The sequence below is a fragment of the Taudactylus pleione genome, unplaced genomic scaffold (genome assembly GCF_031769625.1).
Source record: "Taudactylus pleione unplaced genomic scaffold, aTauple2 ptg000120l, whole genome shotgun sequence".
In the NCBI taxonomy this organism is placed as follows: domain Eukaryota; kingdom Metazoa; phylum Chordata; class Amphibia; order Anura; family Myobatrachidae; genus Taudactylus; species Taudactylus pleione.
In genome coordinates, this window is record NW_028284522.1 from 6,443,517 (window position 1) to 6,515,605 (window position 72,089).

General features: G+C 43.3%; 1 protein-coding gene across 1 annotated transcript; it reads left to right on the top strand.

The window, feature by feature from the left end:
• The first annotated feature begins 16,173 nt into the window (after positions 1–16,173).
• Positions 16,174–49,497, top strand: LOC148524198 (carboxypeptidase B-like). The gene is made up of 11 exons (XM_088472085.1): positions 16,174–16,238; positions 16,320–16,395; positions 32,437–32,561; positions 35,128–35,224; positions 35,308–35,409; positions 39,603–39,704; positions 44,079–44,189; positions 44,296–44,386; positions 45,397–45,599; positions 48,795–48,879; positions 49,313–49,497. The coding sequence occupies exons 1-11, from the start codon at positions 16,174–16,176 to the stop codon at positions 49,495–49,497; spliced, it is 1,242 nt and encodes a 413-aa protein (XP_088328211.1).
• The last annotated feature ends 22,592 nt before the right edge of the window (positions 49,498–72,089 follow it).

The following is a 72,089-nucleotide window of genomic DNA, read 5'->3' on the forward strand; positions in this document are numbered from 1 at the left end:
CAGCAAGTGATAGGTCTCACTGACTATTCTCTCTTATATTGCAGCAAGTGATAGGTCTCAGCGACTTGTCTCCCTTATATTCTAGCAAGTGATAGGTCTCACTTACTGGTCTCTCTTATACTGCAGCAAGTGATAGGTCTCAGCGACTTGTCTCCCTTATATTGCAGCAAGTGATAGGTCTCACTGACTTGTCTCTCTTATATTGCAGCAAGTGATAGGTCTCAGTGACTTGTCTCTCTTATATTGCAGCAAGTGATAGGTCTCAGTGACTTGTCTTTCTTATATTGCAGCAAGTGATAGGTCTCACTGACTATTCTCTCTTATATTGCAGCAAGTGATAGGTCTCAGCGACTTGTCTCCCTTATATTACAGCAAGTGATAGGTCTCATTTACTGGTCGCTCTTATATTGCAGCAAGTGATAGGTCTCAGCAACTTGTCTCCCTTATATAGCAGCAAGTGATAGGTCTCACTGACTTGTCTCTCTTATATTGCAGCAAGTGATAGGTCTCAGTGACTTGTCTCTATTATATTGCAGCAAGTGATAGGTCTCAGTGACTTGTCTCTCTTATATTGCAGCAAGTGATAGGTCTCAGCGACTTCTCTTTCTTATATTGCAGCAAGTGATAGGTCTCAGCGACTTGTGTCTCTTATATTGCAGCAAGTGATAGGTCTCAGCGACTTGTCTCTCTTATATTGCAGCAAGTGTTAGGTCTTACTGACTGGTCGCTCTTATATTGCAGCAAGTGATAGGTCTCAGCGACTTGTGTCTCTTATATTGCAGCAAGTGATAGGTCTCAGCGACTTGTCTCTCTTATATTGCAGCAAGTGTTAGGTCTTACTGACTGGTCTCTCTTATATTGCAGCAACTGATACGTCTCAGTGACTTGTCTCACTTATATTGCAGCAAGTGATAGGTCTCAGTGAGTTGTCTCTCTTATATTGCAGCAAGTGATAGGTCTCACTGACTTGTCTCTCTTATATTGCAGCAAATGATAGGTCTGACTGACTTGTCTCTCTTATATTGCAGCAACTGATAGGTCTCAGTGTCTTGTCTCTCTTATATTGCAGCAAGTGATAGGTCTCACTGACTTGTCTCTCTTATACTGCAGCAATTGATAGGTCTCTGTGACTTGTCTCTTATATTGCAGCAAGTGATAGGTCTCAGTGACTTGTCTCTCTTATATTGCAGCAAATGATAGGTCTCACTGACTTGTCTCTCTTATATTGCAGCAAGTGATAGGTCTCAGTGACTTGTCTCTCTTATATTGCAGCAAATGAAAGGTCTCAGTGAGTTGTCTCTCTTATATTGCAGCAAGTGATAGGTGTCACTGACTTGTCTCTCTTATATTGCATCAAATGATAGGTCTCACTGACTTGTCTCTCTTATATTGCAGCAACTGATAGGTCTCAGTGTCTTGTCTCTCTTATATTGCAGCAAGTGATAGGTCTCACTGACTTGTCTCTCTGATATTGCAGCAACTGATAGGTCTCAGTGTCTTGTCTCTCTTATATTGCAGCAAATGATAGGTCTCACTGTCTTTTCTCTCTAATATTGCAGCAAGTTATAGGTCTCACTTGTCTCTATTATATTGCAGCAAGTGATAGGTCTCACTGACTGGTCTCTCTTATATTGCAGCAAGTGATAGGTCTCAGTGACTTGTCTTTCTTATATTGCAGCAAGTGATAGGTCTCACTGACTATTCTCTCTTATATTGCAGCAAGTGATAGGTCTCAGCGACTTGTCTCCCTTATATTGCAGCAAGTGATAGGTCTCACTTACTGGTCTCTCTTATATTGCAGCAAGTGATAGGTCTCAGCGACTTGTCTCCCTTATATTGCAGCAAGTGATAGGTCTCACTGACTATTCTCTCTTATATTGCAGCAAGTGATAGGTCTCAGCGACTTGTCTCCCTTATATTCTAGCAAGTGATAGGTCTCACTTACTGGTCTCTCTTATATTGCAGCAAGTGATAGGTCTCAGCGACTTGTCTACCTTATATTGCAGCAAGTGATAGGTCTCACTGACTTGTCTCTCTTAGATTGCAGCAAGTGATAGGTCTCAGTGACTTGTCTCTATTATATTGCAGCAAGTGATAGGTCTCAGAGAGTTGTCTCTCTTATATTGCAGCAAGTGATACGTCTCACTGACTTGTCTCTCTTATATTGCAGCAAGTGATAGGTCTCAGTGACTTGTCTTTCTTATATTGCAGCAAGTGATAGGTCTCAGTGACTTGTCTCTCTTATTTTGCAGCAAGTGATAGGTCTCACAGACTTGTCTCTCTTTTATTGCAGCAAGTGATACGTCTCAGTGACTTGTCTCTCTTATATTGCAGCAAGTGATAGGTCTCACTGACTGGTCTCTCTTATATTGCAGCAAGTGATAGGTCTCACTGACTTGTCTCTCTTATATTGCAGCAAGTGATAGGTCTCACTGACTTGTCTCTCTTATATTGCAGCAAGTGATAGGTCTCACTGACTTGTCTCTCTTATATTGCAGCAAGTGATAGGTCTCACTGACTTGTCTCTCTTATATTGCAGCAAGTGATAGGTTTCATTGACTTGTCTCTTATATTGCAGCAAGTGATAGGTCTCAGTGACTGGTCTCTCTTATATTGCAGCAAGTGATAGGTCTCACTGACTTGTCTCTTATATTGCAGCAAGTGATAGGTCTCAGTGACTGGTCTCTCTTATATTGCAGCAAGTGATAGGTCTCAGTGACTTGTCTCTTATATTGCAGCAAGTGATAGGTCTCAGTGACTGGTCTCTCTTATATTGCAGCAAGTGATAGGTCTCAGTGACTTGTCTCTTATATTGCAGCAAGTGATAGGTCTCACTGACTGGTCTCTCTTATATTGCAGCAAGTGATAGGTCTCACTGACTTGTCTCTCTTATATTGGAGCAAGTGGTAGTTCTCATTGACTTGTCTCTCTTATATTGCAGCAAGTGATAGGTCTCAGCGACTTGTCTCTCTTATATTGCAGCAAGTGATAGGTCTCAGCGACTTGTCTCTCTTATATTGCAGCAAGTGATAGGTCTCACTGACTTTTCTCTCTTATATTGCAGCAAGTGATAGGTCTCACTGACTTTTCTCTCTTATATTGCAGCAAGTGATAGGTCTCAGCGACTTGTCTCTCTTATATTGCAGCAAGTGATAGGTCTCACTGACTTGTCTCTCTTATATTGCAGCAAATGAAAGGTCTCACTGACTTATCTCTCTTATATTGATGCAACTGATAGGTCTCAGTGTCTTGTCTCTCTTATATTGCAGCAAGTGATAGGTCTCACTGACTATTCTCTCTTATATTGCAGCAAGTGATAGGTCTCAGCGACTTGTCTCCCTTATATTCTAGCAAGTGATAGGTCTCACTTACTGGTCTCTCTTATACTGCAGCAAGTGATAGGTCTCAGCGACTTGTCTCCCTTATATTGCAGCAAGTGATAGGTCTCACTGACTTGTCTCTCTTATATTGCAGCAAGTGATAGGTCTCAGTGACTTGTCTCTCTTATATTGCAGCAAGTGATAGGTCTCAGTGACTTGTCTTTCTTATATTGCAGCAAGTGATAGGTCTCACTGACTATTCTCTCTTATATTGCAGCAAGTGATAGGTCTCAGCGACTTGTCTCCCTTATATTGCAGCAAGTGATAGGTCTCACTTACTGGTCGCTCTTATATTGCAGCAAGTGATAGGTCTCAGCGACTTGTCTCCCTTATATAGCAGCAAGTGATAAGTCTCACTGACTTGTCTCTCTTATATTGCAGCAAGTGATAGGTCTCAGTGACTTGTCTCTATTATATTGCAGCAAGTGATAGGTCTCAGTGACTTGTCTCTCTTATATTGCAGCAAGTGATAGGTCTCAGCGACTTCTCTTTCTTATATTGCAGCAAGTGATAGGTCTCAGCGACTTGTGTCTCTTATATTGCAGCAAGTGATAGGTCTCAGCGACTTGTCTCTCTTATATTGCAGCAAGTGTTAGGTCTTACTGACTGGTCGCTCTTATATTGCAGCAAGTGATAGGTCTCAGCGACTTGTGTCTCTTATATTGCAGCAAGTGATAGGTCTCAGCGACTTGTCTCTCTTATATTGCAGCAAGTGTTAGGTCTTACTGACTGGTCTCTCTTATATTGCAGCAACTGATACGTCTCAGTGACTTGTCTCACTTATATTGCAGCAAGTGATAGGTCTCAGTGAGTTGTCTCTCTTATATTGCAGCAAGTGATAGGTCTCACTGACTTGTCTCTCTTATATTGCAGCAAATGATAGGTCTCACTGACTTGTCTCTCTTATATTGCAGCAACTGATAGGTCTCAGTGTCTTGTCTCTCTTATATTGCAGCAAGTGATAGGTCTCACTGACTTGTCTCTCTTATACTGCAGCAAGTGATAGGTCTCAGTGACTTGTCTCTCTTATTTTGCAGCAAGTGATAGGTCTCACAGACTTGTCTCTCTTTTATTGCAGCAAGTGATACGTCTCAGTGACTTGTCTCTCTTATATTGCAGCAAGTGATAGGTCTCACTGACTTGTCTCTTATATTGCAGCAAGTGATAGGTCTCACTGACTGGTCTCTCTTATATTGCAGCAAGTGATAGGTCTCACTGACTTGTCTCTCTTATATTGCAGCAAGTGATAGGTCTCACTGACTTGTCTCTCTTATATTGCAGCAAGTGATAGGTCTCACTGACTTGTCTCTCTTATATTGCAGCAAGTGATAGGTCTCACTGACTTGTCTCTCTTATATTGCAGCAAGTGATAGGTTTCATTGACTTGTCTCTTATATTGCAGCAAGTGATAGGTCTCAGTGACTGGTCTCTCTTATATTGCAGCAAGTGATAGGTCTCACTGACTTGTCTCTTATATTGCAGCAAGTGATAGGTCTCAGTGACTGGTCTCTCTTATATTGCAGCAAGTGATAGGTCTCAGTGACTTGTCTCTTATATTGCAGCAAGTGATAGGTCTCAGTGACTGGTCTCTCTTATATTGCAGCAAGTGATAGGTCTCAGTGACTTGTCTCTTATATTGCAGCAAGTGATAGGTCTCACTGACTGGTCTCTCTTATATTGCAGCAAGTGATAGGTCTCACTGACTTGTCTCTCTTATATTGGAGCAAGTGGTAGTTCTCATTGACTTGTCTCTCTTATATTGCAGCAAGTGATAGGTCTCAGCGACTTGTCTCTCTTATATTGCAGCAAGTGATAGGTCTCAGCGACTTGTCTCTCTTATATTGCAGCAAGTGATAGGTCTCACTGACTTTTCTCTCTTATATTGCAGCAAGTGATAGGTCTCACTGACTTTTCTCTCTTATATTGCAGCAAGTGATAGGTCTCAGCGACTTGTCTCTCTTATATTGCAGCAAGTGATAGGTCTCACTGACTTGTCTCTCTTATATTGCAGCAAATGAAAGGTCTCACTGACTTATCTCTCTTATATTGATGCAACTGATAGGTCTCAGTGTCTTGTCTCTCTTATATTGCAGCAAGTGATAGGTCTCACTGACTATTCTCTCTTATATTGCAGCAAGTGATAGGTCTCAGCGACTTGTCTCCCTTATATTCTAGCAAGTGATAGGTCTCACTTACTGGTCTCTCTTATACTGCAGCAAGTGATAGGTCTCAGCGACTTGTCTCCCTTATATTGCAGCAAGTGATAGGTCTCACTGACTTGTCTCTCTTATATTGCAGCAAGTGATAGGTCTCAGTGACTTGTCTCTCTTATATTGCAGCAAGTGATAGGTCTCAGTGACTTGTCTTTCTTATATTGCAGCAAGTGATAGGTCTCACTGACTATTCTCTCTTATATTGCAGCAAGTGATAGGTCTCAGCGACTTGTCTCCCTTATATTGCAGCAAGTGATAGGTCTCACTTACTGGTCGCTCTTATATTGCAGCAAGTGATAGGTCTCAGCGACTTGTCTCCCTTATATAGCAGCAAGTGATAGGTCTCACTGACTTGTCTCTCTTATATTGCAGCAAGTGATAGGTCTCAGTGACTTGTCTCTATTATATTGCAGCAAGTGATAGGTCTCAGTGACTTGTCTCTCTTATATTGCAGCAAGTGATAGGTCTCAGCGACTTCTCTTTCTTATATTGCAGCAAGTGATAGGTCTCAGCGACTTGTGTCTCTTATATTGCAGCAAGTGATAGGTCTCAGCGACTTGTCTCTCTTATATTGCAGCAAGTGTTAGGTCTTACTGACTGGTCGCTCTTATATTGCAGCAAGTGATAGGTCTCAGCGACTTGTGTCTCTTATATTGCAGCAAGTGATAGGTCTCAGCGACTTGTCTCTCTTATATTGCAGCAAGTGTTAGGTCTTACTGACTGGTCTCTCTTATATTGCAGCAACTGATACGTCTCAGTGACTTGTCTCACTTATATTGCAGCAAGTGATGGGTCTCAGTGAGTTGTCTCTCTTATATTGCAGCAAGTGATAGGTCTCACTGACTTGTCTCTCTTATATTGCAGCAAATGATAGGTCTCACTGACTTGTCTCTCTTATATTGCAGCAACTGATAGGTCTCAGTGTCTTGTCTCTCTTATATTGCAGCAAGTGATAGGTCTCACTGACTTGTCTCTCTTATACTGCAGCAATTGATAGGTCTCTGTGACTTGTCTCTTATATTGCAGCAAGTGATAGGTCTCAGTGACTTGTCTCTCTTATATTGCAGCAAATGATAGGTCTCACTGACTTGTCTCTCTTATATTGCAGCAAGTGATAGGTCTCAGTGACTTGTCTCTCTTATATTGCAGCAAATGAAAGGTCTCAGTGAGTTGTCTCTCTTATATTGCAGCAAGTGATAGGTCTCACTGACTTGTCTCTCTTATATTGCATCAAATGATAGGTCTCACTGACTTGTCTCTCTTATATTGCAGCAACTGATAGGTCTCAGTGTCTTGTCTCTCTTATATTGCAGCAAGTGATAGGTCTCACTGACTTGTCTCTCTGATATTGCAGCAACTGATAGGTCTCAGTGTCTTGTCTCTCTTATATTGCAGCAAATGATAGGTCTCACTGTCTTTTCTCTCTAATATTGCAGCAAGTTATAGGTCTCACTTGTCTCTATTATATTGCAGCAAGTGATAGGTCTCACTGACTGGTCTCTCTTATATTGCAGCAAGTGATAGGTCTCAGTGACTTGTCTTTCTTATATTGCAGCAAGTGATAGGTCTCACTGACTATTCTCTCTTATATTGCAGCAAGTGATAGGTCTCAGCGACTTGTCTCCCTTATATTGCAGCAAGTGATAGGTCTCACTTACTGGTCTCTCTTATATTGCAGCAAGTGATAGGTCTCAGCGACTTGTCTCCCTTATATTGCAGCAAGTGATAGGTCTCACTGACTTGTCTCTCTTATATTGCAGCAAGTGATAGGTCTCAGTGACTTGTCTCTATTATATTGCAGCAAGTGATAGGTCTCAGTGACTTGTCTCTCTTATATTGCAGCAAGTGATACGTCTCACAGACTTGTCTCTCTTATATTGCAGCAAGTGATAGGTCTCAGCGACTTCTCTTTCTTATATTGCAGCAAGTGATAGGTCTCAGCGACTTGTGTCTCTTATATTGCAGCAAGTGATAGGTCTCAGCGACTTGTCTCTCTTATATTGCAGCAAGTGTTAGGTCTTACTGACTGGTCTCTCTTATATTGCAGCAACTGATACGTCTCAGTGACTTGTCTCACTTATATTGCAGCAAGTGATAGGTCTCAGTGAGTTGTCTCTCTTATATTGCAACAAGTGATAGGTCTCACTGACTTGTCTCTCTTATATTGCAGCAAATGATAGGTCTCACTGACTTGTCTCTCTTATATTGCAGCAAGTGATAGGTCTCAGTGACTTGTCTCTCTTATATTGCAGCAAGTGATAGGTCTCACTGACTTGTCTCTCTTATATTGCAGCAAGTGATAGGTCTCACTGACTTGTCTCTTATATTGCAGCAAGTGATAGGTCTCAGTGACTTGTCTCTTATATTGCAGCAAGTGATAGGTCTCTGTGACTTGTCTCTCTTATATTGCAGCAAGTGATAGGTCTCAATGACTTGTCTCTTATATTGCAGCAAGTGATAGGTCTCAGTGACTGGTCTCTCTTATATTGCAGCAACTGATAGGTCTCAGTGACTTGTCTCTTACATTGCAGCAAGTGATAGGTCTCAGTGACTAGTCTCTCTTATATTGCAGCAAGTGATAGGTCTCACTGACTTGTCTCTTATATTGCAGCAAGTGATAGGTCTCACTGACTGGTCTCTCTTATATTGCAGCAAGTGATAGGTCTCACTGACTTCTCTCTCTTATATTGCAGCAAGTGACAGGTCTCACTGACAGGTCTCTCTTATATTGCAGCAAGTGACAGGTCTCACTGACTTGTCTATCTTATATTGCAGCAAGTGATAGGTCTCACTGACTGGTCTCTCTTATATTGCAGCAAGTGATAGTTCTCATTGACTTGTCTCTATTATATTGCAGCAAGTGATAGGACTCACTGACTGGTCTCTCTTATATTGCAGCAAGTGGTAGGTCTCACTGACTTGTCTCTCTTATATTGCAGCAAGTGATAGGTCTCACTGACTTGTCTCTTATATTGCAGCAAGTGTTAGGTCTCACTGACTTGTCTCTTATATTGCAGCAAGTGATAGGTCTCACTGACTGGTCTCTCTTATATTGCAGCAAGTGATAGGTCTCACTGACTTGTCTCTCTTATATTGGAGCAAGTGGTAGTTCTCATTGACTTGTCTCTCTTATATTGCAGCAAGTGATAGGTCTCAGCGACTTGTCTCTCTTATATTGCAGCAATTGATAGGTCTCACTGACTTTTCTCTCTTATATTGCAGCAAGTGATAGGTCTCACTGACTTTTCTCTCTTATATTGCAGCAAGTGATAGGTCTCACTGACTTTTCTCTCTTATATTGCAGCAAGTGATAGGTCTCAGCGACTTGTCTCTCTTATATTGCAGCAAGTGATAGGTCTCACTGACTTGTCTCTCTTATATTGCAGCAAGTGAATGGTCTCAGTGACTTGTCTCTCTTATATTGCAGCAACTGATAGGTCTCAGTGTCTTGTCTCTCTTATATTGCAGCAAGTGATAGGTCTCACTGACTATTCTCTCTTATATTGCAGCAAGTGATAGGTCTCAGCGACTTGTCTCCCTTATATTCTAGCAAGTGATAGGTCTCACTTACTGGTCTCTCTTATATTGCAGCAAGTGATAGGTCTCAGCGACTTGTCTACCTTATATTGCAGCAAGTGATAGGTCTCACTGACTTGTCTCTCTTATATTGCAGCAAGTGATAGGTCTCAGTGACTTGTCTCTATTATATTGCAGCAAGTGATAGGTCTCAGAGAGTTGTCTCTCTTATATTGCAGCAAGTGATACGTCTCACTGACTTGTCTCTCTTATATTGCAGCAAGTGATAGGTCTCAGTGACTTGTCTTTCTTATATTGCAGCAAGTGATAGGTCTCAGTGACTTGTCTCTCTTATATTGCAGCAAGTGATAGGTCTCACAGACTTGTCTCTCTTTTATTGCAGCAAGTGATACGTCTCAGTGACTTGTCTCTCTTATATTGCAGCAAGTGATAGGTCTCACTGACTTGTCTCTTATATTGCAGCAAGTGATAGGTCTCACTGACTGGTCTCTCTTATATTGCAGCAAGTGATAGGTCTCACTGACTTGTCTCTCTTATATTGCAGCAAGTGATAGGTCTCACTGACTTGTCTCTCTTATATTGCAGCAAGTGATAGGTCTCACTGACTTGTCTCTCTTATATTGCAGCAAGTGATAGGTCTCACTGACTTGTCTCTCTTATATTGCAGCAAGTGATAGGTTTCATTGACTTGTCTCTTATATTGCAGCAAGTGATAGGTCTCAGTGACTGGTCTCTCTTATATTGCAGCAAGTGATAGGTCTCACTGACTTGTCTCTTATATTGCAGCAAGTGATAGGTCTCAGTGACTGGTCTCTCTTATATTGCAGCAAGTGATAGGTCTCAGTGACTTGTCTCTTATATTGCAGCAAGTGATAGGTCTCAGTGACTGGTCTCTCTTATATTGCAGCAAGTGATAGGTCTCAGTGACTTGTCTCTTATCTTGCAGCAAGTGATAGGTCTCACTGACTTGTCTCCCTTATATTGCAGCAAATGATAGGTCTCACTGACTTGTCTCTCTTATATTGCAGCAACTGATAGGTTTCAGTGTCCTGTCTCTCTTATATTGCAGCAAGTGATAGGTCTCACTGACTTGTCTCTCTTATATTGCGGCAACTGATAGGTCTCAGTGTCTTGTCTCTCTTATATTGCAGCAAATGATAGGTCTCACTGACTTTTCTCTCTAATACTGCAGCAAGTTATAGGTCTCACTTACTTGTCTCTCTTATATTGCAGCAAGTGATAGGTCTCAGCGACTTGTCTCCCTTATATTGCAGCAAGTGATAGGTCTCAGCGACTTCTCTCTCTTATATTGCAGCAAGTGATAGGTCTCAGCGACTTGTCTCTCTTATATTGCAGCAAGTGATAGGTCTCACTGACTTTTCTCTCTTATATTGCAGCAAGTGATAGGTCTCACTGACTTTTCTCTCTTATATTGCAGCAAGTGATAGGTCTCACTGACTTTTCTCTCTTATATTGCAGCAAGTGATAGGTCTCAGCGACTTGTCTCTCTTATATTGCAGCAAGTGATAGGTCTCACTGACTTGTCTCTCTTATATTGCAGCAAATGAAAGGTCTCACTGACTTATCTCTCTTATATTGATTAGGGGTGAGCGGGTTCGGTTTTACTCGGATTTACTCGGATCTTTAAACGGCATTTTATTGGCTATCGCCTATCATGTGTTTTGGATAGCCAATATAATAAATCCGAATTTGCGGTAAAGTGGCGATAAGAACCGAGTAAATCCGAGTAAAACCGAACCCGCTCACCCCTAATATTGATGCAACTGATAGGTCTCAGTGTCTTGTCTCTCTTATATTGCAGCAAGTGATAGGTCTCACTGACTATTCTCTCTTATATTGCAGCAACTGATAGGTCTCACTGACTATTCTCTCTTATATTGCAGCAAGTGATAGGTCTCAGCGACTTGTCTCCCTTATATTCTAGCAAGTGATAGGTCTCACTTACTGGTCTCTCTTATACTGCAGCAAGTGATAGGTCTCAGCGACTTGTCTCCCTTATATTGCAGCAAGTGATAGGTCTCACTGACTTGTCTCTCTTATATTGCAGCAAGTGATAGGTCTCAGTGACTTGTCTCTCTTATATTGCAGCAAGTGATAGGTCTCAGTGACTTGTCTTTCTTATATTGCAGCAAGTGATAGGTCTCACTGACTATTCTCTCTTATATTGCAGCAAGTGATAGGTCTCAGCGACTTGTCTCCCTTATATTGCAGCAAGTGATAGGTCTCACTTACTGGTCGCTCTTATATTGCAGCAAGTGATAGGTCTCAGCGACTTGTCTCCCTTATATTGCAGCAAGTGATAGGTCTCACTGACTTGTCTCTCTTATATTGCAGCAAGTGATAGGTCTCAGTGACTTGTCTCTATTATATTGCAGCAAGTGATAGGTCTCAGCGACTTGTCTCCCTTATATTGCAGCAAGTGATACGTCTCACTGACTTGTCTCTCTTATATTGCAGCAAGTGTTAGGTCTCAGCGACTTCTCTTTCTTATATTGCAGCAAGTGATAGGTCTCAGCAACTTGTGTCTCTTATATTGCAGCAAGTGATAGGTCTCAGCGACTTGTCTCTCTTATATTGCAGCAAGTGTTAGGTCTTACTGACTGGTCTCTCTTATATTGCAGCAACTGATACATCTCAGTGACTTGTCTCACTTATATTGCAGCAAGTGATAGGTCTCAGTGAGTTGTCTCTCTTATATTGCAGCAAGTGATAGGTCTCACTGACTTGTCTCTCTTATATTGCAGCAAATGATAGGTATCACTGACTTGTCTCTCTTATATTGCAGCAACTGATAGGTCTCAGTGTCTTGTCTCTCTTATATTGCAGCAAGTGATAGGTCTCACTGACTTGTCTCTCTTATACTGCAGCAATTGATAGGTCTCAGTGACTTGTCTCTTATATTGCAGCAAGTGATAGGTCTCACTGACTTGTCTCTCTTATATTGCAGCAAGTGATAGGTCTCAGTGACTTGTCTCTCTTATATTGCAGCAAGTGATAGGTCTCAGTGAGTTGTCTCTCTTATATTGCAGCAAGTGATAGGTCTCACTGACTTGTCTCTCTGATATTGCAGCAACTGATAGGTCTCAGTGTCTTGTCTCTCTTATATTGCAGCAAATTATAGGTCTCACTGACTTTTCTCTCTAATATTGCAGCAAGTTATAGGTCTCACTGACTTTTCTCTCTTATATTGCAGCAAGTGATAGGTCTCACTGACTTTTCTCTCTTATATTGCAGCAAGTGATAGGTCTCACTGACTTCTCTCTCTTATATTGCAGCAAGTGATAGGTCTCAGCGACTTGTCTCTCTTATATTGCAGCAAGTGATAGGTCTCACTGACTTGTCTCTCTTATATTGCAGCAAGTGATAGGTCTCACTGACTTGTCTATCTTATATTGGAGCAAGTGGTAGTTCTCATTGACTTGTCTCTCTTATATTGCAGCAAGTGATAAGTCTCAGCGACTTGTCTCTCTTATATTGCAGCAAGTGATAGGTCTCACTGACTTTTCTCTCTTATATTGCAGCAAGTGATAGGTCTCACTGACTTTTCTCTCTTATATTGCAGCAAGTGATAGGTCTCACTGACTTTTCTCTCTTATATTGCAGCAAGTGATAGGTCTCAGCGACTTGTCTCTCTTATATTGCAGCAAGTGATAGGTCTCACTGACTTGTCTCTCTTATATTGCAGCAAGTGAAAGGTCTCAGTGACTTGTCTCTCTTATATTGCAGCAACTGATAGGTCTCAGTGTCTTGTCTCTCTTATATTGCAGCAAGTGATAGGTCTCACTGACTATTCTCTCTTATATTGCAGCAAGTGATAGGTCTCAGTGACTTGTCTCTATTATATTGCAGCAAGTGATAGGTCTCAGTGACTTGTCTCTCTTATATTGCAGCAAGTGATAGGTCTCACTGACAGGTCTCTCTTATATTGCAGCAAGTGATAGGTCTCAGCGACTTGTCTCCCTTATATTCTAGCAAGTGATAGGTCTCAGCGACTTGTCTCCCTTATATTGCAGCAAGTGATAGGTCTCAGTGACTTGTCTCTCTTATATTGCAGCAAGTGATAGGTCTCAGTGACTTGTCTCTCTTATATTGCAGCAAGTGATAGGTCTCAGTGACTTGTCTTTCTTATATTGCAGCAAGTGATAGGTCTCACTGACTATTCTCTCTTATATTGCAGCAAGTGATAGGTCTCAGCGACTTGTCTCCCTTATATTGCAGCAAGTGATAGGTCTCACTGACTTGTCTCTCTTATATTGCAGCAAGTGATAGGTCTCAGTGACTTGTCTCTATTATATTGCAGCAAGTGATAGGTCTCAGTGACTTGTCTCTCTTATATTGCAGCAAGTGATACGTCTCACTGACTTGTCTCTCTTATATTGCAGCAAGTGATAGGTCTCAGCGACTTCTCTTTCTTATATTGCAGCAAGTGATAGGTCTCAGCGACTTGTGTCTCTTATATTGCAGCAAGTGATAGGTCTCAGCGACTTGTCTCTCTTATATTGCAGCAAGTGTTAGGTCTTACTGACTGGTCTCTCTTATATTGCAGCAACTGATACGTCTCAGTGACTTGTCTCACTTATATTGCAGCAAGTGATAGGTCTCAGTGAGTTGTCTCTCTTATATTGCAGCAAGTGATAGGTCTCAGTGACTTGTCTCTTATATTGCAGCAAGTGATAGGTCTCAGTGACTTGTCTCTCTTATATTGCAGCAAATGATATGTCTCACTGACTTGTCTCTCTTATATTGCAGCAAGTGATAGGTCTCAGTGACTTGTCTCTCTTATATTGCAGCAAGTGATAGGTCTCAGTGAGTTGTCTCTCTTATATTGCAGCAAGTGATAGGTCTCACTGACTGGTCTCTCTTATATTGCAGCAAATGATAGGTCTCACTGACTTGTCTCTCTTATATTGCAGCAACTGATAGGTTTCAGTGTCTTGTCTCTCTTATATTGCAGCAAGTGATAGGTCTCACTGACTTGTCTCTCTTATATTGCGGCAACTGATAGGTCTCAGTGTCTTGTCTCTCTTATATTGCAGCAAATGATAGGTCTCACTGACATTTCTCTCTAATACTGCAGCAAGTTATAGGTCTCACTTACTTGTCTCTCTTATATTGCAGCAAGTGATAGGTCTCAGCGACTTGTCTCCCTTATATTGCAGCAAGTGATAGGTCTCAGCGACTTCTCTCTCTTATTTTGCAGCAAGTGATAGGTCTCAGCGACTTGTCTCTCTTATATTGCAGCAAGTCATAGGTCTCACTGACTGGTCTCTCTTATATTGCAGCAACTGATAGGTCTCACTGACTTGTCTCTTATATTGCATCAAGTGATAGGTCTCACTGACTGGTCTCTCTTGTATTGCAGCAAGTGATAGGTCTCAGTGAGTTGTCTCTCTAATATTGCAGCAAGTGATAGGTCTCAGCGACTTGTCTCTCTTATATTGCAGCAAGTGATAGGTCTCAGTGAGTTGTCTCTCTTATATTGCAGCAATTTATAGGTCTCAGTGAGTTGTCTCTCTTATATTGCAGCAAGTGATAGGTCTCAGTGAGTTGTCTCTCTTATATTGCAGCAAGTGATAGGTCTCAGCGACTTCTCTCTCTAATATTGCAGCAAGTGATAGGTCTCAGCGACTTGTCTCTCTTATATTGCAGCAAGTGATAGGTCTCAGTGACTTGTCTCTCTTATATTGCAGCAAGTGATAGGTCTCAGCGACTTCTCTCTCTAATATTGCAGCAAGTGATAGGTCTCAGCGTCTTGTCTCTCTTATATTGCAGCAAGTGATAGGTCTCCGTGACTTGTCTCTCTTATATTGCAGCAAGTGATAGGTCTCAGCGACTTGTCTCTCTTATATTTCAGCAAGTGATAGGTCTCAGCGACTTGTCTCTCTTATATTGCAGCAAGTGATAGGTCTCAGTGAGTTGTCTCTCTTATATTTCAGCAGGTGATAGGTCTAAGCGACTTGTCTCTCTTATATTGCAGCAAGTGATAGGTCTCAGCGACTTGTCTCTCTTATATTGCAGCAAGTGATAGGTCTCACTGACTTGTCTCTCTTATATTGCAGCAAGTGATAGGTCTCAGCGACTTGTGTCTCTTATATTGCAGCAAGTGATAGGTCTCAGCGACTTCTCTCTCTTATATTGCAGCAAGTTATAGGTCTCAGTGACTTGTCTCTCTTATATTGCAGCAAGTGATAGGTCTCAGTGACTTGTCTCTCTTATATTGCAGCAAGTGATAGGTCTCAGTGACTTGTCTCTCTTATTTTGCAGCAAGTGATAGGTCTCACTGACTTGTCTCTCTTTTATTGCAGCAAGTGATACGTCTCAGTGACTTGTCTCTCTTATATTGCAGCAAATGATAGGTCTCACTGACTTGTCTCTCTTATATTGCAGTAAGTAATAGTTCTCACTGACTGTCATGTGCCAAAGGTGCTGATAAAGGGGTCCATTGAGCCCTGCATCAGCTCTTCCCCTATGAAGTCTGTGGAGCCACTCAATCTCTACCTGGAATCGATTCATGACTCTGTTTCTCTGTCCTCATTGGGACAACTGAATCCCAATTGGGGTGGAAGTTGGGAAATATGTCCAGATCATGGCAAGAGTGGCAATGAATCTGATCCTTTCAAGGAAGGGGAACAGAACAAGAGGTGGCCCAACATGTGAGAGTGCTGGTCTCGCCCCTGTGACACATAGGCATGGCTTTAGTATTCGTGGCCCTGTCCACTTTTCATGCACATTTTTTCCGATTCCCAGTCACCGAAATTTGGGTGGTATGCAATTGCATAGGAAGACACCAATGTAAGACAATTTATATTTTATGAGTAATGTCTATGGTATTGATTTCCAAGCCTTGAGTGCCTTGAAACATTTCACAGGTGTACTATGAAAAGGTTCAGGGCCACATCTATAATTAAACAGTTGCAAAGGAAAGAAAAACAACATAGAAATGCTGGCAGCTACTCCACAAAATAAGGAGGCTAAAGGTATAAATAGGTGCAACTCTTAAACGTACCATTTACTTAATCACAATGTGGTCTGTATTATTTTTTGCAAGCATCGTAGCAGTTTCTACAGAACCTATAACCTATCATGGGTAAGAATAAATGTTATATTCACAAGGTTCATAATAGTTAATTATTCTCGCTGAACTATGTATATTTATTTTTATCTTAAGGGACAAAGTGTTTCGAGTAGAGCTACAAAATTCTGAGCATGTGGAACTTCTGAAGTCTATAGCTTTTAACACAAAGGTACTGTATTATATAGCATTATATATTGTTTTTGCTCCTTTGCTTTAAAACACATTGAAGTTTATTATCAATTTTACTGAGAAATAAATACACTCACATTGTTTCACATTAGCCAAGTAAATTTACAATGAGGTTTTATTTCTAAAAGGGAAGGGTTATAGCTTAGACCTTCCAGATATCTTATATTTCTTTATTACATTGTTCTGTTGAGAATCATTACTTTTGAATCTTGGAAAACATTCTTTGTAGTGAAATGTTTATGGCTATTGTTTTGTTTTTCTGTACTTCACAGTGGGCTCTATTTATTAACATTATTTTTACTAAAATAAAGTGAAAAAGGGTGTTTTCACACCCTTTTCACATTATTTTAGTTTCACCTAAAGTTATTACAGGGCAATTGGAGTAGAATTAGTAAAATTCTACTCCATCCCCTAGTATCACAGATCGCATTTCCCATAATTGTAATGAGAAATGTGATCTGACCAGAGTTACTAAAAATAAATTGTAAAAAAATACCGGGGGAAGCCCTGTGATAATAACGCCACCTGGAGGTGGCGTTATCCAGGGTCTCCACCGGTTACCGGCTCCCATTCTGCTCTAATGGGGAGAGCAGAGGCGGGAGCCAGTACCAGTAATCAGCTATGTGGTCTAAACAGACCGCAAGCTAATTGCTGTAAAAATAAAGCAAAAAAAAACTAAAACATTTTCTTTTTACTTACCTGAATCCAGGGACCGGTGATCGGGCCTCCGGTGATGGCTCCTCTCCAGTCAGCTGGTCTCCCATAGTGCACTGCGGCCCGGTCATTAGGTGATCGGGTCCCAGTGCAGTATGGGAGATCACCTGATCGGGAAGCCCGGAGAAGATCACCAAAGGCCAGGAGGATGCAGGTAAGTGTAATGAAGGGAGGGGGGGGTCACGGGGGGCGGGGCTTAGCATCGGTGGGAGGTAGCAGCGACGGTGGGTTGGCGCATGCGCGGGCTCTTAGTCGCGGTATTTTTTTTGAAAATACCGCGACTAGAGTGCGGATGGGATCCGCAGGGACAGAGCTTTATCGCAAGCTCTGTCCCTGCACGGGATTTATAGTAAATCCCTGTGATATTGCCTGAATTTGCAATGCGAATTCACTCGGTAATATCACACTGCAATCCGCATTCAATATGCGGATTGTAGTAAATAGAGCCCTATGTGACAAGGGAAACAATGTTGATTTTTTTTTGTTGGTTTTTTGCGATCTCTTGTTTTTCTTCTCTCTCTCTCTATACATAGGCAATCAATACATATACAAATATTAAAATAGATGTGATGGCTGCCAGGTTGGAATGCTTACTGTTGAAAAGTGAGGTTGTTAGCAGAACACTGCAGTACTGCATCTATCTGATAGTGTTAAAGGGGTACCTCACATAATACTGAGAGCTCCATTTAATGAGTAATAACCAGACTTGCCAATTCTCCCTGATTGTCAGGCAGACTCTCATTGTTGTGTCAACCTATTGAACATGTCAACCTTTTAATTGATCTATTTTCCTGTTGACCATCTAATGTCGATGTATTATACCACACCCATAAACACCACCCACTAGTCAGAGAGTGTTAGTCCATAGGTTAATGGGCCAAAGGGATTATCCCTTTTAACCTGAGTGTATGTGCCTACAATGGGTTTTTAAAGAATCTACCCCTGGTGGACCCTGCAAGGAGCTGCAACCTGAAGAGTACAATTGACTTGGATGGAGGCACTGTATCAAGAAGAAAAAGGGATGATTCTTATTGTAATGTTTAACCCCCATCACTCTTCTAGGTGTAATGAGGGGTCCTGAGGCTCAGGGACTAAAAATTAGTTAAAATTATGAGAATATCATTAAAGACAATTTTTTTTGCCTGTTCCTGGCTGACTGATAATAATCCTACATGTTACAAACGATCCATTTGTCTGTGGACAATTTGTCTGTGGAATTAATTGTACAGAGTAAATGATACATTTGCTTACTACAATTTGTTATGAGAATCAATTTGCTTAAATAGAGTTAGGAAGTGTTTGTTCTTTGACCCTTATACAGTAATTGCTTAACAGTACTGATATTTAGCATTTCCATTATGGTGACAGACTGCAATTCATTGTAACTTTGGCACATTACTGTGGTGTTATATTATTTTTATTATATAATCCATTTGTCTGGCATGTCACTCTATTGTCATTCTGCTTCAATAGGGAAAGTGCGAGACATAGCTGAATAACCAAATTGCAATACATTAATATGCCTTTTAGTGTCTATTTGGGAACCTCAGATTGCCAAGGTATTCTCTATCAACTAGGGACATATAAGTATGAAATCTAAAATTATGAAATGTGAACCAATATATTATTAAAATATATACTGTCACCATGTTATCTAGTTCCCAAAAAACATAGCAAGTTCAAAGTGAGGATCATTTAGTAGGATGCCAAGGATGCAGCTGTCCAAGGATTGTTTTGGAAACTGCCAGATAGAAAACCTGAACAGATTTTATTATAGAACATAATGTTATTCTGGAATGCCAGGTTTTCTGGAAGCAAAAACCAGCAATTGGGACTGGGAACAAGGGACTGCTCAGCAGGTGAAAGATACTGGCTGTGTTTACAATTATTACATGGGAGGAGTGAGCGTGGACAGTGCCAGATTAAGGCCCTCATGGGCCTGGAGCTGAAATTTACAAAGGGCCTATTGCGTGCTCCTGCAGGGGGTGTGATTACTGATATGGGGGTGTGACTAGTGGTGTGGGGGTGTGGTCTGGGGCGTGGCTAACACCATGAAGTATAGCTACCCACCTACATTCAACTGTCTCAATCTCCCTCCCCTCTTTGATTATATGAACCATATACCACCTGGTTTATTAATAAAATACAACAAATTTTACTAAGAAAGTGTTTTAACAGAAACATATCTGAGAATTGCTAGTTTCCAATATCCACCATTAATATTTACAATTATACAATATTTACAAAGTAAAAGGTGCAGAACATGAAGACATAATAAATAATACTAAATAAATATTAAATAAAGCTAAAATAATATGCACATTATTAAATATTAAATAAATATGAAATATGTGAAGTGTGACTGCAAAAATGGCTCCATAAGTATAGGGCCAAACTGTAAAAAGGTACACTGTTTGGAATTTGGTACATAGGGGTCAGACCGCAGTCTCCACAAAGAGTGTGATCGGGATCCTGCTGCACCATTGTTGGCCCAGTGTCAGTATTTTAGGCCCTCATTCAGAGCCGTACGCTCTGAATGAGGGCCGGCCTCCATAAAAATGGAGCGTCCTCGTGGACGCTCGTATAGGCTGTGGGTCACCACCCACAGCCTATACGAGCGTGCATTTTGATGGCCGCGATGGTCGTGACCATCGCGACCATCGAAACTGCGAGCCGGAGCCTGCGGTTGAGGTTTTCAACCGCAAGCTCCGGAGTGATTTTGGCTCTATCAGAGCCAAAATCACTCCCACTGACATCACTAGTGATGTCAGTGGGCCGGCTTCTGACGGGAGGCGTTCCCGTGGGAACGCCCCCGTCAGGGAGGCACGCCCCCGGCACGCCCACCAAAGGGGGCGTGCTGTCAATCAACATCGACAGCACGCCTCCTTTGATCAGACACAACGAGCGAAGGACTTTCCTTCGCTCGTCGCGTCTGGCGCATGCGCACGACAGAGCTCCCTCTGTTGTGCGCATGCTCAGTGCATAACATCGACCCACTTGCGAGCGGACAGCCGATCGCGAGTGGGTCTGAATCAGGCCCTTAGTTTGGTAATTATTATGGACCTGATTCACTACGCATCGCAATATTGCGTACGCATGCAGTTCAACTACGATAGCAAGCCAAACCACTGCGATCGCAATGCATCCTCAGCACTACATAAGGACGCCCACTTTACCATAAGCACATCTGTAATACTTAGCAGAATAGCGAAGCCATCGGTACAATCAGGTACCATCGCGGCCTCACGCACAGTAGGACAAGTCCTGACCTTACTCAGTAATGCTAACAGCCACGCACGCTGAGACCTCACGCTGAGTATGGCTTCGCAGTGACTAATTTATGCACCACCCTGAAACGGCGTGCGAACGCAGTGGCATGCCTGCATTTCCCCAACCACCCCACCGTCACCACCCACAAACAGCACTTCCTGTCAATCACTCTGCGATGGGTCTGCGTAGCCTTCGCAATGGCCGGTTCGCGCCCTGTGATGCGTACTCATGCGCAAAATGCAACAATCGCCCGATTGTGTGCGTAATCGCAATTGCAATCGGTAATGAACCAGGCCCAGTGTTTGTATGCAACCTGATAAAAATGTTAATCTTTCACCTCCCTTCCTATCTCAAATATTAAACTTTTATTTGCCGTTGTCCCAGACATGCAAAAATCAAACATGCTCTCTATATATATTCATAATATATATATATATATATATATATATATATGTATATATGTATATATTTCTATATATTTTTATTAACATACTTTTTTTATTATATATAGATATGTATTTTTAGGTATATATAAATATATATATACATATGTACTAATATAGATATATATATATATATCTGCACAGCATATATAAAATGTATATATATATACACACACACACACATTATATATATACATATATATATATATTAATTAGTATAAATGTGTGTATATATTATAAATATTTTGAGTACACTAATTCTGCTCTCCCTGCATTATGTGTACAATGTATACTACTACAGTACAGACAGCAGCAGTCAGGCAGCCTGGCCAGCAGGACTGACATGTACCTTACCTCAGGACTGCCGGACCACCTTCACACTGAGCTGCTGTGTGTGCCTGCTGGGTCTGCCCATGGCCATACTGGTGGATATAGCTGGGGGCGGGGCTGGCTGGGCTGCTTCAGGCTCTTGGTGCGGTGGTGGCTGACGGCAAGCATGTGACGTCACACGCAGTGCGTCACGTGGTGCGGAGGCGGCACTGCCGATTGACTGCGAGTTAGTGGCGCTTGAGGGCTACTAAAGCCCTCCGGGGGCCGCAATCATGTTGTTGCTTTCAACTTTGAGCCACAGGTGCCGCGGGTGGGGTGCGCAGCCAAGGGGCGGGGCCTCGGATAAGCACTGCAGGCTGCTGTAGAAGGGTAAAAAAAACCTGTCTGTCTACAGCAGTGCATACAGGCACAGCACAGATCCTTCTGTGTGGGCCTATTCTGATTGTGGGCCTGGATCTGTAGCTCCATCAGCCCCATTAGTAATCCGGCCCTGAGCGTGGAATCCTAACCATGGTGGTACAGGGGTGGAGACTGGTGGTGGATGGACCGCTCTCTCATCTTCCTCCCTGTGTAATGTTACCCCGCTGAGCCAGCACCTAGTCTGCCTAATGGAGCTCTATACATCAGGTTGCTCAGCCTGTGCAACCACCACTCACTGTTTTGTACATGTGGCATAAAATAGAAATGCTCCTACAGGTGCTGCAGCCTTGGCAGCTATAAAGCATGGTCTGCAGTCCTTCTCCTGCTTCTGGATGTTTTTCCAAGAATCAGGTGAGGTGGTTATAACCCAATCATGAAAATGGGGGGAGAATGCTGGTGGTGCATAATGTTGTGCCTAGGGACTGACCTCTAAATCCACCCCGGCTTGTGTTCATACATTTAGCATGGTAAATGTGTATGGTGCTGTCGTAAGCAAGTAGTAATAAAATGCTTAGTAAGGTTTAGTAGTTTGGACCATTAGGTGCACCTTAAATATATTGGCAAAGCATAGGAGGCCACTCACGTTGATCGCCAGTGTTTCTGCAGCTCCTCTTTTATTGTAAATGTGTAATTTGCACCAAATATTACCAATGGTATTGTTACACAGCAGAGGAAAGGAAGATATACCAAGAAATATGTTTTGGGCAAGAAATTTGTTGAGATGAATGAAACAAGGAAATTGCATCTTATTCTGTACCAATTGCTTAAATGATATAGAAAAATGAAGGTCTAGATTTGTACTCCTAGAAATATTGTCAATACAAAAATATGCTTTCCATGTCTGTGACTCAAATAAAGTCATGTGCTAGCCTTTATTCATGAGTTGCAATGTCACTAATACACCAAGTCTTGAGAACACAGTGTTTTATATGCAACTTATGGAGTCCTTACATCTTTGATGAATTGCCCCAAATCCCTGTTCTGCTGACCCAGGGAATGAGGAAAATTCAACATGTTGACAATCTCAATTCAAAGATCCGGACCTAAAAAGGGTCGGAATCATCAAGTCGGAATTTTTTTACATGTTGAATTTCCCAGATCTGCAGCTCACTGATTATCAATGTGGATCAGATAGCGGATTGGGTCAGATTGGCAGAAAGGGGAATCGGGGCTGTGGATGTATGGCCCTCATAAGTTTCCCTAAATTTCATACAGGCACGTACATGGTGCTGTCCCTTTCTTTGTATTATTAATTTTTTTTTATTGAAACTTTGATTTTTAGCACCTGGCTTTGCCTTTAAAGTAATTGACACTTAACATCCCGTGGTAAAAAAAAAAAAATGTAGAAAAACAATCATTTTGTCAAATCGCTGTTCATTTATTTGTGGGACCTTGGGTTAGGGAAGTTGCTACTTAGTTCCTCCAGCCCATAGGAACCAGGAAGATTACCAATGCTTTATAGTGCATGGCTGGTAGTCTCTGGGAGCAGGGCGGAATGTTTCTTTTTACAGCACTCTTGATTTCCTATGACAGATGGCTCCCATGCTGTTTGTCTCCTTACTTTACTGGAAATCAGCCTAGGCTGTCTGCTCATTCTGCTCCTCGGATTGGTTTAGTATTTGCTGAATTATTTCAGGACCTTTTTCCATTCATTTCAATGAGACCAATCATTTTAATTGGATATCATCATGTCACGTACATGCTGGAAAAGCCATTGAAAATAAAGGATCACTGAAGTGCAATGAAAAAGCTCTGATATTTTTAAAATTACTTTTAACAAATTACAGTGTTGGAACTGAATGTTTAAGCAGTGGATTTTTATTTTGTTTATACGCAATTTATGGAGATTTTCATCCATTCAAACATTGACTACTAGGGGATTCTTCACTCCCTCATCTGCTCTATTGCTTATTGCAAAGTGTGTACTTCTACAGTATGCAACTATTAATAAATACACACTATAAGAATTTACAGATGACATCTTGTTTATTTTCTTAAGTAAGTCTTTCTGTGAGGTCTAAAAAAATAAGATTACTGTAAACTTTACACTATATTGAGGTGCATATGACATTACACTTATCAAGAGTCACACGAGACCATGGCTGCTGACACGGCTTGGATACTGAGGGGCATGACCACTGGAGGAGGCATAGTCACACCTCTATGGGCTCTATTTACTACAATCCGCATTTTGAATGCAGATTGTAGTGTGATATTACCGACTGAATTCGCTTTGCGAATTCAGGCAATATCACAGGGATTTCCTAAAAATCCCTTGCAGGGACAGAGTTTGCGATAAAGCTCTGTCCCTGTGAATCCCCTCCGCATACATTACGGTATTTTGTCAAAAAATAGCATGCCATGTGCCAATGCATGCGCCGACCGACCGTCGCTAAGCCCTGCCCCTGCTGCTAAGCCCCGCCCCCTGTGATCACGGAACCCCCCCTGTGACCCCCCTCAGCGACTGCCCCTCCCTTAATTACACTTACCTGTAGTGATCGGTGCTCCGGTGATGTCCTCCGTGGCTCCAGTCAGCTGACATCCCATCCTGCACTGGGACCCAGTCAGGTGATGACCGGGCCTCAGTGCAGACTGGGAGACCAGCTGACTGGAGGTGAGACATCACTGGAGCCCCGTCACCGGTCCCTGGAGTCAGGTAAGTTTTTTTTTTTACTAATTATTATTTTTGTTTTTTTACAGTGTATCAGCTTTTGGTCTATTGAGACCACACAGCTGATCACTGGGGCTGGCTCCGGGCTCTGCTCTGCCCGTTAGAGCAGAGCAGGAGTCCGGTAACCGGGGAAGACCCTGGATAACGCCACCTCCAGGTGGCGTTATTATCACAGGGCTTCCCCCAGTATTTTTTCACTATTTGTTTTTAGTAAATCTCAGGCAGATCACATTTCCCATTACAATTATGGGAAATGCGATCTGCTTACTATAAATAAGTGATAATTAGAGCTTGGAGTTGAGTTTTACGAATTCTACTCCAATTGCCCTTTAGTAAATTTATGTGATACTAAAATAATGTCAAAAGGGTGTGAAAAGTCCCTTTTTCACTTTAGTTTTCACTTTAGTTTAGTAAAAATAATGTAAATAAATAGAGCACAGGAGGTGTGGTTATGCCTCCCCTGCACCCCTGGGCAGCCATAAGGGCCCAGGTAATTGGTACTTGCTCCTCCGCTTCTCAAGCCCCCTCTGCACATCACTGCTGTTACCAAAAGACATGTTTTATATTTAATGTTATTGCTGTTTTAAATTAAGCAGACGCTTAGTAAACTTAGCACTAAGTCTATGGCTTAGTGAATGCCTCCATTCCTCACCTTAGATTATGATGCTTCACCAGCCATGCAGCCATGTAGTCACTAATATAAATATATTAGTAGACATATCACTCAGTCCTATAAGATCAGCACATTCAGCTCCTGAAGCACTTTGCTTTTATAAAGATTACAATGACTTCATTGGCTACAGTTTGTTCTGTCCCCTCCCACTTCAGTACTGAGAAGGTAATGATTTACTAATTAAAGTGCTTAGACGTCAGTTTGATGCATCTTAAAACAAAAAACTATTGTTTTGAAAACTGAAATATCATCCAATCTTTTGTTCCTAGTTCTTTTAAACATTTCATCTCTAATTTAAGTGCATACAAATACACACAAGGGGTTAATGTTATCAAACTGCTGAGTTGTATAAAAACATCACTGCAGGAAATGTGAAATGGCACAATGACATTTTTTTAATTATCTCTGGAAGAGTAGGAGTTGTACAGTAACTGCAGAGTGGCCACCAATAAACACAAACTCCTACAGTCTTCATTCCTACATTTCTGCATACAGTGCACACAGATGTTGGAAACTCTATAAAACAGTATATCAGATAAACACATAGCACTCTAAAGCATTTCATCTGGTCATTTAAATTTTCAGCTAGACATAGCAACAAAATGTGGTGTAACTTTATTCCTAATCCCCAATATTTTTTTAGAAATATTTAAACATTTGCTAGTACTTTGTCTCTGTTGCAAACGTTAATTAGACACCGAGTTAGAGTGGATAACAGTTTTCATTATCAGGTATTAACATTACCATCCACCATAAACTAACACCATAGAAATTAAATTAACCAGCATGGACTCCACTGATTATATACGTTCACACAAGAGGTTTATAGGCATTGTTACAGGAAGACCAATAATGCTCTAGGAAATCCAAATATTACATCCTCATTTTCCGTTTCTTAATTAGTTCAGTAACATCTGTTGGCTTCAGTTCAGGACCAGTGTTAACAGATAACTAATCCCGAATATGGAAAGTATATTTTCATCTGACTGAAACATGCAATGATTTTGCTATCACATATATACCCGTAGACTACATTGCCTTAAAATGTATTACTTTATGTATCTGTTTTACCTTCGAATAGAAGGCATTGATTGGATTGGGCATTTCTAGATAAATTTAACCTATAAGCATGGATGCTGTTTGAATTTCACCTACAATATGTGCAAAAATTACACTTTGTTTTGCAGGATGTGATTTTTAAATTAGATTCAAGGGATTAAAGCTTTGCTTTTATTGGGGCATTATGTGGCACGTGGGTGGCCTAGAGTCTTTTTGTTTTCCTAAAAGAGCTCTTCTTTTTTGAGTGTCTCTAATCTAGAGAACAATTTTGAGCCAAGGACCATAGCCAGTTGAGGTGGTGAAGAAATACTCCCGACACATGTTATCCTGAGGGCATTGTATTATGATTGGGGAGAGGCCATGCCCCCGTGCTTGTCAAGAGCTTCTTTCTAGGGCATGTTTCGAAAACCCTTAGCATAGGTCACCATCCATGGGCTTGAGATATGGGGACTATGAGGACTATGGCCCTCATTCAGAGGCGGTCGCAAGAAGTGATCGCTCTCTCTGAATGAGGGCGGCCGCTTGTTTGTTTAAGTGCGGCCTCCTGGTCGCTAGCTAAGCTATGGGATACCACCCACAGCTTAGCGACTGACCAGGGTGATGGTTGCGATGGTCAAGACCATTGCGACCAATGGGGCTTGTGATGAGTCCCTAAGGTTGGGTCTCGGCAACCGCAAGCCCCAGGGAGCTTCCTGCTCTGATCGAGTAGGAAGCTCCCCACTGACATCACTGCTGATGTCAGTGGGGCCACCCACAAAACGGCAGGCGTTCGCTTGGAAACGCCTCCGTTTGTGTAGCCACCCCCCCGCCCCACCTACAAATTGGGGTGAGCTGTCGATCGCCATCGACAGCCGCCCCTTTTGTAGTGAGCTCTGGAGCGAGAGAATTTCTCTCTCGCTCCGGGGCTTGCGCACGCGCAGTGCAGCCGCTGCGCGTGCGCAGGGTCTTAACATCGACCCGGTTGTGAGCGCTCAGCGCTTGCGACCGGGTCTGAATGAGACCCTATGAGTGCAGTGCATAGCTGGGAGCTGAGTTAAGGTGGGCACACATTAGAACAATAGTGGCACTATTTCCCATATCAGAACAACAAATCGTGCATATCGCATTATGTGTATGCACTATTGCATGTTCCCATGGATGACATAGCAGATCGACTGATTGACCGTGCTGCACGGTCAATTAAATGATATTGTTCCATCGTCTAGTGTATACCGGTAATCTGTGATGGACCAAGGCAAGGGGAGATCGTCCCGTCCATCAGCACAATTACCGGTCATTCTAATGTGTACCCACTCTTAGTCACATGAGACTTACTGTAGCACAAAAGGTCAGTGCGGCATGTGCTGAGCTGTGATTGGTGGAGTTCATCACATGCTTCTCTGACCGATGGACAAGATCAGCAGCCTCATGGGAGGGATGCATCAGAGTCTGAGCAAGGCAACAGTGCCTGCTGGGCCTGGGTAATGTTGCAGACTGCTGAGGAAGAATGGAGCCCCCATAATGAACAGAAGCAGTGAGGTATTTACTTTGCTGGATACACATATACAGCTGTATGTAACAGTGATGTGCATTGAGGTCAATGGCTGGGGAGACACTGGCTGATTAACACTCTTCCCTTAAAAAAAAACAGTAACCAGCACCAGGCTGAAATAACCAGGAGGATAATGTCATAGCAGGGGGTACACTCATTGTGGGCTCCCCCTGCCATCACATTAACCACTCTTAAACTAGTCAATCACTTTTCCTCGGAAAGTGGGGATCCCGAAAAATAATAAAAATTAAGTGTCTCCTCCCAAGCAACAGTGCTATGCCCCGCACCCCTGGTGGCGGTGGGTGCTGGGTTCATGGTATGATAGCATTGTTCTTTACAGGCAGCCTACAGGTCCCAGCAAGCCTGCCCCAGCATGCCGGCACATGGAGAATCACAAGTGCCTACATGCCCGGACATTAAGGGCCCTCTGGAACCTGTAGTCTGCCTGTAAATTATTAAAATAAATACAAGACACATGAATTTTTTAATAAAAGTTTATTATGCAGCACCTTCACCTGGGGGGCGGTGGTCTTTGAGCTTGTTTGCATGGCCGTCGCCTCCCCACGGCTTCCGAAGTCTTCTGTCTTCGGGAGCTCTTGCATGCTCTTCCCACTGCTGGTGGAACTGCCAGCCACTGCGTCACGCTGGCTTATAATAGCCAGCCATGGGGAGATGCAATTACGTCACGAGCAGTGATTGGCTCATGGTGGCTATCTTTAATTTCAAGAATGACGCTGAGGCGCCATTTCTGAAATTTGCAGCATTGCCGAACTCTGTAGAATGGCTGTCAGGGACTGGATCCTCTAGGATCCAGGCCAGCCGCCATGCCAGCTATCTCTGCTGGGTCCCACCACCTCTAACTGCCGCACCTTCTTTGAGTCCCGCCACCGCTTATGCCCACACCTCCGCCGTGACCCTGCCGCATACCCACCCAGTGATTACAGCGGATCCCTTACTGGATTGGCTGTCCAATCACATCTGCCTGACTGACAGTGGTGTGCTTTCATGTGGGCTGAAGGCACGTCCTGTCAATTATGCATTTGTATAGGTGTTGCCCTATATTTTCAATGTTCAATGGGCTTTTACAGCCCATGGCATTGCCCCGCCTTCCGCTTCAGACACTTTTCTATTGTCAGCGGGAGGCAGCGTTCTCACTGCCTCCCGACTGATTTTTACTATAGAATAATGGAAAGCAGATATTTATGACACAGAATCTGTGTTATAAATATTCTCTTTGTATTATTTTAATCATAATGACAGGTGAGACTCTGCCTCCCCTGCTTCCCCGGACTGCACATCCCTGGTATGTAACATGTCTGACTTATTAGAGGATAAAGCTTAGGGAAATTGAGTTTGCGTATTTGTTTATTTTTGGCCATATTTGTAAACATACAGTACAGACTACTGACACCTCCTGTAGTGTTAGGACTAAACAAAACCAATTTAAATGTGCAGCTATTTACATCCTACTGAAATCTTTTTTTTTAAATAATATTTTTCGTTGTGTAGTGGTGTCTGATAATTCCCATGTGTGGCCTGATTGCAATGTGTACTGCATTATTAGTTGTTGCATGAATTGCTGGATTGGAGGAATTGGGAGGCCCTATGTCTGTACAGTATTTGGGTGAAGTCTGACTTTGTAGTCACTATTTTGTGTGTGTTCAGATGCGGCAATTGATATGTATATTGTTTTTTTTCATACTTGAATTTTTTCTTGTTTTATGCCTGCAGAATATTTGCAGTGGTGTGTGTGTGTGTGTGTGTATGGTGTACAGGGTGCATACATTGAGCTTGAATCTAGTACAGTCCTGCGAGCCGTTCTCACGGTGAACTCTCCTTGCATTATGGTCTCTGTAGGTTCAGTGCACTGTAGTGATAAGCTCCTAAGCTAACGCCAAACTATAATTTCCAGCAGCGTGTGGGTAACCGTCCTTGTCCTCTCCCAGTGCTGGTTGGATAAATTGTATGTACAGGGATGCACTATTAGCTGCATGAGTTCCCGGAGCTGCATTGTAGCACTGCTTTAGTGTTGTGTCTGTTAGTGAGAAGACTGGGAGAGAGCAGTGATGTACACATACAGAGGCGAAATCAGCAAAAGCAAAGACCCCTCAGGCTTACTGATCTCTGTCATCAGATAGGTGGTGTGGTGGTTTACTCCATCTGCCACGAGGAGGCGACAGTCAACATTATAGGGGGCACTAAAATGAAATGATATCTTGCCCCCCCCAACCTAAAATTGTTGTAGATGCCCCTGATTGGCACTATGCAGACAACGCAAGAGTGAACCTTAATGCTGGAACTTTACGTGCCTACAATACTGACCTATTCCACTGTCATACATGGTACAAGCTAAATTTAATTGCAACTACTCTTATCTCTAACAGGAATTCAGTGGTGTATATATAATGGGCGCAGTGGGTGGAGTTCACACGGGCACCCTGCACCTGTTGCAATTACTTACCCTACAGCCTATGGCACCATTATTCCAATTAGTTTTTCTGTGCTATAGTATTGAACAAATCACCGGAAATATGTTGCTGGCACCGTATTTCTGAAGATACAGTATGGCGCTTGTACATAAAAGAGACTGGCACTGTAATAGAGCCATCTTCTGTACATGCCCGGTGCCGTATTCTCAGGGGGAGAAGGACATTTGAATGCTGGATCCCTCCGGCCTTAAATCACCTATGCAGGGATCATTTGATTGATGTAGATGAAGTTTATACATTGGGCCAAGAGGTGTATCTCCAGATACTGGGACGGCAGCATAAATTGTACTTTTTCCATAAGAACTACTGATAGTTTGGTAGTGTGCATTTTGCTGTAAGATTCTGTTATCAAGAACAGGAAATTGTATTCACTCTGATAACAGTGCATTGATTCTGAATATACTTTATAGGCTTCCTATTTAGATTTTATAGAATGCAATTATGCTCAAATGAATTATTTACCTTTGCGTTTTTATGATATTATTATTATTATTATTATTATTATTATTATTATTATTATTATTAGTAGTAGTAGTAGTAGTAGTAGTTTCTGATATAAACCTGACTTATACTGTACCTTTCATTAGATTTCTATTGACTGTTAGTAACATGAAGTATTATGTTGCTTTTATTTATGCTACACTTTTAGTACACGAAACCATTATCAGTCTTTTGGTCTTTTTTTTCCATCAGTGTAATACATACTTGCCAACATTTTAAAGGGTTTTCAAGGAGATCCCGGAGGGGTTAGTCCTGGTGCAAGGTATGGAGGGGGGTGGCACCGTGAATCACGCAATTTGCTGTATTGTGCAGCGGTGATTGGGGGCCACTGGATGAGATCTGGGGGCCAGGACTACTCCTCCCGGAGCCCGGGTGAACAACCTGAAATTTGGGAGTATCACCAATCAGCTCCAAACTATAATTTCTTAAACACAGCCTGCAAAATGTAAGTTAGAAGCTGATTGGTTGGTGATATATATCTCACAATTTTGTCTCACATCAAGCTTTGATACATATGCCCCTTAGCGGTCTATGTATCAGCAGTGAAAAGTGTGGAGAAGTGAACCAGTGGAGAAGTTGCCCATAGCAATCAATCAGTTCCTACCTATTATTTTAGAGAATGTACTTGATAAATGCTACTTGAAAGCTGATTGGTTGCTATGGGCAACGTCTCCACTGGGTGACTTCTCCACACTTTTCACTGCTTGATAAATAGACCCCTAAAACTCTAATCCAACAATGTGTAATATATATAAGCTGTAAAGGGACTCATACCAAGTGGGACTAACATTTGTCCATAAAGTCTAAAAAAGCTGAATGTAAAAATAGATGATTTACACCAATACTGTATGCTGTGTTGAGGATCCTGAAGATGTCTCCAGTTTTGCATCAATAGCATATGCACGAGGTTAGGTCAGGCTAACTTATACCCAAACAGGTCATGAGCACAAGAAATGTTAGTTAACATTGGTTTGGTATAGATAGCAGGAAACTTTTTTCCACTTTGATTTGATTTACTGTAAATAAAAATAAATATAAATATTGTACAGGTATAATCTTCCATCTCCTACATAAATGAAAGTACATTAATGAGTGTATAGGAATATAGTCAAATCTTTATCACAAACATATCTAAATAATCATGTAATAAAGTCACAATCAATTAAGAATACTTCAGAAGTCGAGCCACAATAAGCCAATCAGAAGTGACTATCTAGTGCTGGGGACTATCATCATCATCACTGTGTATTTGCTCCAGCCATCAGGCACTGGTAACTTCTAGGTATATCATCATCTCCATGGGGACCTGACTTAGCTGACAATTACACGGGTACATGGTACACCCTAACTGTACTCTGTCTGCATTATACACGCTTTCCCTTCCCTGTTCCACATCTCCAAACGTAAGGAGGTGCAAGTATTTAATCAGCATATTACATAGGTTTACAATCTTTTATGAGCATGCTCAGTTCATATTTGTGCATCTTAAGGTGCATACACACGAGCTCAGGGAGGACAGAAACCTCCCGTGGAGCAGAAGGGCAGATATGTCAGATGAACGATTGAACGATTTGAACGATTTACCAACGATTTGAACGATTGAATGATTTTTGCCTGTATTAAAATGAATGGAATCGTCTAAATCTGACTGCAAACACATCAGATGTCAGATATCATTATCTGACAAACGGGAACGCGCTTCGTTCATCGTTCATCTGACAAGCATGTCAGATATGTCAGATTTTCCTTCAGATATGAAAGTTTGAACGATTTTTAAAATCGTTAACGTTCAGATCTGAAGATAAATCTGACCGTGTGTATGCACCATTACACTACGCAAATGGGCATACACCCAAATCAACATGATCCCCAAAGTGTTAAAATAGAAGTTTTACTTGTACTCTCTGCCTTCCTTTGTAGCTTGACTTTTGGACTCCAGATTCTGTATTGCTCATAGAAGAGGGAAAGAGTGCTGACTTCCGTGCTGAATACAATGCAGCTTATGACATCCAAGCTCTTCTGGACCAAAGTGGCATGCCCTATGAGTGAGTGCCATGCATCAGCACAATAAGATGGTGATTCTGACTGCTTCAATTGATATATGAGTTTCTCCAAAAATAATGATATTCTGCTTTAATGTGATTCATAGAACAATTCGGGCTTTTAAGATTCTTTGGAAACAAAAAGCTATCTGTGAGACTGATAGCGCTCCCACTTGGCAGATGTATAGTGTGTTTTACCGTTTTGGGTGGGTGGTGCAAGACCTTGCACTTGAAAAAGGATCAGGACGATCCGAAATGCGTTGTGCCTGCTGTGCTGATATTGTTGGTGTACCCCCTGGGAAAGGCTTTGGAGTTTTTGGCTGAATGCTTGGTGGTGTGGAGAAATACAAGCCCAATTTATCAGGACTTTATCTATCGTGTTCTCACACCACCCACCCAAAACGGTAACCCACCAGGAGGATCACTATTGCTATTTTTGCACATCATATGTATTTGTACCTGTTTTTATTCTATTTTATTTTATTTTGTAATTGATGTCAATTTAATAAATACACCTTTTATTGGGACACCCCATTGTGTCATTCTAAGGTGATATTCATTGTGTGGTAAAACACACTATACATCTGCCAAGTGGGAGCGCTATCAGTCTCACAGATAGCTTTTTGTTTCTATGGTTACAGGTTATGATGTATAACCTTTTTTCTATGAGGAAGTAAGCTGCATATCATTGGTTTACTGCGCAATTTTTTCCCCCCATATAATATCCTAATATTTTAAGATTCTTTGCACAAATATATACCTGTGTAGCAACTGCACTGCAGAGTGTCTGCACAAAGCACGCAGAGAGTGGATTTGCAATCACAATATGGGTCCTTCAACGTTGTTTGTAACTATGTGTCATTAAGGGTTTTCCTATAGTGAGGTCTCCAGCTGAAGGTTTGGAGAGGCTGCAAAATGTATAGAATAATATAAAATTGCAAGTCCAGGAAATCATACGCTGGTAGCTAATATCCAGCTCACAGCTTCAGGCAGCGGTATGGTCACACAAAAGGGAAGTTGTCCTGAAATGGGAAATACTGTACAAGAGTTAATCATATCTAAAAGAAAGTCACATTATATGGAAATAAGAACAGTAGCTGCTTCTGAAATGGTTACAACTGTCTACTTTCACCATAGATATCCATGAATGGGGGATAACCCTATAATGTTTTGCTAGTAGAGGATATCCATATGCTCACAAACTGTGTGCCGTGGCATCCTGGGTTGCCACGGGTTGCAGGGGTGCCACAGGTTGGGGGTCCAGGACCAGATCAAATTATTTAAGGTCCATGTGATAGGGAAAACCAGAGCTGCTGGCTGCTGATCACAAAATATGTGCACAAACAGAATTGCAACCCTGTCCACCACCACATAACTGAGCCTAAGGCCACATAACTGAACCTAAGGATTGCATATAACACATTGGGGTAGATGTATGATAGCGGCACTTAACGTGCTGCTATAACGCTTCCCACTTCGCCTCTTTACCAAGGCGAAGCAGGAAGCACTACCAATGAGATGTAAGAACATCTCATCGGCCAGAGCCTAGTGCTGTTGCCCTGTGTCTCTGTCCCAGCCAGCTCCACTGAGCATGCGTGGGATCTCGCAAGTATCACGAGATCCCCGCGTGCAGCCTGGAGCCAGCAGCCACCACAGCAGGGACAGCGTTGTCCCTGCTGTGGGGATAGGCTATCACCAGGCTGTAGCTGTCGATAACGGCATCTACAGCGTGCCGAACGGTCAGACGATCTGACCATAGCCCAGGCTATTGGCGCTGCTATCTTGTAGATAGCGGCGCCGATAATGACAGGGGCGCATAGCGCCTCTGTCATTTACCACCCAGACCCCCGATCATACATCAGGGAGAAGCGGTATCAGCACACCAAACGTGCACTGATACCATTTCTGGGCTTCATACATCTCCCCACTCTGCTTAATTTAATATTTTTTGCAGATTTTCTTAATAAGAAACTTTTGGCCTAGGGGTGCCATGAAAAAATAATGATGCTCTAGTCTAGCACGTCGTGATTCAAGAAAGTTTGGAACCACTGCCATATGCAATTGTCCTAACTATACATTCATTTATATGTAATTACTAGAATTGTGAGGTTATGGGAGAAAGACAAGAAGCCCATCCTCAAGTCATTATAAAGGTTAAAGTACAGTTATTTACACTTACAGTACCATTCATGAGAAAGCTATTTGCAAATATGTATCCTTCTCTTTCTACTCCCTTCTATTTTGCCTGAGATACAGTATAGTGCAAATCAGCTGTTGATGGGGGCTGTATTGTGGTCTAATGTAATCTGTTGTGATCATCCAGGGCGAATAGTGTAAATATTTTGGGGGAAAAAATGACATGCAAAATGTTTTATAACACTTAATTACAAAATGTTATTTCAACTAACAACTATCCAATGTGCATTACAATGTAATACTATAGAACATTAGGCACATTAGAGAAGTGCTGCAGAATGTGTGTGTGCTATATAAATAACTGGTAATAAATAAATAAATAAAAATAAGTAATACAATTGATATTGATATTTTAATCTATTTTTCTCTTTAGAATTCTAATTGATGATCTGCAGGTGGCCATGGAAAAGCAACTCAACAGTAACATCCGCTCTGTCCATAGCTACGAGAAGTACAACGAGCTTGAGACGGTATATTTGTAAATTATTTGGCAATACATTTCTGAAAATTTATTTTTTGCGACATATTCTATAAAACAACATGTCTCCTACAGATTTATGCCTGGTCTGCTAACATTGCCGCTCAGAACCCAGACCTCGTCTCTCGCTCACAGATCGGGACTTCATATGAGGGCCGTCCTCTTTACTTGCTTAAGGTAAGCAGGTCCTAAAATGCATCTTTAATTAAAGGAAGGAAACACCAGGGTCCAGCTTTTACCATTCATTGTGCACCACAGTCACATGCATGGGTCAAACACTATTGGATAGCGCTGGCTTATGACATCAATGAAAAACAATTGTGGTTTGTCTGTACACAAAATGTAACTGATGCTGTATAGTTCCACCATTATATTTTTTACTTTTTATTTTTTTTTTTGTAAGGAACCTTGATTATCTTGGCTTTTGAGAAAGGTGCAGCAGTTACACTTGATGCTGCTAGAACTCCTGTCACAATAATGAGCATTACGTCATAATGTCTAAGGGCCCGGTACGAGTATGCCACAATTTTACAGCCTGACCGTACACTTAAAATTACTGCCACAGTTTTAAGGCCTAAAGTATGCAGCTACTGTACATCAAGATACTCTTTAAGCATAAGTTGATGCAAGAGCAAGTAATACTTCAGCCATCATTATTAGTAATGATGAAGTTTATGATGATTAAGACTGCTGTCCAATTAAAATGAACGATTAAATACATTTAAAAATAACTTTCCCCTCACCTAAAAGTGTAACCAGCACCAGTGCTTACATGTTACATGTTTTTACTATGGAATTTTATACTTTTTACATATTTGAATATTTACATTGTATATATGCAATGTAGAAATCCCATCATTTAATTTCACTTATATTATATACTATATATAGGAACTTTTTCTTATGTGGCACCTTTATATTCTAGTTTATAAATCTTATTAAAATCAGTTTTTACCACCCCACCATTGTAATCCATAAATATGGAGGAGAAGCACATGGCTAGCGCCTTTTTAATTCACTTCCTGGTGGAAGTTCCGGTTTTGAAAATAAAGTTTTTTACTATTTAAACTACCAATGGTGGAGGACATGCCATCCTTAAAAAAGTGCGCAAGCGCACAAAACGTGTTGGAGGCTATAGGTGGCTATCCCGAACTCTTCTTGGACAACCAGGCTACACGGCCAGTCACACATGCCATCCTCCCCGAGTAACGTCATCACCAGTGGCCGATCGTGGCCAGATGCTACGGGACCATTGAGAGCAGCAGCCAAGGCCAGGCTTCAGCTCTCCAACTATGACCACACCCAACACAGCCGTGCTGGAGGAAAGGAAGAGGACGGACTAAGGAAAGGGCAAGGTAGGGAAAGAAAGGTTACATCTTTTGTGGGTGATAGTGACAGTTCAAAAAGACAAGGGACCCATCAAAATCTCCTAAAAGGAGCTATAAACATACAATTGTTTAATAATCATTAATTTCTTTACAGGTGCCACAAGTATATTTATATTTATTTTATACAAGACATATAGCGCTCAATACCATTATATTTAATTATTCTATATCAATTGAGCTGCTTAAAAACAAATAGAGCGTGGTATTACATATCCCTTTTATATATATATGGGTTGGGTATGGGATGCCGACGCTCGGGATCCCGGCAGTCAGAATCTCAACGCCGTCTTCCCAACAGAGGTAAGCATACCAACACTTGTTGGTCGGTATGCTAACCCTCCCCCTCTCCCTACCAGTGACGTGCGGTGTGGTCAATGGCTGGGGAGGCACACATGTATAAAAGCACAGTTTTTAAATCAAAACTGGAGCATGACAGGGAGTATGATAGGGGAGGGAGAATGACAGGCTCTCCCTCCCCTGCCTCCCCTGACTGCATGTCTCTGCTTCCTACCCTAACCCTCCCTACCTAGTGCCTAACCCTAACCTCCTCCCCTAGTACAGTACCTAAACCTAACCTCCCCCTCCCCGCACCCTACACCTAATCCTCCCTCCTCAGTGCCTAAACCTAACCCTCCCCCTAGTGCCTAATCCTAACCCCTAAACCTAACCCAAACCCTCACCCCAACCCCGCTACTTGCCTTCGGTATCCCTGTGGTCAAGATGCCGGTGCCAGGATTCAGACCGGCATCAGGATTCCGGTGCTGGTAATGTAAGCATCAGCATGTAAGCGTCGGCATATAGAATTTGTTTATTAACATTTACTTATATAGTGCCAGCATATTACATTGTGGTTTACAATTAGGAACAAAACTGTAATAGAACAGTAATAAAGTAATAACAGACAGACATAGAGGTAAGAGGGCCTTGCTTGCAAGCTTACAATCTATAGGGAAATAGACACTGATACACAAGGATCATTGCTACAGTACATATTGCATATCAATCTAGCCAGATTGGCTCTTGATAGTGTGTATGATCCAGTCACACAGGAATGTTGGCCTGGGGTCTGTGAGATGTGTGAGTGTAAAAAGAGAACATACATACAGTTATGTGTAGACTGTGTAGAGGGGGGTAATTAGTAGAATAGCTTATGTAGGTTACATTGGTGGGTCTGGAATGTGATAACTTGCCTGAAGAGGTGGGAACACTTGAAGGTTTGGAGGCTAGAAGAAAGTCTTGTTGTGCAAGGAAAGGCTTTCCACAGAGTGGGTGCAGCCCCCCAAAAAAGTCCTGTAACCAGTGGCGGATACTACCATATTCTGTGAAGGGGGCTGCGTGCAGTCCGGTCGGAGCAAAGTCCAGACTGATGCACTTGCAGCATCTGTAGAGTGCATTGCATATGTGCAAGGATCTGGCAGGCGCTGTGACCAGCACAAGTGCACAAACACCGGCTTCTAAGGACTGCATCGGCTGCATCCCATAGAACAGAGGTTCCCAAACACGGTCCTCAAGGCTCCCCAACAGTTCTGGTTTTAGAGATTGCCATGGTGGTTGAGCACAGGTGACTTAATTAGTAAGTTAGTCAACTTGATTTAACCCCCTGTGCTCAATCATGGATATCTCCAAAACCTGTACTGTTCGGGAGCCTTGAGGACTGCATTTGGGAACCTCTGCCCTAGAAGTCAGGTAAGGCTGACAGAAAGGCAGGGAGTGACTTCCTATTGGAAGTGCTCTCTCTGCTAAATGCGGTTCTGACTGGCATTCCCAGGGGGAGAAAACACTTCCCCCTGGGACTGCCTATCTGCCATTGGATTATCAGTGAGCACTTCCAATAGGAAGCCTCTGTTCCTGCCAGGGAAGGAAGTGACAGATTGTACTGGGAGAAGGGGGGGGGATACAGCCCTGCAGCACCTAGGTAAAATCTGCCACTATATGTAATTGTGAGTGGGTGCAGGTACTGAAACGAGGAGGCAAGCTGGGAGATATTTTGAGATAAGAGAAGAGATGTTATAAAAAAAAAGTAACCAATGTCGGGACTGACATAACGAAGCAGCAGAAGAAGAACGTTTAGCAAGGAAGTCTAGCAGCTGCAATCAAAATAGATTGTAGGGGAGAAAATCTTTTTATGGGCAGACCAGTAATGAGACTATTGTAACAATCAGCTGAAGGTAATGGGCCTATTTGTGAATGGGACGCAAAGTGACATGTTTGTGAATGAAGTCGCAGAAGCCTGATTTACTACTACATGCTAATACCAGAAATAAAATACAGTCAGTATGAGAATCCGTGTGTCTTCAAGAGGAAAACTGGGCCGCCCATTGATTTTACATCAACCACTGCAACTGTCATCATTAGTATCAGCACTTCCACCAGCCCCATGCTAGGTGCAGTAGATCCATCAGACACAGGCTTCCCTTCTCTGTATACACAACTTAGAATTGCAGAGAGGTTTAGCTACACGCCCAAGACACTCCCAGGAGACAGATCTCTTGCGTGTTGCTGCCCAGGTGCAGTACATTTCATGCAACGCGAGATTTAGCAGAGATCTGTATAACTCAAAATCAACTGTAGGTACGAAAAATGCATAACCTCACCGCTGTGCGTGCAATGTATGGTAAGATGTCGCTATCTGCGTCCATGAGGAGAGATGCACCTGTCTCAGAATAAGGTCCAATGAGTGCAGGAATTAGAGATTTTGCAGTATCTTGTGTGAGATATTGGTGTATTCTGGATATGTTTCTTACGTGTATAGTGTGTAACCGGATTTGGAAACAGATTGAATGTGGGGAACAAAGGACAGTTCAGAGTTAAGACAGATGCAGCGTCCAGTAACAATTTCAGTATAGACAATTTAAGATACAGTAGTTACAAATTACAAAAAATGCTTACAATATAGCAATATTCCAATGTAAATGAATGATCCAGGTGCAGTTTGTCACTGGCATGGCTAATTACACTTACTGTATACTTGCTTCTCTTTAGGTTGGAAAGGCTGGGGATAACAAAGATGCTATATTTATTGATTGCGGATTCCATGCAAGAGAATGGGTCTCCCCTGCATTCTGCCAGTGGTTTGTGAAGGAGGTAAAGTCATTTTATGTATCTAAAGGAAATAATGTTGCATATAATACAATGGAATATATATATATATATATATATAATTTTTTTTCATACACACACTCAAATACCACAGGCTGCCATAGATTTAATTGTGTACTGTTGTGTAGTTTATGACTTGCCTGTAACACAGTCACAGGATAGATTTACCTTACATTTCATTATCTATACCAATGTCTTTGACACTGCAATTCACCAGTTTGACTGGACTCTCACTTGGAGTCCTGCGCTCATTAACATAGTTACATAAGATGACAGGATCCAGCTTCGAACAAGATCAGCACTCTCATCTCCTGCTACAAACATTCAAGTGAATCGGATACAGGTCCATTCACATTTGAAAACTGGGAACATCCAAGTAAAAAGGAGATAAACACTTACAGCAAACAGTGTAACTCTAGTCAAACAGACAATACAAAGGAATTTAATAGTTATTGTGCTTACATTTGTATTTGTAGGCTTTGAAATATTTAATATACATAAGAAAGACAGACTACTTTAATGAGTGCACTCAAATCCTCTTAATGAAAATATACTGTAATACACTTATTCAAATCTAAAATCTTTCAATCCAAAATAACCTTATCCCAAACAAAGCACCTATGTGCAACAACAAATGTTGTTTATGCTGCATATATTTTATTGTCTTGTCTATTATATATAAATTTAAATTCTTTATTTAATACGATATTTTTAATTTCTTTATTTGCTATATTTTTTTAAATTTTTATTATTTCAGATATCTTCTAATACAGTAGTTAGTAAAATCTTAAAATGACAGATATATATGGGGAAAGTGACAGAATATATACAGATAATGTGGAAAATAGGTAGTTAAAAAAAAGGCTAGATGTGTTTGCAAGTGTCCTCTTTATTTATGTGCACATGGGTATTTATAAATGCCGGTTATTGCTGAGGTTACTAATAACACATCTAGCAAACACTGACGCGCATTTCGCTATGGCTTTTAAGGCAAGAAGTTTTTTAAATATGTCACTGATAATCAAGTAATTGACAACAGTTAGGGGACCCATGTGCCTCTGCAGGGGCGTCTTAAGAGAGAAGGGGGCCCATGTGCACTCCCTGTGTGGGGCCCCCTCCTCTCTCCCTGGTGGCCGACAGCTAGCCAGCCACCGGAGCATTAGTAGACTCTGGGCACTAGAGTGTGCCCGGAGTCTACTGCGCATGCGCAAAATGCCGGAAAGTGGCCGTGGTGGCCATTTTCCTGTGTTCTGAGCAGCGCAGACACCCGATAATATGGGTGCAGTGTGTACGGTGTGGGGCCCCCCTGGACCTGGGGGGCTCGTGTGCCCTGCACACACTGCACCCATTATAGATACGCCACTGTGCCTCTGCTGTCTGAGGACAGTCTTTGTGGAAACTCAACTTTAACTAAAATGAAATCTTATGTGAACCTGCATTATTAAAATTATTGCTAATTACTTTCTTTAAATAGTTTCTCACAAGTGCAGCCAAACAGAAAGCGAGAGATGTATGCAATTCCCTCTGCGTATGAATCTCGCGATTATTAGAAGACTGAGCATATATTGGGTCCTGCATATACAAGTTATAGTAACTACGGGGAAATTCAAAGTCGCACATATGTCATTAACATTTCCAGTTGCTACTGAGTGGGTATAATCAGGAGAAGACATTGTGTTTGCACGTCGCATAAGTGTTCTGTGGGCATGTAAGAAATTTGTGGGCTATTCAGAAGTGAGTATATGCAGAGATCTGTCCGTCTTCAGATGGATTTCTTTCGCCAAGGATACGGCTGGTGCAAATACATGCTGCTGAGGATAAAGACGGCTTTCACCAGCAGATAGATTGGGCGCTGCGGGTGCTAAAATCCGGCCAACTCTGAATACAGGCGGAGATCTGCAATTATTTTTGATTAGGTAAAGCAGCCGCACTTGCATATGCTTTTCCATGCAACTCTGAAGCTGGCCTAGCAGGCTGTTGCTAGTTTACAGTGCCATGTTCTGTTGAGTTGAATTGAGACAGCTCATTTATGATCCCATTTAGAGTTAAAGGTATTTTCTTCCTGAATGTAAACTTGAAAATTATTACAAAATGAAGTGACACATACACAAGAATACAGATGGCCACTATAAGGAGTGTACATACAAGAGGAGCAAATACAAACACTATAAGGAGAGTAAAGTCAAGGGGGGCATTATAGGAAGAGTACAGCTATGTTAATTGGGGATGCAGTCAGGATGCCGATGGCCAGAATGCCGACCCCCAGAATCTCAACACTGAAAGCCCGGCATGGGACTAAAGATAGACGTCTAAATACTGATGCCTATCATTAACCCCACGCCAAAATCCCCATGCCCGGCATTCTGAATGTAGGTAAGCCGGGCATTGGGAGATGTTAGCCATGGGGGGAGGGTTAGGTTTAGGCACTCCCGGGGAGGACTTAGGGTTAGGCACCCCCTGGGAGGGTTAGGGTTAGGCTAGGGGAAGGAGGGGGTTATGGTTAGGCACCACCAGGGGGAGGTTAGGGTTAGGCCCCACTGGGAGGGTTAGGTTTAGGGTGCGGAGAGGGGGGGTTAGGGTTAGGCACCAAGGGGCGGACTTAGGGTTAAGCACCACCCCTGGAGTCTTATGGTTAGGCACCCCCAAGGGAGGGTTAGGGCAGGGAGAGGGGAGGGTTAACTATACTTACCAGCTGGCGTCTGGATTTTCTGCTGTCGGCTTTCAGCGTCGGGATTTGAACCGGCGGCTTTTAAGCCGTCGGTATTTCATACCCAAACCGTTAATTGGGTATAACAATAAAAAGATAAAGAACATAAGCAAGGGCCCTAAATAAAACAAATTGAAACAATAATAACATTATTGGGGGTATTACTATTTCTGGTCGGAGCGACAGTAGGCTGAAGCTTTGCCTAGGGTGCCAAGAAACCTTGCACCAGCCCTGACAGGGACATTGAATGAACAGAGGAATATGCAACAGCAAGGAGGCCTTAACAGGAGGCCGAGACCCACGGAAACAGTATGCCATGTGCCAGCAGTGTATGACAAGAGTATAGTGTTATTAATAGATGTCAAAGACATATTTTCTATATACAATTTAATGAAATACAAACACCTCCCACATCCAGTATTTACTGCTTTATATTCCCAGTGGGAATCTTCTTACTTCTCAACTTGACATAATATAAACACAATACTAATAAATTAACTACCATCCAGGGGCACCTAGATGGGGGATGTATACTGATTACCTGGGCCCGGGCTTGTTTGGAGGGGCCCGGCAGGGCCCTGAGTCAGCTGCTGAGGGGGATAATGTTTGCAGTGTACGGCGTATAGTATTTTTCCAATGTTTTTTTTGGAGGGATTGTGGTCACACATCTTTGATTTGGCCACACCCTCTTTGTCAGCTCTCAACGGCCCTGCTATTATCAGCTGGAAGTAACAATAAGGAAGCAGTCAATCAACACTGGTTAGAGAATGCTGCTGGTATCATCATTAACATAACTTTACACCAGGACTCCAATATCTATAAAATGTACACATCCAAAGTAGCATTTCTGGCAGGGGCGTATCTATAATGGGTGCAGTGTGTGCGGGGCCCCCAGGTCCAGGGGGGGCCCGCACCGCACACCCTGCACCCATATTATTTTAAACTCACCTGTCCGGGTGTCAGCGCTGCTCAGAACACCGGAAAATGGCCGTCGCGGCCATTTTTCCGGTGTTCTGTGCATGCACAGTAGACTCTGGGCACACTCTAGTGCCCGGAGTCTAGTAATGCTCCGGTGGCTGGCCAGCCACGTCAGTCGGCTGCTTGCCACCAGGGAGAGAAGAAGGGGCCCCACACGGTTAGTGCACACAGGCCCTCTCCTCTCTTAAGGCGCCCCAGATTTCTGGGATATATTTACTAAAGTGCGGGTTTATAGAAGTGGAGATGTTGCTCATAGCAACCAATCAGATTGTACTTATCACTTATCTAGCACCTTCTAGAAGATAATAGTTAGAATCTGATTGGTTGCTATGGGCAACGTCTCCATTTATGTAAGCCAGCACTGTAGTGGATACTCTCCCTGGTCTCAATATGTTGCATGTCAAGTGGCTTATGTGTACATGCCCTTACTGTACTCAAATCATACTGTCCTATCCAGGCATAAGGAAGGGGAGTCTAAGATATGCAGAAATCTAAATATGATCTCATTTTGGTATACATTTGCAACACAGATATATGTATATTTACACCATAAAAATGTACACACATCCAACTCTAAATAAGGCCCTTAGTATCCAAATAGTTAGGAAAGTATTGTTTCTGCCAATGGTATATCATTTATAATAAGGTGATTTCATTCCATATTTACATTAAAGGCTATTGACTCTTATGGCTCCGATGTTCAATTTACCAATCTTCTCGACAAACTGGATTTTTATATTCTACCCGTCCTAAATGTTGATGGCTACGTGTACACCTGGACTGATGTAAGTCGGATTGTTCTAATAACTTTATTGATTTATTTTTTTAAACTTTCTTTCGCTAGAAAGATAATTCTCACAAATTGTTATTGTATTGCAATATTTATTACAGGACCGTATGTGGAGAAAGACTCGTTCTCCTACTAAGAATTCCAAATGTATTGGTACTGACCCAAACAGAAATTTTGATGCAGGATGGTGCAGTAAGTTATATGTACTGAAAAATGTTGTCAAAACTCTAAGCACTTAGGGGTATATTTACTAATAGACTTTACTTATTTAAAATCGATCAAAATAGATGTTGTGTTTCTGGGGCTATATCACACATGTACTAATACTTAAAAATACAAATAAAAAAATGTCTGTTAGTAAATGTGTGATTTAGCCTCAGAAACAATGTTGATAGATTTTCAATGTTGATAGATTTTCATCGATTTTAACTCACTCAAATTCGATTAAAATTGACCATTAGTAAATATACACCATACAGTGTACTTATCTGTGACCAGAGTCTTCTCAGTTCTGTTTATTTTGCTATATTTAAATATATTTATATAAGTGGAAAATATTGATTCTGTATACATGCACCAATAAATATGATGATAATAATAATAATGATAATATTAAAAATTGTAAATAATCATAGTGTTAATTACAGTCAGAGCCATCTTAATCATATATTTATTTTTAATGCCCACATAAAGTCTGCTTTCTGTATAGAGTATGTAGGTGACAGATCACATTAACGTAAAATATAACCCCTTACTTCGTATGGCTTGCAGTATTTTCCCTTTAGAGTATTGCTTGTATTTATTGGTGTGAATAGGAAGGGATAGCTTGAATTCTCATGTACTGAATGTAATGGAAAGGTAATTCAAATGGCCAGTAAATAATACTGGATAGTAAAACACTTGCTTGTTTATTGTATTGAACAAAAAGTCTTGCTGACATGAGACTGCCTGTGCTAATTCTTGAAAATTAAGATTTATTTGAACTAATTATAAATTCAATGCGCACATTTTTCTTCTGCAAATATTTGACAATCTGCATTATGGTAATATATATATATATTTTTTTTTTATTAGTAGTATTTTTATTTACACGTGAAATATGTTTTCTTTTTTTTAATACATATTTACTATTTTGGAATAATAAAATGACACAGGTAATAAAGTTAAACACATGTAGTCAAACTGCTTTTATGGATTTTAAGCTGCTGGAGCATCATCAAGTCCTTGCAGTGAGATTTATTGTGGCACCATTCCTGAGTCAGAGAGTGAAACCAAAGCACTGGGTGATTTCATCCGCAGTAACCTCTCCTCAATCAAAGCCTACCTGACCGTTCACTCCTATTCCCAGATGTTGCTTTTCCCCTACTCCTACAAGAATGCTCTAGCAGAGAATTATGATGAGCTGGTGAGTACTTAGAAGAAATACTGATGTGTCATATTTTTGAAAAATTAGGCCTGATTAATTAAAATGAGACATTTTGAGAAAGTTAAGAACTTACCCCGAAAGACAGATTTAGCAGACATATTTTGGCTCGTGAGTAACACAGCATAGCACAATTTGATTACTGAAAGGTTAAATACAGATGTTAGACCAGTGGTGGATTTCTCACAAGGCACATGCCCCTTGCATCAGAGCCCCGGTATGCACTGGCTGGATGGTTTTGGGGGGGTGGGCTTAATTACAGGCAAGGAGCTGTGGAGCGGGTGGTTGGGAAAGGTTGGAACTGCCTTGGATGCCCTCATACACCTAACATTGTTGCGCAGTATGGCGCTAAACACATGGCGGGACTTAGGCCTCCGCCACAGGAAGCAATTACAGTAATTTTTAAAATTTTCCTGAATTGTGCATCACATCATAGCTGTACACATGTTCACTTATAGTGGTTTATTTATGAAGCATGGGGTTATATAACCCAGCACTTTTGATTTTGTTTTTGTCCGATATTTGAAAGGGCAATGTTTTTACTAGCCGTGCCTTGCTAATAAAAGCATTGCCCTTTTAAATATCAGGCATGAACGCAGTGGCTAATTTATTGACCCCCAGAAAATGTTTTTGTAACCCTCCCCCGATACCTCCAACAAATTATTACTACCTGTAATTGACTTTGCGAGTGAATCCTCTGTGTGAGCGTGATTGCAATTCAATCGCCGTGTGTGTGCAGTGCGGCTTACACGCATGCGCAATAGCTCACAATCACTCTATCTGTGTAAATATCAGTATTGTGTCCACAACTGTATTATGTGCTTATTCTATGGAATAACATATACCCTAGTTTAGATTAAAATTATATTAATTGTAAGAGGCACAGACATCATAATGGCTTTTAGATATGCTTAACATCTATGTTTTTATATTTTATTCCTTAGAACACACAGTTGATCCTAATGAACAAAGAAGAAATGCTATCATTAAATAAAGATAAAAAATAAATATCAAAAAGCACTGATTATACTTAAATGATGTACTCTAGTTTATAGCTACTTTTATGTTTTAAAAGAATAAACATATTCCAATATTACAGAATAAATTGTAGTACTACAGCCAAAAAATTGCATCTCCTCTAACCAAAGCAACACTGACACCAGGTTATGGGAAAACACCCCACCTAGCAAACATTGCATGGCACATACTATAATGCAACGCAATGTAATCAGACCCGCCAAGAGCCGCGGCGGGCCCGGGTAACAGGGGGCGTGGCCTAATCGTGGGAGGGGGGGCGCTCTGAGCCCCCTCAGCCCGGCTCAAAACCAGGGGGGGCGCGATCAGTGTGATCGTTCCCCCCCACAGGCATAGGAGACTGCTGTGGCTGCTGCTTAGCAGCCACGAGCAGTCTCCCACTGCAGCTCAGCACACGCTGTGTGCTGGGCTGCTGTGAGGGAAGGGGGGGTGGCGCTGCCGGACCCGGGCCCCCGCCGAGCCCCTCAGGAAGCCCGCATAATCTGTACCCACTCCCCCCACTCTCGGCGCCCCTGAATGTAATAACCTATTTATACACCATTCAAACAGAGATTTTGACATGGGAATTTGCCAGGGCAAGCCAGGTCAACCCAGGTCCTTTCTCTGTCTGAAAGGGTCTACCCGGGACCATATTGCCGGGGCCTCTACCCTGGTCGCTACCAGGATTGTGCCCAGGACCGACCCGGAAAGCTTACAGTGTGAAAGGTGCAACTCGGGTTATTCAACCCGAGTCGCGCTATCAAGCTGGTAATTGATGTAGCTGGATCGCTCTAGAACACAGTGATGATGTCAGACGGTTAACATCTACTTTTGATGACTCTACACTATTTTGCAAGGCTGACACGGGTTCTGTGCGAAAGAGGTCAACCTGGGTATAACCCGGCACTAAGGTGCAGTGTGAAAAAGGTGTAGGAGCTGTGACCCATGTTCAATAACCTGGCAGAATATCACGTTGAAGCCCCAGCTTCTGTCTGCAAAGGGTAGTACTAAGCTTCAATAAGCAGCAATGATGTCCATCTTTGATTGCGACACCACAGTACAGACCCATAAAAATAATTTGATCAGGCCTCATTTATCAATGAGTTTTATAACTCAAAACGAGTGATAAAACTCACTGTGTAGGATAAATGGTGCTCCAGCCAATCAGCTCCCAACTGTCATCTTTAAAACAGATGACAGTTGAGAGATGATTGGCTGGAGCACCATTTATCCTACACAGTGAGTTTTATCACTCATTTTCAGTGATAAAACTCATTGATATAAATGAAGCTATAGTGAGAAATATAATTATTTTTTATGGGAGCTGGTCCTGCTACAAATTAAAACAGAAAATAAAAAAATACCAGCAAGCCGATAAATAGTGAGAATTTTTTATTGTATGTGTTTGCTTTCGGGATGTTTTGTGTTTGTTTGTTTGTTGTTTTAGATCTACGTCTTCATAATAATTTTAGGTTTGTACTATGCATACATACATTTTTACTATAGGGTAAACTTAAGTTAAATTGTAAATTAACTATGTAAAGTAAGTTAATTAGGTCGCTGGTCTAGTTCACTACAGTAAATTGTTAGAATAATTAAGTGAAAGAGCCCCAAAAACTATTTCTAACTTAGAGACAGAAAAGAAACAGAATTTTCAATCAGGCTATTGACATCATATACAGTAGTACCAGGCTCCTTACATCATTTAATACTAAGCTAGGTAACATGGTTGGGGTAGTGAATTACTTACAAACACGCAAAGATAAAGTCACAAATGTCAATTCTACTTATAGCATCCAACCCTTGGCAATAAGGCAGAGGCTTTACTCCATCGCCCTCTGGTGTTTGATGAAAGTGGTGAGGTACTGTAGCACAGTATGGTCTGCTGGGTTACCTGTATTCATGAAAAGAGGTTCATATGATCCTCAGTTATACTTCACTGACAATTTTTTTTGCAGAAATTACAGAAATCAACGTTTATCAGTCTTCATCTTCATACAACATACTGTAGCCCAAGCACTGATGATAAAAACGTTAAAGTGTATAGATGGATCTTACAAAAAAGAATATGGTTTTCTGGGCTTTCAAAATGATTTAAGTGGATGAGTTTAATCAAGTGACATTACCTATCTATAGCAGCATCTCTATACCTCTCTATTGCAGAACTCTCTCTCAGAAGGAGCGGTTAATGCCCTCTCCGCTTTATATGGAACCATTTACACTTATGGACCTGGAGGAAAAACCATCTGTAAGTTGTCTTTGTCTTCTATGTTCAATACTTTTATTTTTATAATAGATAATGTATTACAGTATGCCATCATGTAAAATAAAGTGTGCTTTTGAGAACAGTACCCCAAGATGGCGTAACTACATTCCCTTCTGTTGGTGGTGCACACATTCTGCAAAGAGCCCCGAAACTGACAAAAGGCCATGGCCACAGCCCTCACAACACTAGTATAGGGATCAGATGAATCCACTGATGTCCTTGTCACAGCTACTGTAGGTGGAAGTGCCTGAGATTTATAGTTTTTGAAAAGAGCTAGAGGGCCAGCAAAGAGCAAAGCCCGCAAGCATTACTGGTATGAACTAACATCATCTGTTGCTTTTACTACCACATAGTACATTGCAAACATTAAAATATTTTTTCATTTATGTATAAATGTATTTATTTATTATCACAGACCTTGCAGCTGGAGGCTCTGATGACTGGGCTTATGATATGGGTATTAAACTTTCCTTTACATTTGAGCTACGTGACACCGGAAAATATGGCTTTATACTGCCTGAGTCTGAAATTAAAGAAACATGTGAAGAAACAACATTGGCCGTCCTACACATTGCAAATCATGTGCTGAATAATGCCTAATAACAATACATTCTGTATGGACAACTTTGTCTAATTCATTGTATAGCCAAAAAGGAAGTAATTAAATAAACTATATATTGAGCACTATCAAATCATAATGTCATTGTTTCTTATTAACCTCATTTAATTTGCAAATCAAAATTTAATTTATATACATAATACAAGCCGAGCAACCTTTTTTTATTTAAATTTTTTTAAAACTCATTGCTTGGCCGGGCTCTTTGTTGAGTGAGACCAATGTGGTTTTTTTTCCCCATTTCCCATTGGATTACATTAGGGTTATACTTTTTTTGAAAAAAACAATTAGTTTGCAGCCATTTTTTTTAAACAAAGCGAGGGCACTACTTATTTATTTTAACAATATTGCAGCACTTCATTATTTGAATAGGGGCACTTATTGTTTTTATTCTAGCCATTTAACTTCCGTGGTCACATGGGATGTGACTAATGCCAGATGGCTTGGTAGAATCCAATGTCACCATGCCCTCTGCTGCTTGCCCGTGTACAGAACTGATTTTCTGTCGCTGTTCCAGCCCTTCGCAGTGATGTAGCTATTTCTGACCACTGACATCACTGACAATTTTGCCCCCCAGAACGCTGTGAAAAAGGCATTCTGAAGAGCATTCGCTGAACACTTAAATGAAGTTCCTCTCTGAGGACTATTTCTACAATCTCTGGACTCAGGACTCAGAGTGCTGAGATCAGCTATGCTCTGCATGAGGGGGGGGGAGGTAAGGATAAGTGTCACTGGGGAAGCCACAGGGAGAATCTATAACTTTTGGGTATGGATAGTTAAACCCACATATGATTTTATTGGCACTGGGGAGATAGGGAATATTTTTCCATAGAGGGTTTATTGCCTGTGGGGGACAATAATGCATAAATGAGGTCCATGTGACACTGGGGGTGGGAGTGCCACTGGGGGATCTGTTACCACAGAGATATAATGTAACAGGGGAAACTTTTGACACTGGGGCTAATGCTGCAATGGAAACCAATGGATACAGGTAGGGGATAATACTACAGGGGCATCAATGATACAGTGTAGGGGAAAGATCCTTAGTGGCTACAAGGGTTATGGGAAAATGCTACAGTGGAGGGTGATTCTACACTCCTCAATTGTGGTGCTCAACATGCCCTAAGAGTATTTGTTTTTTTACTAAAATCATTAAAAAACAAGTTTTAAAATGCTTGCTCTTGACAAACAATAATAATAATAATAATTTCTGAGGATATGTTTGAAAGAAGTTAAGTGTTAAAGCTCTGGTTAGGGGAGCCACATGCTTGTTTGCACCTGTGCCCCATAAAGGAGGTTCTCCTGGACTCCATACAGAGTTGTTCTGTGTCCCATATGCCATTCACTTCACTACTGAGTCATGTGGACCGCCCGAGGGTTGGTTGATGTGATCCAATGACACAATCATGGTGCCGAACCTGCCTTTGCACATTAGACATTGATGCCCCTCTGGGACTCTCCTGGATGGGTGGCCGTTAGAAGTTGACAAACATGGCTCACCCCCTATTGCAGCCATTTTAAAGAAAAGTGGCAGTAACAAGTAACTAAACTTTTATAATAAAATTACAATATAGTAATGAGAGAGAAATATGGGATGTATCATAGGTAGGCAGTATTTAAATATAACTTGTAACTTAAATAACTGTAAGGCTTGGAGAAAAACATACATAAAAGGGCACCAAGAGGGTGAGTTGGATACAAAATTTCCAGGTTCGGGTTTCTCAGGGGGCCCAGGCTTGACATAGAGGCATAACCATACTCACCAAGATGGCACGGCTAAGCCCCCCCCATAGCACACAGCTTCGTTAACATTCACCTGACAAGTGCAACCACATCCCCATATGGCCATGCCTCTCTCCTAGTATCGGGCCTGCCAGGGCCTTCAGCGATCCTGCATCCACCAAACACTACTATCACATACCAACAGAGCCAATCAGATTCATGTTCGCAGATGTATTTTGAAGTAGGCAGGGAAGTGAAATTGGCACACACCACTGCTGTGCATCTGAATTCTGCCAGTTTAAGAAATATGCAGTAGACTAACACTGGACCTTTATAATGTTTCATGGGCACCAACAGTTCAGGAAAATGCTTTATACCAGATGAGTAAAATTATGCATTTTACCATAATTTATTGTATGCAACACAATGCTAAACAGTAAATTTAAAATTTAGAGTTTAAATTGCAGGTGTTGATCCTCTGTAATGCAATAGCAGGTATTATAGACACATTTACATTATATAAATATCAACATTAAACATATACACTAGAAATGTGTAGGTAAGTTGCACTTAAAGAAAAGTAAGTACTGTAACTACTGACAATTCAAGATATATATTTATACAGTAAAATTCAAAGAACAGCTGTTTATCACTGAAAGGTAAAAGGTTACATACAGTACGCGCAAACACGATTATCCCTACTCTGCATTGTCTGACTAGAACATTTTTGAAACTGCACCAAAATATTTAAAAGAAAGTGAAATAGATTAAGAAGAAAAACAATAACTTTTAGTAGCAGTTTATGCCACCAACAGAAATGTTTCTTATGCTTAGTCGGATGCATTCAGAAAGTAGTCTCTAAAAACATGTACGTACAAATGGCATATTTACACCCATTTCTGAAAGTGCACCTACCTCTTAATCATTTGTATATGTGCCAGAATTCATTCAGGTGTGTTTACACTAGGGGTGAGCGGGTTCGGATTTCTGAAATCCGAACCCCCCCGAGCCCCCTCGATCCGAGGCCGATCCGAGTCAGGATCGACTTTTCCCGCCTGACTCGGATCTGAAATCAAGGCAAAATGTCATCATCCCGCCTTCCGGGTCTCGCGGGTTTTGGATCCTATATAAGGTACCCGCATCGGCGCCATTTTCTCACTCGGCTGTGGACAGTGAAGAGGGAGGGTGGGAGTTAGGGCTGGCTGGGCTGTGTAGTGTAGTGTAGTGTAGTGCAGTGTAGTATTGTGCTGTGCTGTGCTGTGCTGTGCTGTGCTGCTGTTGTCCATAGGGGCTGTGTCCACTCCTTCAAAGTCCATAGGGGCTGGCTGGACTGTGTTGTGCAGTCAGTTGTCCATAGGGGCTGTTTCCACTCCAAACTCCTGTGCAGTGTCCCAGTCCTAAAGGGGTGCTGTAGTGTTGTCCAGGGGTTGCTCTGTCCATCAGGGGTGCTCCCCCCAAGTTAAAAAAAATATTTTTTCTGTGTTTGTGAATTGTGTGCACTGTGGCTGCACGTGCATCAACAAAGGAGCAGCGCCAAGCATGCGCCTGTGTCTCATTAGTAAAGGGCCATCTGGCTTGTCCATTAAAGGGTGCTGTAAGCCCCAAAGTACACTCCAAACAAAAAAAATATATATTTTCTGTGTTTGTGAATTGTGTGCACTGTGGCTGCACGTGCATCAACAAAGTAGCAGCGCCAAGCATGCACCTGTGTCCCATAAGTAAAGGGCCGGCTGGCTTGTCCGTTAAAGGGTGCTGTAACCCCCAAAGTACACTCCAAACAAAATAAAAAAATATTTTCTGTGTTTCTGAATTGTGTGCACTGTGGCTGCACGTGCATCAACAAAGGAGCAGCGCCAAGCGTGCGCCTGTGACCCATAAGTAAAGGGCCGGCTGGCTTGTCCATTAAAGGGTGCTGTAACCCCCAAAGTACACTCCAAACAAAATAAAAAAATATTTTCTGTGTTTGTGAATTGTGTGCGCAGTAGCCGCACGTGCATCATCAAAGGAGTGCCAAGCCTGCCCCTGTGTCATAAGTAAAGGGCCAGCTGGCTTGACCGTTAAAGGGTGCTGTAACCCCCAAAGTACACTACAAACAAAATAAAAAAATATTTTCGGTGTTTGTGAATTGTGTGCGCAGTAGCCGCACGTGCATCAACAAAGTAGTGCCAAGCGTGCGCCTGTGTCATAAGTAAAGGGCCGGCTGGCTTGACCATTAAAGGGTGGTGTAACCCCCAAAGTACACTCCAAACAAAATAAAAAAATATTTTCTGTGTTTGTGAATTGTGTGCGCAGTAGCCGCACGTGCATCAACGAAGTAGTGCCAAGCGTGCGCCTGTGTCCCATAAATAAAGGTCCGGCTGGCTTATCCATAAAAGGGTGCTGTAACCCCCAAAGGGCACTCCAAACAAAATAAAAATAAAAATTCTGTGTTTGTGACTTGGGTGCACTGTGGCTGCACGTGCATCAACAAAGGAATAGCGCTAAGCGTGTGCCTGTGTCCCATAAGTAAAAGGCTGGCTGGCTTGTCCATTAAAGGGTGCTGTAACCCCCAAAGGGCACTCCAAACAAAATAAAAATAAAAATTCTGTGTTTGTGACTTGGGTGCACTGTGGCTGCACGTGCATCAACAAAGGAATAGCGCTAAGCGTGTGCCTGTGTCCCATAAGTAAAAGGCTGGCTGGCTTGTCCATTAAAGGGTGCTGTAACCCCCAAAGGGCACTCCAAACAAAATAAAAAAATATTTTCTGTGTTTGTAAATTGTGTGGGCTGTAGCTGCACGTGCATCAACAAAGGAGCAGTGCCAAGCGTGTGCCTGTGTCCCATAAGTAAAGGGCCGGCTGGCTCATTTCTTAATGGGTGGTGTAACCCACAAAGTGCACTAGTCTCCAACAAAAATAAAAAAATATTTTCTGTGTTTGTGAATTGTGTGCACTGTGGCTGCACGTGCATCAACAAAGGAGCAGCGCCAAGCGTGTGCGCCTGTGTCCCATAAGTAAAGGGCCGGCTGGCTTGTCCGTTAAAGGGTGCCGTAACCCCCAAAGTAGACTCCAAACAAAATAAAAAAATATTTTCTATGTTTGTGAATTGTGTGCACTGTAGCCGCACGTGCATCAACAAAGTAGTGCCAAGCATGCGCCTGTGTCCCATAAATAAAGGGCCGGACAGCTTGTACGTTAAAGGGTGCTGTAACCCCCAAAGGGCACTCAGAACAAAATTTAAAAAAAATGTCTGTGTTTGTGAATTGTGTGCACTGTGGCTGCACGTGCATCAACAAAGGAGCAGCGCCAAGCGTGCGCCTGTGTCCCATAAGTAAAGGGCCGGCTGGCTCATTTCTTAATGGGTGGTGTAACCCACAAAGTGCACTAGTCTCCAACAAAAATAAAAAAATATTTTCTGTGTTTGTGAATTGTGTGCACTGTGGCTGCACGTGCATCAACAAAGGAGCAGCGCCATGCATGTGCGCCTGTGTCCCATAAGTAAAGGGCCGGCTGGCTTGTCCGTTAATGGGTGCCGTAACCCCCAAAGTAGACTCCAAACAAAATAAAAAAATATTTTCTATGTTTGTGAATTGTGTGCACTGTAGCCGCACGTGCATCAACAAAGTAGTGCCAAGCATGCGCCTGTGTCCCATAAATAAAGGGCCGGACAGCTTGTCCGTTAAAGGGTGCTGTAACCCCCAAAGGGCACTCCAAACAAAATTAAAAAAACATTTCTGTGTTTGTGAATTGTGTGCACTGTGGCTGCACGTGCATCAACAAAGGAGCAGCGCCAAGCGTGCGCCTGTGTCCCTTAACTAAAAGGCCAGTTGGCTTGTCCGTTAAAGGCTGCTGTACCCCCCAAGGGGCACTCCAAAGAAAATAAAAAAATATTTTCTGTGTTTGTGAATTGTGTGGGCTGTAGCTGCACGTGCATCAACAAAGGAGCAGCGCCAAGCGTGCGCCTGTGTCCCATAAGTAAAGGGCCGGCTGGCTCATTTCTTAATGGGTGGTGTAACCCACAAAGTGCACTAGTCTCCAACAAAAATAAAAAATTATTTTCTGTGTTTGTGAATTGTGTGCACTGTGGCTGCACGTGCATCAACAAAGGAGCAGCGTCAAGCGTGCGCCTGTGTCCCATAAGTAAAGGGCTTGCTGGCTTGTCCTTTAAAGGGTGCTGTAACCCCCAAAGTACACTCCAAACAAAATAAAAAAATATTTTCTGTGTTTGTGAATTGTGAGCCTGATTCAGAGCCGGACGCAATTAGCACTCGCTCGTACAGAAAATGGGGGTGGCTATTCAAATGAATCGTTCGCTCCTTGCGGTCTGGTTATGCCTCCATGTCTGAACGAGCGAACAAAACATGCGGACGTTTATTTGAAAAATATGCCTCCTGGCCGCTAGCATCATACGTCATGTCCGCTATTTATTAGATTAATCAAGTACATCGAACAGCGTATGAACTGCTCGCTATTCTTGTGGCAGGTTTTTGCTACCACTATATTACGAGCAGTTCTGACTATAAAACAACCAAGTGACGTGGTCAATGACGCTGCTGTATTAATTATGCACACCCATAAAATGCCCGCTTTGACCTTTAAGCACGCCTGCGTTCTGTTCTCCACTCCCAGTTTTCAAACACCTTCCCCTGTTACCACCCACATACGCCTCATTCTGTCATCAAAATAGCAGGCATTCGCTATATAGCGAACAAATGATTTTCGGCCGCACTGATTTGTTCGCGCATGCGTATTAAACACCGTACGCATGCGCAGATGGCCGAACATCGTTCGGAACGAGCATACTGCCGCTTATGAGCGGCTCTGAATCGGGCCCTGTGTGCACTGTGGCTGCATGTGCATCAACAAAGGAGCAGCGCCAAGCGTGCGCCTGTGTCCCACATGTAAAGGGCCAGCTGGCTCATTTCTTAAAGGGTGGTGTAACCCACAAAGTGCACTAGTCTCCATCAAAAATTAAAAAAAAAATTCTGTGTTTGTGTGTGCCTTAGTCGCACGTATATATCAATATAACATAAATGGAGGACCAAACTTTCTCCGATAAAAATAAAATAGGGAAAGATCAAGAACCACTTCCTCCTAGTGCTGTTGCTGCTGCTGGGAGTCGTTCATCATCCCAGAGAGGAAGTAGGAACACCACTACTTTTACTAAACAATTGACCCTCCAACAGTCCTTAGCGAGGAGGATGAAGTACGACAGCAGTCATCCTGTTCAAAACGTATAACTGAGGCCTTGACTGCTATGTTGGTGTTAGACGTGCGTCCGGTATCCGCCATTAGTGCAGTGGGATTTAGACAATTGATGGAGGTAGTGTGTCCCCGGTTCCAAATCCCGTCTAGATTCCACTTCACTAGGTAGGCGATACCAAGACTGTACAGAAACGTCAGAAAAAGTGTCCTCAGTGTCCTGAAAAATGCAGTTGTACCCAATGTCCACTTAACCACAGACATGTGGACAAGTGGAACAGGGCAGACTAAGGACTATATGACTGTGACAGCCCACTGAGTAGATGTATCACCTTACGCAGCAACAACAGCAGCGTCACCAGTAGCAGCATCTCAGAAACGCCAGCTCGTTCCAAGGCAGGCTACGCTGTGTATCACCGGTTTCAGTAAGAGGCACACCGCCGACAACCTCTTAGAGAAACTGAGGGAAATCATCGCCCAGTGGCTTACCCCACTTAGACTCTCCTGGGGATTTGTGATATCTGACAACGCCACCAATATTGTGCGTGCATTACATCTGGGCAAATTCAAGCATGTCCCATGTTTTGCTCACACAATAAACTTGGTGGTGCAGAATTTTCTGAAAAGCGACAGGGGCATGCAGGAGACGCTTTGGGTGGCCCGAAAAATTACTGTCCACTTTCGTCATTCAGCGACTGCGTGCTGAAGACTGGAGCAGCAGCAAACACTCTTGAACCTGCCCTGCCATCACCTGAAGTATGAGGTTGTGACGCGGTGGAACTCAACCCTCTATATGCTTCAGAGGATGGAGGAGCAGCAAAAGGCCATTCAAGCCTATACATCCACCTATGACATAGGCAAAGGAGGGGGTATGCACCTGACTCAAGCGCAGTGTAGAATGATTTGTGTGTTGTGCAAGGTTCTCCAGCCCTTCGAACTTGCCACACGTGAAGTCAGTTCAGACACTGCCAGCTTGAGTCAGGTCATTCCCCTCATCAGGCTTTTGCAGAAGCAGCTGGAGAAAGTGAAGGAGGAGCTAAGACGGAGCGGTTCCGCTCGGCATGTGGGACTTGTGGATGAAGCCCTTCATTCGCTTTCCCTGGATTTCAGGGAGGTCAATCTGTTGAAATCAGACCACTACATTTTGGCCACCGTGCTCGATCCTGGGTTTACAGCCTATGTGGTGTCTCTCTTTCCAGCCAACACAAGCCTGCAGAGGTGCAAAGACCTGCTGGTGAAAACACTGTCAGCTGAAGTGGAACGTGACACGTCAACTGCTCCTTCTTCATTTTCTCCCGCAACTGGGGCTGCCAGGAAAAAACGTAGGTATCCTAAGCAACCCACTGGCGGTGATGCAGGGCAGGCAGGACCAAGTTTGGACATCTGGTCCGGACTGAAGGACCTGGCAACAATTTCTGACATGTCTACTGTCACTGCATTTGATACTGTCACCATTGACAGAATGGTGGAGGATTACATCGGTGACAGCATCCAAGTAGGCATGTCAGACAGTCCATACCTGTACTGGCAGGAAAAAGAGGCAATTTGGAGGCCCCTGTACAAACTGGCTCTATTTTACCTGAGTTGCTCCCCCTCCAGTGTGTACTCCGAAAGAGTGTTTAGTGCAGCCGGGAACCTTGTCAGAGAAAGGCGTAGGAGGTTGCTTCCACAAAATGTGGAGAAGATGATGTTCATAAAAATGAATTATAAACTCTTCCAGGGAGACCAGCCTCCAAAACGTACAGAGAGACCTGTGGTGGTGGATTCAAGCGGGTACGTGTTAATACTCTGTGAGGATGAGGATGTACACAACACTGAAGAGGGTGAGAAATTGGTGGATGAGGAGGATGAGGACGACATCTTGCCTCCGTAGAGCCAGTTTGTGCAGGGACAGATTAATTGCCAGCTTGTTTTGTGGGGGCCCAAACGAACCAATCATTTCAGCCAAAGTCGTGTGGCAGACCCTGGCGCTGAAATTATTAGTTTGTTAAAGTGTGCATGTCCTGTTTAGACAACATAAGAGTGGGTAGGAGGGCCCAAGGACAATTCCATCTTGCACCTCTTTTTTTTTCTTTGCATTATGTACTGTTTGGGGCCTAGTTTTTCAAACTGCCATCCTGTCTGCCACTGCAGTTTCACTCCTAGATGGACCATGTGTTTGTGCCGCCCACCCGTGTCACTTAGCATAGTCATCCAGCTACCTCGGTGCAACCTTTTGGACATAAAAACACTATTGTGAGGTGTGAGGTGTTCAGAATAGACTGGAAATGAGTGGAAATTAAGGTTATTGAGGTTAATAATAGCATAGGAGCAGAAAAACCCACAAATTCTGTGATTTTAGCTGTTTTTATGCTTTTTTTCAAAAAAATACAGATCCGAAACACAAAACCCAAAACCCAAAACACGGAAAGGTTGTTTTGGCAAAACCAATTCAGATCCAAAACACGAAGAAAGATCCAGATCCAAAACCAAAACACAAAACACGAAAAGGGGCCGGTGCACATCCCTAGTTTTAACTTTACACCCAACGAAGTCATAAGTACAAGAATATTTTTTAAACATTTACTGTAGGTGACCTATCTTGGAGCCAATATGATAAGACACAAACAGTGTCGGACTGGGGCATGAAGGGCCCACCAGGGAATGCAGTGGTAAGGGTCCTAGCTTAGGGCCAGGGTGTTGACAGTCACTAGAGGCGTTCTGGCAAGCCACCACGGAGGGACTTGGTGAACCATTAGAGAGGACATAGGGACATATTCGGGCAAAAGACGTCATTTTCGCCTGTTTCAATTATCCCTATATTCAATTACAAAGACTTTTCGCGCCCGATACTTTATCCCCTCCTAAAACTGCGTTGATGGTGAAAAGTCTGACCTCTGACTTTTCGCCTCAAATTGAATATGACCCTTAGTCTGTCTGCAAAGAACAGGGAGTCTGTATAAAGTTGGATACAGAGGTGTTTCACAGGGGGGCTAATCTTAGTGTAGTCTCAATAGAAACTAACCAAGCACCCAAGGCCATCCATGAAGGTACTGAGGCCCTGGTAACTGACCCCTAGAGGAGAGAGTGGACATTCAAAGGTATGAAAGAAAAAAAGAGAAATAGTATTATGGTATAGTAGTTCCATAACAAATCTGCTCCCTTCCTGTGCAGTTGTCTGTGCATCGGAAAATTCATTTGCCATTGCACATGTATGTAAGACTCACTGCGCACGTGCAGCAATTCCACACACACAGAAAACACTTTTGCAAAGTGAGTGACAGGTAGTCAGCATTTGGGGGAGGTAACGGGGGTGGTCGGAAAAACGTAGGTGTGTCTTACTGTTTAAATGCTGTTACTTGGGCGTGCAAAAATTAACCATTGCGATCTCATACACAGCATGTGAGCTCTCTGCGTGTCAGGAGAGTCGCTGTATTTGAATCAAGTCAGACCTTCCGCAAGGGCTGCATGGCTGGTCGATGTGCGTCTTTGTTACCGATATTTACTCTGCTACACATCAGATGCAGATGAGAAAGCAGCAGTGGGCATCCTTATGCACGGGTAAGATTTGGAAGCGTTAGCATATTCTCGCAGCTGTGGTCCTTGCAAAATCACAGCTGCAATCGCATTAGCGTCTATCTCTGAATCGAGCCCACATTCCCTTCAGCCAAAGACTGAGCCTCAGTGTTTCACCACAGGGTCTGCAGTAGTTTCCCTTACCTCCCAGCCTCGTACCTTACTGCCTCAATGATTTTGATCCTGCTTTCCCACCTGGTCTCTGACCATGATTTCTGGGTGGTTTAAATGTATTTCAGAATATTTTTATTAATTATCCAAAGCAGCTGATAGCATCTGCTGAGGTCTCAGCAACAGCTACCAACAGATTTAAAGTGTGAAACCACATGGGACAAAAATAAGGCCCGTGAGTTCTGTTGATGCAGCACAGCATGAAAACTTTTCTTTTCTTCATGTTGGAGCAGTTGTCATAGGACTTCCCTCTGCAGTCCACAAAGGTCATCCAGCCATTCAGGATGAGGGATTACACATACTACAATGTTGATTTTTCTCGAATTCCTTGCTGCTATTTTTTTTTACAGTAAAATAATAATATATTAAAATACTAACATGTGCTTACCTGGATAAAAACAATTCTCTGCGTTTATTTATATGCCTTCTTGCTCTTTTTACTTATACCTGGGCTCTTCTACTTTTTTGTTGCTCCACTGCTTGTTTTACTGTTCATGAGTACAGCAGGGGCAAACTTTAATGGGCGTCTCCTAGTGATAGAGGCTCCCATCTAGTGTAAGATCTGAATCACTCTAATACAGTATTTGCATATTAAAGAAAATGGGAGCCTCCAATTAAGAATTAAGTTACAAATTATTCTATTTAATGATATTATCGGAAGTGGGGATCATGGAGGGACACTGGGGGAACTTTGTGGGTTCTGGAACAGTATTTGTCAGCTGGGGAACACTGATTCACACAGATGTTAGCTGGATTATAGTCTTGTCACTTCACAGCTTGTCTATACAGCACAGTCACAGCCTTTATACAGCCTATAGGCGGTCACATCCTATCAGGGCTATGGAAGCCCTGTAGGAAATACAGAATCACAGCATGTAAATTCATGACATAAAAAGCTGATAAGCTGCTGTGTAGATCATTAGGACAGGTACTCAATAGAAGGCGGCTTAAGACACCTGGTATCAGTGAGACCAGGAGGCTCATGTTCCCCTGCCCAATCCACCCCTGCCATTGGTGGGATTTGTAGGTACTCAGAAGCACCCCTGAGTGATCCACTGAGTGATGTATCTACATTGGATGCACGATGTGCGATGCACATGGGCCCATGCAAGGCAGCCATTGTGAGTCCCAGCACAGATAAAGCAGGCAGGGCCCCCCTCACACACACTCACTCACAAACACACATGCACCTCACATCCTACAGACCTCTCCACTTGACAACAAATATTGTGCCTACCTGTCATCGTTGTGGCATTGTACAAGGTCTTTATTACCTTTGACCATGCTAACTTTTGATTGACAGGCACCAGCCATGGGCAGCAAAATCAAAGTGACAGTTAAGGAAGGGTCATTGACATGGTATGGGTAAGAGAAACTTATGTGGAGAGGCTGCCATGGGCACACATGGAGAGGGGGAGTAAGAGGCATGGTGGCAGATGCTAACTTGGGGAGGGATGGTGGCAGAGGCACACTTGGGGAGGGCAGAGGCATACTTGGGCAGAGATATGGGTGAGAGACATACTTTGAGAAGGGGGGTCAGAGGCACACTTGGACAGGGATGGGGCAAAGGCACACATACTGTAGGAAACTTCTGTGCCTCCATTTATTATGGAGGCAATTAGTATAGCAGGCATGGCAGGGAGGAGTGGAATAACGGAGAGTCAGGGCAGGCTATAGGAGGAGCCGAGAGGAGATGGAGGCGGTCTCCATACTAAAGCTGGCATGAAATAAAGCACTTGCAAAACCCATTAATAATGGCTGGCATTAAATAAAGAGCTTGCAGCACCCATTAATAATGACTGGTATGATATAAAACACTTGCAGCACCGATTAATAATGACTGGCATGAAATAAAACACTTGCTAATGGGCATGTTGCATTGCATAGCAATGTGTTGTGTTTAGTGAAATAGTAGTAAAAACATTATTATAATACAGTAGAGTGTTATTACTGTCTAGATGGTTGCTTGGAATTATTTGATAGCATTTATGTGTTTGATTATTACTATTTCTGGCTTTATGTCTCTTTTACCTCCAATAATAAAGTAAGTGATGTAAGTTTTCCCACCAGCAGACATCCTTAACTCTGTTTGCTACAGTCCCATCACAGTGTGGACTAGTCTGCTCCCCCTGCCTTGCCCAATCAATGACCTGTCGCCCCACTCAGGATACCCGTTCTCATAAGGATGCATCAGTCTGCCTCATTTGTCAGACACCTTATCCAAGAGCCCTGAGAGCCTGATCAGTGACAAGGAAGAGAGGAAGAGAACTCACCAAAGCAGAGTCTCCACCCTCCTATGAGTGGGGGGACCCAGGACCAGTGGTGGAACTTGTGAGTGGTGGCCCCAGGTGCAAAAATATGCTTTGGGTCCCCCTCCTCCACCATGTCACAAGGCAGTGGATGACGGGTGACAGGGAGAGGCAGAGGGTAATAAGCAGAGGGTGACAGGGAGAGGCAGAGGCATCACGGGGTCTGGTGACACCCTGACTATCTCTGCGTGCCCAAAAAGGGGCATGGCCTAAAATAAAAGAGCGTGGTCTAGAGGGCGATCCCAAATACTGTCAGCATTGTCGGCTCCTCTTCTAAGACAGGAGCCGGGTGCTGTAGCAGAATGTCACACTGTAGCACCCAGCTTCTGTCACTGTAGAGGAGCTGGCATTTTGGTGTCACCCCTAAGAGGGTGACACCTGGTTGCAGCCCGTACCCCCCTCATGATGCCACTGGGCAGGGGATGACTAGGAGAAGGTGACAGGGAGAGGCAGAGGGTGACAGGGAGAGGGTGAAAGGGTGAGGCAGAGGGTCAGAGGAAGTAGCAGAGGGTGAAAGGGAAAGGGTGTCAGAGAGAGGTAGAGGATGACAGGGAGAGGGTGACAAGCAGTGGGTGATGGATAAGCAGTGGGTGACAGGGAGAGGCAGAGGAGAGGCAGGGAGAGACAAGGAGAAGCAATGGGTGACAGGAAGTGTCGAAGTAGGATGATTGTCAGAGAACAGATCTTAAAATTAAGATAGAGCGATGCCATTTTAGGTTGCTTCTGACGACGCCATCTTGCGTCGTCAGCATGAAACCATGGTGTGTGATGCTAATATGCTATTATTAGCATCGTGCAATCGCATTACCACTGCATACTGTTTAAAAACCTATACCCCATACGCACGGATACACATATAAATATATATATTTAAAGACTTCATATATTCAGTGATGACAGACTTGTCTTGTAGACATGTCTGTGACAAATAATCAAGAATACACAAAGATACTGTGAGTGTTTACTTCAAATATATACACAGTATGTCTGCGGCAATTGAAATATAACCCAGACACTGATATGCACAATTGAAGTGTCCTAAATGTAGATTAATAAACAATTTCCAGACGTGTAGCTATTGTTAACAAATATCCAATGCTGATGTATTTACGTTGTATTAGGGGAGCATTTTGTTAAAATTATCAGATTGTTTGCCAAGGCTTGCTCCATCCATGAACAGGACAAAACCCCATTGTCTGTCATTCTTTTAGTCCAGACAGAAGTAAAATAAATAATGACCAGTTTGAGAATATATGTATGTGAATTAGGGGTGAGCGGGTTCGGATTTCTGAAATCCAAACCCCCCCGAGCCCCCCTGATCCGAGGCCGATCCGAGTCAGGCTCGACTTTTCCCGCCTGACTCAGATCTGAAATCGAGGCAAAACATCATCATCCCGCCTTCCGGGTCTCGCGGGTTTTGGATTCTATATAAGGTACCCGCGTCGGCACCATTTTCTCACTCGGCTGTGGACAGTGAAGAGGGAGGGTGGGAGTTAGGGCTGGCTGGGCTGTGTAGTGTAGTGTAGTGTTGTGCTGTGCTGTGCTGCGCTGTGCTGCTATTGTCCATAGGGGATGTGTCCACTCCTCCAAAGTCCATAGGGGCTGACTGTGTTGTGCTGTGCTGCTGTTGTCCATAGGGGCTGTGTCCACTCCTCCAAAGTCCATAAGGGCTGGCTGTGCTGTGCTGTGCTGTGCTGCTGTTGTCCATAGGGGCTGTGTCCACTCCTCCAAAGTCCATAGGGGCTGGCTGGACTGTGTTGTGCAGTCAGTTGTCCATAGGGGCTGTATCCACTCCAAAGTCCTGTGCAGTGTCCCAGTCCTAAAGGGGTGCTGTAGTGTTGTCCAGGGGGTGCTCTGTCCATCAGGTGTGCTCCCCCCAAGTGCAAAAAAAATAAATATTTTTTCCTGTGTTTGTGAAGTGTGTTCGCAGTAGCCGCACGTGCATCAACAAAGTAGTGCCAAGCGTGCGCCTGTGTCATAAGTAAAGGACCGGCTGGCTTGACCGTTAAAGGGTGCTGTAACCCCCAAAGTGCACTCCAAACAAAATAAAATAATATTTTCTGTGTTTGTGAATTGTGTGCACTGTGGCTGCACGTGCATCAACAAAGGAGCAGCGCCAAGCGTGCGCCTGTGTCCCATAAGTAAAAGGCCGGCTAGCTTGTCTGTTAAAGGGTGCTGTAACCCCTAAAGGGCTCTCCAAACAAAATAAAAAAATATTTTCTGCGTTTGTGAATTGTGTGCACTGTGGCTGCACGTGCATCAACAAAGGAGCAGTGCCAAGCGTGCGCCTGTGTCCCATAGGTAAAGGGCCGGCTGGCTTGACCATTAAAGGGTGCTGTAACCCCCAAAGGGCACTCCAAAAGAAATAAAAAAAAATATATTTTTGTGTTTGAGAATTGTGTGCGCAGTAGCCGCACGTGCATCAACAAAGTAGTGCCAAGCGTGCGCCTGTGTCATAAGTAAAGGGCCGGCTGGCTTGACCGTTAAAGGGTGCTGTAACCCCCAAAGGGCACTCCAAACAAAATAAAAAAATATTTTTTTTGTGTTTGTGAATTGTGTGCGCAGTAGCCGCACGTGCATCAACAAAGTAGTGCCAAGCATAGCGCCTGTGTCATAGGTAAAGGGCCGGCTGGCTTGACCGTTAAAGTGTGCTGTAACCCCCAAAGTGCACTCCAAACAAAATAAAAAAATATTTTCTGTGTTTGTGAATTGTGTGCACTGTGGCTGCACGTGCATCAACAAAGGAGCAGCGCCAAGTGTGTGTCTGTCTGTTTTAGGGTGGTGTAACCCCCAAAGTGCACTCCAACAAAAATAAAATATTTTCTCCTGTGTTTGTGAATTATCTGCACTGTACGTGCATCCTCAAAGCAGCAGCGCCAAGCGTGCGTCTGTTAAAGGGTGGTGTAACCCCCAAAGTGCGCTCCACAAAGAATAAAAAATTCTTTTTTTTCTGTATTTGTGAATTGTGTGGGCTGTAGCTGCACGTGCATAAACAAAGGAGCAGCACCAAGCGTGCACCTGTGTCCCATAAGTAAAGAGCCGGCTGGCTCAATTCTTAAAGGGTGGTGTAACCCACAAAGTGCACTAGTTTCCAACAAAAATAAAAAAAATTTTTCTGTGTTTGTGTGCGCCTTAGCCGCACGTATATATCAATATAACATAAATGGAGGACCAAACTTTCTCCGATAAAAATAAAATAGGGAAAGATCAAGAACCACTTCCTCCTAGTGCTGAAGCTGCTGCCACTAGTCTTGACATAGACGATAAAATGCCATCAACGTCGTCTGCCAAGGCCGATGCCCAATGTCATAGTAGAGGGCACATACAATCCCAAATGACAAAGTTCAGGAAAATGACCTTGAAAAAAACATTTAAATCATCTGAAGAGAAACGTAAACTTGCCAATATGCCATTTACGACACGGAGTGGCAAGGAACGGCTAAGGTCTTTCCCTATGTTCATCACTAGTGGTTCAGCTTCACATGACAATGGAAGCCCTCCTCCCGCTAAAAAATCAAACGAGTTAAGCTGGCAAAAGCACAGCGAAGAACTGTGCGTTGTAAGAAGATATCGCAAATCCCCAAGGAGAGTCCAAGTGTGGTGGCGGTTGCGATGCCTGACCTTCCCAGCACTGGACAGGAAGAGGTAGCTCTTTCCACCATTTGCACACCCCCTGCAAGTGCTGAAAGGAGCACCCACAGTCCACTTGCTGATATGCAAATTGAAGATGTCACTGTTGAAGTACAACAGGATGAGTATACTGGTGTAGCTGGCGCTGAGGAGGAAGTTGGCTAGGAGGATTCTGATGGTGATGTGGTTTGTTTAAATCAGGCTCCGGGGGAGACAGTTGTTGTCCATGGGATGAAAAAGCCCATCACGGTCATGCCTGGGCAGACCAAACATTCCACCTCTTTGATCTGGCAATATTTCTATCCAAATCCGGACAACAACTGTCTTGCCATATGTACCATATGTAAAGGTGAAATAAGTAGGGGTAGGGACGTTAACCACCTAGGAACATCCTCCCTTATTCGGCACCTGCAGTCCGTTCATAAAAAGTTACTGTCAAGTTCATAAACTTTGGCTAAGACCGTAAGCAGTCCAGGGACACCTAAATCCCGTTGTCCAGTTGTATCCAAGTGCCTGCAAACCACACCGTCAACTCCCTCCTCGTCAATTTCCTCCTTAGTCAGGATCAGAAGTAGTCCTGCAGGCCATGTCACTGGCATAAATAGAAAGCAAAAATCACATGACCTGCGCTTAGTACAATAATCCAAACAGGGGTGGTATTCCCCAAATCTTATTCAACTCTTCTGTGTAGTTCTCATATATGGTATCCCATAATCAAGAGCAGAAAGAGATATACATAGTGAAGCACAATTTATTACAAAACAGAAAAAAAGACATTAATAACTGATCCTTTAAATAAGCATTCCCCAAGCGGGATGATCCACAATGACATGTAATTGCAATTACAGGATAGCAGTCCTGTCAATGGACAGTCCTCAATGAGCGTGAGATGTTTAAAACATCAGCATATATCCCGGGAATACTGCTGGGCACTGCTCACCTCCTCAACCGTCCGGGCTCTGCAAGGTATCTGCCAACATGGATGTCCCCCGTGTGTTCCGACGTGTTTCGATCCCTAAGTTCTGGGATCTTTCTCAAGGTAAGTTTGAAACTTACCTTGAGAAAGATCCCAGAACGCTCATTGAGGACTGTCCAGATCAAAACAAAGATCCAGATCCAAAACCAAAACACAAAACACGAAAAGTGGCCAGTGCACACCCCTAATGTGAATGTGTGTATATATATATATATATATATATATATATATATATATATATTCCATAGACAAAAAACCTTACGGTTTCATATGTCCCATTAAGGCTTCTTAGACATGATCTGAAAATTCACAAAACCATTGATTTTCTGCCACCACATTATGATCATTAAGGTTGATCCCTTAATGGATGTGTTCCTTGCACAATACAGATATGGTATGCCATCACACCCTGTGGTTAACGGCAGATTCAGCACTCTCACAGAATGAGATTGCTGTCACTCACAAAATGGTGGAGCTGCTAATTCACAGAATTGTGTGCTCATTGGAATACACACATGCAGTCTATGCAACTGAGGTCAAAGCAGAAAATAGAGCTGTGCAGATCGGATAAAAGTGGTGTGGATGGGGGGAGGAGACACAGCAGCATGGATAGGTGAGACACAAAGGCGTGTAGAGGAGAGAAGGTTAAGCAGTACAGATGGGGGGGTTGCCAAAGTAATGAAAATGGGTGGGGAACAGTGGTGCGGATGAGGGGAAACAGAGTGGCACGGTTTGGGGGGACAGCGACGTGGATGGGGGAAGAGAGTGGCATGGACATGGGAAGATAGGCAAAGACAGATTGGTGCAGATAAGGGAATACAGACTAGTACAAATAGGAGAACACACAACAGTAGGGATTGGAGAAGACAGATTAGTGTGGATGGGTAGGCAGACAGAGTAGTGCAGGTGGGGGGAGGAGACAGTTGCACAGTTGGGGGGGACAGAGTGGTACACATGGAGGAAGAAAGAGTGCCACAGAGGAAAGGAAGACAGTGGCGTGGCTTAGGGAAAGGCAATGGTGCAGAAGGAAACAGATTGGCACGGATGCAAGGCGGTGCAGATGGAAAAAGACAGATTGGTACGGATGAGAGAACACAAACTACCATAGTTCGGAGACCACACAGCAGTAGGGATTGGGGCAGACAGATTGGTGTGGATGGGGAGGAAGACAGAGTGGAGCAGATGGTGGGGGGAGACAGAGTTGCATGGTTGGGGGGGAATCAGAGTAGTGCAGATGGAGGAAGAAAGAGTGCCACAGATTAGAGAAAGACAGCAATGTGGCTGTGGAGAAGGCACGGATGCAGGGCGGTGCGGCTGGGGAAAAACATTGGTGCGGATGAGGTAATACAGACTATCACAGTTGGGAGACCACACAGCAGTAGGGATTGGGGAATATATAGCAGCATGGAGGCATATAGGAGAAGAAAGTGTACATGAATAGAGTATGATATTTTTAAAAATAAGGGAGCTGAACATGTATTCTAAATGAGATAAATGTATGCAGTGAGAAGGATGTTGGAAGCCAGTGAGGTTGTTTTGGTGATCAAATGGGAAGATTGTGGGCACTGAGTGGGATGTGGGAGCCACATAACTGCTCAAACCTCAGTTGCATAGACTGCATGTGTGTATTCCAATGAGCACACAATTCTGTGAATTAGCAGCTCCACCATTTTGTGAGTGACAGCAATCTCATTCTGTGAGAGTGCTGAATCTGCCGTTAACCACAGGGTGTGATTGCAAACCATATCTGTATTACGCAAGGAACACGTCCATTAAGGCGTCAGACTTAATGATCGTAATTTCATTGCTTTTTGGAGTTTGAGTGGCAGAAAATTAATAGGTTTTGTGAATTTTCAGATCATGTCTAAGCAGCCTTAATGGGACATATGAAACCGTAAGGTTTTTTTATCTATGTAATTTCACAGCTTTTTTAAAATTTATTAACTATCAGGGTTTGGATGAGCAAACCAGGCTACCTGCAGGGGAGAAGGGCAACAAAATGGTACTTAACGCAGGTGGAAGAGTGGACAGCACACAGGAGGTTGGTTTGGGAGGTGCAGAGTGCGAGACAGCTGTAAGCGTGTGCGGTAGCGACAGCAGCAGTGGTGCAGAGCAGTGGCTGTGGTGCAGTGCAAAGGGGGCATCAGTGGGCGACCGAGGGTGGAAGAGGTGACAGTACACAGTAGGTTGGTTTGCCCTACCTCCCAACTGTCCCGCTTCCAAAGGGACAGTCCCGTTTTTCTGGGACTGTCCCGACTGCGGGCCGCAGTGTCCCACGGTGGGGGGGGAGTTGGGGGAAGCACAAACCGCTGCACTGCATTGCAGAGCACCGGGTGTGCAGGAGGAGAACATGCGGTGCGGCAGCAGCAGTGGTGAAGAGCGGTGACAGCGGTGCAGTGCAAAAGGGGCATCAGAGGGCTCACTGGTAGTGAGTATACACCTGAGAAAATAAAATCAATAAGTCACAGATGGACAAATGCAGCAGTGAGATCTACGCATTTATGTTAAAATTGAATGTGTAAAAAAAAAAAAAAAAGAAAGCGTACCCACCTCCCCCCCCCAGAAAACAACCAGTCCCGGGCTTTGGAGCCCCAGTACTGGTTGTGCTAAATACAGGGACAAACGACACAGGGGTCCCCTGTATTAAGCACAAGCAGCACCAAGCTTTTGAGAACCTGTCCTGGTTGCCAAAATACGGGCGATAAATGACATAGGGGTCCCCCATATGTGGTGCAACCAGCACAGGTCTCTGAGCCGGTCCTGGTTCTGGAAATACAGGGGGAAAAATGCATAGGGCTCCCCCTGTATTTCCCAAAACCAGCACCGGACTTCATCTAGCAGGAGGGTGATGCCACAGCCAGGGGAGCCCTTTCACCGGGACCCTCAGCCGCAGCATCACCCCTGACCACTAGTCAGCCCAGGCCGGGGATCCCTGGGGAGTTGGGGACCCCCCCAATAAAGGGGTCCCCCTCCTCAGGGCAAGCCCCTGGAGTGCTGCGGCCAGTAAACTCTTTTGCGCGTCCGCCACACATCCAGGGCTTCCCGTAGTCTTCATTCTTCAGCTGGTCTCTCCAGCTCCCCGGCCGATGACTGAATGGACTGGGCTCGCGCTGCTGGCTATATTTAAGCCAGCTGAGGGGGCGAGGCGATGACGTCATGAGCCATGATTGGCTCGCGGCGGCCATCTCTGAATTTCAAAACTGGCGCTGAGGTGCCATTTTTTAAAAGGGCACACTCGGTTCTCACCATTGAGTTCAATGGTGAGAACAGTTCCTTGGCTGAGAGGCGGAAGGCTCGCCTCTCTCAGCCAATGAGTGCTCCACATCGGGATTTCTGTACTGAAATCCCGGCCAGAGCTGTCAATCGGGCAGCTCCGGTTATCTCCGTTTTTTTTTTTTGCCAAGACCCTGGATTGTGTGAAGAGGACCTGATCCACGCATAGGAGGAGGTGAGTATGGAATTTTTTTTCACAGGAAATCTATTGGATAGTCTACAGGAGAAGAGGACAGATTGGCTTCAGGGATACATAGGTGAGTATGTTAGATAGTGTATGCATGTGTGAGTACATGTGTGCGTGCATGTATGTTTTAATGAAATTATACTTTTCTACGGTGTGTTTTTTTCAATATTGCTTTTGCTGTGGAGCTAAAGATACCAGCAAGCCCGTAATGCCCCGCGTGCTGATACTTGTGGTTCTCCAAGTACAGGCATGCAGGGGAGGATTGCTGGGAACTGTAGTTCCACAGCAAAAGCCAATATTTATATTTTCAAATGCACCACACTTTATCGGGGAGCAGGAGAGGAACAAATGACATAGGCTTCCCCCATATTTAGGCACAACCAGCACCGGGCTAGTCAGAACCAGCCCTGGTTGCCAAAATACGGGGGGACAAATGACGTAGGGGTCCCCCGTAAGTAATGCAACCAGCACTGGGCTCTGATCCAGTCCTGGTTCTGGAAATACAGGGGGAAAAAATATGTAGGATCCCCCTGTATTCTCCAGGACCAGCACCGGACTATTTCTAAAGGGGGCTGATGCCACAGCCAGGGGAGCCATTTCACCAGCCCCCCAGCCGCAGCATCAACCCTGACCGCTAGTCAGTCCAGGCTGGGGATCCCTGAGGAGCTGGGGACCCCCCCAACAAAGAGGTCCCCCTCCTCAGGGCACCCCAGGCTGATAGCCTGGGGCTATCCCCAGCACCCCTGGGCGGTGGGTGCTCGGTTGATTGTGTTGTGTGGTGCATTTTAAAGAATATTTTCTTTTGCAGGTGAACTATAGGTCCCAGCACACCTCCTTGCATGCTGGTACTTGGAAAACCACAGGTACCAGCATGCTGGGCATCAGGGCCCACTGCCACCTGTAGTCCACCTGTAAAAAAAATATTAAAATAACACACCACACTTTGATACTGTAATATTTTATTTTACAGGTCTTCACCTGGGGGACGGCGGCCTTTAAGCTCTTTTGCATGGCCGCCGCCACTCCAGGACTTAGGCATCTTCTCCTGGCGGGCGTCAACCCACCAGGGCTTCAGCGTTTTCACCTGGCGGGCACCAACCGGCAGGGCTTCGGAGTCTTCGGCGTCTTCGCCTGGCAGATGCCATTTCGCCAGGGCTTCTGTGTCTTCACCTAGTGGGCGGCAGCCTGTGATAGCTCTTTTTCGTGGCTGCCTCCCACTAGGACTTCTGGTGTCTTTGCCCCACGGGCACCAACTCGCTAGGGCTTCGGCATCTTCGCCTGACGGGCACCAACCCACCAGGGCTTCGATGTCTTCACCTAGTGGACGGTAGCCTTTGATAGCTCTTCTTCATGGCTGCCGCCCACTAGGACTTCCAGCGTTTTTCCCTGGTGGGCGCCAACCCTCCATGTCTTCGGTGTCTTCACCTAGTGGGCGGCAGCCTGTGATAGCTCTTTTTCGTGGCCGCTGCCCACTAGGACTTCTGGTGTCTTCACCCGGCGGGCGCCAACCCACCAGGGCTTTGCCGTTTTCGCCTGGCGGGTGCCAACCCGCCAGGGCTTTGGCCTCTTCACC

Coding starts and splice junctions, on each gene's coding strand:
- LOC148524198 (XM_088472085.1), top strand. CDS start 16,174: ATGTGGTCTGTATTATTTTTTGCAAGCATCGTAGCAGTTTCTACAGAA. Junction 35,225..35,307: donor AGTACAACGAGCTTGAGACG/GTATATTTGTAA, acceptor TGTCTCCTACAG/ATTTATGCCTGGTCTGCTAA. Junction 44,190..44,295: donor ACGTGTACACCTGGACTGAT/GTAAGTCGGATT, acceptor TATTTATTACAG/GACCGTATGTGGAGAAAGAC.